At 43.7% G+C, this 71,712-nt stretch overlaps 1 protein-coding gene across 1 annotated transcript, besides 3 other annotated features; it reads left to right on the forward strand.

Moving 5' to 3' along the window:
• Positions 7,460-7,960: an enhancer, noted in NCBI's record as "H3K27ac hESC enhancer chr12:13336996-13337496 (GRCh37/hg19 assembly coordinates)". NCBI's record gives its function as "activates a minimal SCP1, AML or CMV promoter by ChIP-STARR-seq in primed H9 embryonic stem cells {active_cell/tissue: H9 hESC(primed)}" and the evidence as "EXISTENCE:reporter gene assay evidence [ECO:0000049][PMID:30033119]".
• Positions 7,961-8,461: an enhancer, noted in NCBI's record as "H3K27ac hESC enhancer chr12:13337497-13337997 (GRCh37/hg19 assembly coordinates)". NCBI's record gives its function as "activates a minimal SCP1, AML or CMV promoter by ChIP-STARR-seq in primed H9 embryonic stem cells {active_cell/tissue: H9 hESC(primed)}" and the evidence as "EXISTENCE:reporter gene assay evidence [ECO:0000049][PMID:30033119]".
• On the forward strand, positions 20,124-43,339 carry EMP1 (epithelial membrane protein 1). The gene is made up of 5 exons (NM_001423.3): positions 20,124-20,270; positions 34,867-34,986; positions 36,877-36,973; positions 37,079-37,219; positions 37,932-43,339. Exons 2-5 carry the CDS (start codon positions 34,909-34,911, stop codon positions 38,087-38,089), a joined length of 474 nt encoding a protein of 157 aa, NP_001414.1. The 5' UTR covers positions 20,124-20,270; positions 34,867-34,908; the 3' UTR covers positions 38,090-43,339.
• Positions 22,164-22,664: an enhancer, noted in NCBI's record as "H3K27ac hESC enhancer chr12:13351700-13352200 (GRCh37/hg19 assembly coordinates)". NCBI's record gives its function as "activates a minimal SCP1, AML or CMV promoter by ChIP-STARR-seq in naive H9 embryonic stem cells {active_cell/tissue: H9 hESC(naive)}" and the evidence as "EXISTENCE:reporter gene assay evidence [ECO:0000049][PMID:30033119]".
• Positions 43,340-71,712: the final 28,373 nt, after the last annotated feature.

Below are 71,712 nucleotides of genomic sequence, written 5' to 3' on the forward strand. Positions count from 1 at the left end.
TTCTAGATTTGTTCCTCATTTTATCAGACAATTGAGTGTTGATCTTCCTTCTGGAACTTGTAACAAGAGAGTGAACGGCAAACATGGACCGTTTACCCTCAAGTTTGTTTTCTTGTGCATACCCCCTCTTCCTGACACCTTGGAAGAACAGCCTCTCTTGACCACCAGAGGACAAGCCTGTGTAGGCGTAGAGTAGATGCGTGGCTGAGTGCATGTTTGCACCCTCATTTCACATCCGTCTATAAAGCATTTGAGGCAGTTCAGACAATAGCATGATCACCAGCTGTGCTGCCATTTCTTCCAACAGTGACCATGGATATCTTTGCTGTGTTCCTGAAACTCTGCAGACAGTCCTAAGGGATCCAGTGGGTCCTCTGATGGACCCCAATGCTGGAAGTCACGCATATAGCTCTGAAGAGTTGTCACAAGAAATGGCGTTTCTGGAGGATGCACAGGAAACTTTTCATTTGGCATGAAAAAGGCTATTGGATTTGCAAAGACTGCAGAGGAAGAGTTTAAATTCTGAGCCCTCAAAACAGATTTTTAGAAAAGTGTCTTCCAACCTTTGTTTAGTACAAATAAAGAAGATAAGACAACACCCTTCCCAGGATCTTTCTCTTGGATTTTTTAATTTTTATTTATTTATTTATTCATTTATTTTTTGCCTATGATGGGGGTACTATTAGGAAAGGGAGATCAAAACCTCTCGCTCCTTAGGTTGTATGTAATGCTTACTCAGGAAATATGAGCCAACATTTTGGAATCTTTATCATTATATATTAGTTGCCTTACTGATGAACTCTACGGAGACTATCGTATTTACCAAAATAGAATGACATCTCTGCAGAATCTTTTATCATAGGATTTCTTGGTCAAATCACCTTCCCTCTAATTTGCAGAGATGAGAATAAAAATCAAGAGAGGTCACTAGTTGAAGAATAAGTCATCAGCAGAAGCTGATGATCTCAGCCTCCTTCAGTCTGGCTTGGAGCCAGGTGATGGGTTCAGCGCACGAGCCTGGCCTTCTTTCCCAGCCCTCAATATGCATATTTGCTGCAATGGGTACATGTAGTTAGTGCTGAAAACAGGTGTGGGGTGGAGCAAGTCCAGTGGCTCTTTAATTATTTGAAAATTTGAGGTCAGTTAAGTTTCTCAATTATTAATGATCATCCTTTGGACATCAATATGCCAAGTACTGCACTTGTCACCCAGAAGAGGAGGTGAGGTTGTGACGTTTCAGCATTTCACTAGGATGGAAGAAGAATCAGGCATGAAGCCACCAAAGAAGGACATGGACGGTCATCAAAATGGCAAAGAAAGCAATGTGAAGGGAGTGCTAAAGGGAAAGGGTGTCAGTGTCCTGGCAGTGTAGCCAGGCTGAGGTTGGAAGAAGCCATGAACAAAGCCTGGTTCAGAGAGAAGGGGAAGCCACGTGGTAACATATTGTCCAGGCAAAGGGCAAGAGTCTTCAGGTGTATTAATGACTGGATAAAGAACGAACATGATTGGAGCCACAGGGCTGTATTGTGCTGCAGCAGGTGCTGACGAGGTGGGGGAGAGTGCGGGTGGAGATATCAGGAGCTATGCACAGGTTCTGAGCCAGATATGAAATGGGCTTTGAACCTAGTTGGTCTGAGCAGCTGCATTTGGTATCAATTAGCATAAAAAACAATTGAAACCAAAGAAATCTGCAAGAGGACAGCTCTAATAATCTAGCATTGAGAAGCATAAAAACTGAACCTGTGTTGAGACATTTGGAATGGAGAAAAAGACCCTAAGACAGGACATAGGGCAGAGGAACTATTAGCCAGGGCTCAGCAAAGAAATGGTGATGGAATTGGAGGAGAGATATTACATGTGTTTTTTGCCTCTTGGAATTTTTGAGCTGGAAGAGCCCTTAGTCTAATATCATTATTTTACAAATGGGAAAACCAAAGCACAGAGGGGCCAGTGAAGAAGTTGTATCTATAGACTTCCAGGTGGGCCAATGAAATTCAATTAGGTCTATATTTTATTTGGAAAATAACATAAATATGTTTTAGGTTTCAGACACAGAAGCTTAATTAACTAATACGGTGTGTCAAGCAGAGCACTGGTTTCAGGCTTTTGACTTTTGCATTCTGATTCCAGAAAACTTGACCCCTGATAAGCTCTGACCCTTGATCCCTGGAGACCTTTGGGAGGTAGTAAGTTACTTTGCATTGGGGCTACTACGGATGGAAAGGATCAGGTTCTCCAAAAGCCACTGGAAAACATGGTGGGGCAGAAGACTGGTGGGATCTCAGAGCTACACCCTGCTCCCTGGGGCTCTGAGATCTGGGAGCGGTCAGGCTAGACTGTATCTTTCCCAGGATGTCCCATTCTGGTCTGGGTCATCTGGCTTCTACCCAGACTCGCGTCAGCCTCCACACTGTGATTATCCATGACACTTCAGCCAGCAGCATCTCCACAGCACAGTTTATCAAAAAAAAAAAAAAAAAAAAAGATCCTTTCCCAGGAACTGGGAACGCGTTTCATTTAGCTTCATTTAAAATACATTGTTAAAGCGATGTGCTCCACGGAGCTGCCAAATGCTATAAATATGTATGAAGTCGCAGTAGCCTCCTACACCCATGGAGAGGCCAGTTTTGGGATGGATAACAGACAGGGGGAATTTTAAGTACATCCTGTTCCACTAACACTTGCTTCTTTTCCATTCTGTTCTTCCTCCTTTTGCTCTCTCCTGCTCACTAACCCCCCTCACCCCAGCAGAAAAAATAATTGCTACGAGGGCTGAGCCTGAAGATTTCTTTTTTTTTTTTTCCTTAAAGTGTTGCAAAACCTTAAAACTGTAAGGGAATAACAGCTTTCCCCACAACACACAAACACAGCTCTCCTCTGGCAAACAGGAAACACTCCCAGGGCTGTGGGCTCCTGAGCCAGGAAATGGGTCTTTGCTGCTCTGGTTACCTTCTCCTCAGGTTCTTCCTGGGCATTCAATGCAGTTAAAAATAGTAACCACCAAAACCAGAAGAAAAGATGATTTCATTGTCTAACCGCTGCAACTTGTGGCCTGATTTGGGTGGTGGCAGAGAGGGAGCTAATCCTCTGAGTTGGCGCCTTGGGAATTCTCTTAGGGTCGAGCTGGTCCCTGCCCCAGGATTTCAAAACGGGGTATCCCTGAGGAGCCAGCCCAGCTCAGGAGGGCGGCGTGTTAGGCAGAGCCAGCTTACCACACTCGTGCACACTGTGGGTGAGGCAGCTGGTGGAAATGCAAGATCTCTCCGTGGCCCAGCCTGTGAGCAGTGCAGGTGGCACACACCCGCCCTGGCTTGGGAAGGCAAGGCTGGGGGCGGAGCCTGTCTGCTATCTGAGCTAGTCATTCCTGCAGTGGTCTGGGTAGTGTGCATCCTCAGCTGGCCCTGGCAGGCATAAGAATTTGTAGAGTATGCTCAGTTCCACTCAGCATAGGGAGCTGTCACAGTGACAGGTACAGAAGGGACCCAGTGGGCTTCTAAGGCTATGTGAAGACAAAGATAGTTTGAGAAGGTACTTTATCGGGGAACCTGCCCTGATATTCATGTAGGTTCTTTTCTATTTTCCCTAAGCATTGGCCAGCTTGAGAAATAAAGGGACAGAGTACAAAAGAGAGAAATTTTAAAGCCAGGCGTCTGGGGGAGACATCACATGTCTGTAGGTTCCGTGATGCCCCACAAGCCACAAAAACCAGCAAGTTTTTATTACGGATTTTCAAAAGGGGAGGGAGTATGCTAATAGGTGTGGGTCACAGACATCAAGTACTTTACAAGGTAATAGAATATCACACGGCAAGTGGAGGCAGGGCGAGATCACAGGACCACAGGACCGGGCCTAAATTAAAATTGCTAATGAAGTTTTGGGCACCATTGTCATCGATAACATCTTATCAGGAGACAGGGTTTTGAGATCAACCGGTCTGACCAAAATTTATTAGGCGGGAATTTCCTCTTCCTAATAAGCCTGGGAGCGCTATGGGAGACTGGAGTCTATTTCACCTCTGCAGTCTTGACCATAAGAGACAGGCACACCTGGGGGGGCTGTTTATAAGCCTATACCTCCGGGTGCGTGTTCTCTTTCTCAGGGATGTTCCATGCTGAGAAAAAGAATTCAGCGATATTTCTCCCATTTGCTTTTGAAAGAAGAGAAATATGGCTCTGTTCTGCCTGGCTCACCGGCGATCAGAGTTTAAGGTTATCTCTCTTATTCCCTGAACAATTGCTGTTATCCTGTTCTTTTTTCAAGGTGCCCACATTTCATATTGCTCAAACACACATGCTGTACAATTTGTGCAGTTAATGCAAATATTACAGGGTCCTGAGGCGATATACTTCCTCCTCAGCTGACAGGATTAACAGATTAAAGTAAAGACAGGTGTAGGAAATCACAAGGGTATTGACTGGGGAAGTGATAAGTGTCCATGAAATCTTTACAATTTATGTTTAGAGATTGCAGTAAAGACAGGCATAAGAAATTACAAAAGTATTAATTTGGGGAACTAGTAAATGTCCATGAAATCTTCACAATCCACGTTCTTCTGCCATGGCTTCAGCTGGTCCCTCCGTTTGGGGTCCCAGACTTCCCGCAACAGTACTTGAGGGTCTCCAACAGTTAATCATGTTGAATAAAAGAGAGATCAGTTTTTACAATGAAGAACCTTGCTCCACCCCCTGCCATGCAGATTAAAATCCTCCAAAGCAGAGGTAAATTCACAGTGATGAAAAGATCCACATCCCTCTAAATAGGTTTATGGTCCTTAATTTTTAATTTGCTTTTTTTTTTTTTTTTGAGACAGGGTCTCACCCTGTCATCCAGGCTTGAGTGCAGTGATGTACTCATGGCTCACTACAGCCTCGGACTCTTGGGCTCAAGTGATCCTTCCACCTCAGCCTCCCAAGTAGCTGGGACTACAGGCATGAGTCAGCACACCCAGCTATTAAATTTTTTTTTCTAGAGATAGGGTCTTGCTATGTTGCCGAGGCTGGTGTTTAACTCCTGGCCTCAAGTAAGCCTCCCAAAGTGCTGGAATTACAGGCATGAGCCACTGCACCCAGCCTTGCCACTCATTGGGCAAGAGTTTTAAAAATAAGTTCTGTGTGCCTAGCACCTCCTGAAGTGTTGTGGGGATACAGAAGAGATATAAGAGCTGTTTGCCATCTTTGAGGACTTTATAGTTAAGGAGAGAGAATGAACTCAGCTGAAGCAAACTGGAGACAAGACATGCAAAGCATTCAGCCAGGAAGTCCTGAGTGCCTACCAGACACTGCTCCGGGGAGGGCAGCTGTGAAATAGCATAAAGAAATGCCTGCTGTCAGGAGCTCATGCTCTAGTTGGGGGAGCAGGTGGAATAATAAGTGGGGTATATGCCATATGCTGGCTAATGCTGGATAATGGATAACAGGTAAGCAGAAAAATAAAGTGGCAAAGGGGGATAGGAAGTGTTGGGGAAGGGTTGCAATTTTAGGATAGGTGACTGGAAAAGTTCTTCCTGAGACAGTGACATTTGAGTCGAAACACGAAAGATACAAGTACTGAAACTGCATGGTTCAGGCTGGAAAAGGACAATCGTAGAGTGGTAAATTGGGAAATAAGCAGAGGACATTCATGCAGAGGCTGAGGCTATATCCACACCCTTGAAAGTCGGAAAGGCTTTATCTAGTAAGAAGAAGGGATAAGAGGGACAGAATTGATATGATTACCTTGAAATTTGTATAATCCAATAAATGTTTTCTCTGCTCTGTGTCTTATATATTACACAGTTTCAAGAAAAACAATTCTATTGCCTACTTATACCCTTTGGGTGGATACATCAGCACTTGGACTTTTCCCAGGGATGTCCGGCAGTCCCCATCACAGCATTGGGGACTGGGAGGCAGCACGAGGATTGCTTAGCAATGTCCACCGGGGAGGTAGCCTGGGTGGGAGGGCAGTGGCTCTGCCCTCACCCAGGGGGACATGGGGTTGAGAGTTGCTCAGCCGCTTTCTAACCTTGTGACCTGGTGTGCTAATTTTCTCATCTGTTAGTTGAGAATATTACCTTATTATTATTACTTTTTACAGGGTTGTTATTAGGCACACATTAAGAGCTCAGCAAGTCATACCCATGATTACTGTTATCATGATACCACATAACTATGTGAAACAAAATGACGAGCCGACAATTGTGAAATCTGTCATAAGTCTGAAGGGTGCTAACATCAGTCAAACTTGTATTTCACTGTAGAACTGCCAGCCTCGGGTCAATGACTAAATCAGGCACAAAGAGAGGCTAAATAATGCACCCCTGTCCACCACACTTGGGAGGTGTGGTTGGATGCATGCTCTGACCTGGGGCACCAAGGTGGAGTACTTTGAGGGTTTGGGGCAAGTCCTGGGGAAGAAGAGTGGAGAAGAGGTGGGGAGGAGGCAGGTGGGGCTGACCAAGATGTAGGTCTGAATCTGGCATCAGCCTCCGGGCCATGAACTCCTGTGAACCTTCCTACCAGAAGGTGCTAGCTCACCAGCATCATAGGTTGTCCATCCATCCTTCCCTGGGGAGTGTCACTCAGGAGGGGACCTGGGGAGAGCTGGCACTGAGACTTCTGCTTTCCCATGCACTATCTCTTTCCTTCTTATTGATCTTGACAGTTCACCATGTGAGTGCTCAAAAGCTTATGATAAAAAACCTGATCAACCTGATGGTGAAGCTGTAAGAAGTTTCAGGCATTTAAAACTGGTCTGGATAAGACCTGGGGGAATCCTGTGGTCAGCGAGTTAAGAAGGATAGAAGGCCCTCGGAAGATTGAGAAAAGAAACATGGGGCTGCAGAGAGCCGAGTGTTTCGGAGCAAATGAAAAGTCCATGGTGTGTGCTAGAGGCTCACACTCTGGGTGGCAGGAAGACCAGGTCCTGCTGCAAATCTTACATCGGCTTCTTGAGTGTTTAAGTCACTTTGCAATGTCATGCTCATCACTGAGCTCTGGTCTCCCTTTGAGCACAAGGGACAAGCCAGGCTCTTCACATGCACAATTCTGTGTCCATTGCTGATGAAGATTTCTCTTGACTTCCCATAGGCTGAATGGGCAGGCATTCAAATACTTGATGATTCATTGATCAACAAGGCAGTAACTAGGACTTTTTAACAATCTATTTTTAAGGTTTATTGAACACTTATTACATGCTAGGCACTGTGCTTTACACACATTATCTCATCTTATAAAAACTTTATGATACATGTACTCATATTTGTTTTGCAGGGAAGGAAATGAAGCCTCAGAGAGGTTATGTGATATGCCTCAGCCTCACAGTTAGTAAGAAGGAGGACTCCTGGGGTGGGGTTACTCATTCTGCCTAGGGTGAGGTGGAAGGATGAAATGGCCCCACAGAGGAGGTGACATTGAGACTGGCTCACACCAATGGCTGTGAGCTTGAACACAGTGCAGTACTGCCTTAGCATCCACCAGTGTTTAATTTTTGACTTGTTTATGTCTATCAAAGTAGGTTACCAAGGATGGGTAGATGTGTGATCTTTTGGGGCGAGTAGGATAAGGAGATAAACATATTTATAGTGCACTAATGTTACAACCAATCCATTTTCACAATCTTTCATTCATGTATAAATCGATTTTGTTCAATAAAAATAATAAAGCACGCACTATGTTTAAGCATGGCTGGCCATTGGTGAGGGTTTAGAGACAAAAGATCATTCCTGCCTTCAGGATCTTGCTGTCTCTTGGAAACAGGGAGACAGAAAAGTGAATATTGGTAAACTCAGGTGTACTTAGAGGCTGTGGGAGCTCCCCGGAGGGGCATCAGATTCACACTAGGGCTGCGGGTGTCTTCCTGGGGATGCTGGTGGCCAGGCTGAGTCTTGTAGACTAGGCCAGGCAAGGGAGAGCAGGCCAGGCAGAAGGGCATTTCATCAGGCAGGACATGGAATGCTTGGAGGTTTCAGGCTCAGGCACAGAGAGAGTTCAGTATGGCTGGGACAAAAGGCAGGGAGAAGAGGGTGACAGGCTGGTGGGCCTGAGAGACAGGGACAGTCAGACCAGGGAAGGCCTTGTGTGCTGGCCAAATAGTGGGTCCATATCCTAAAAGCAATGGGGTGCCATTGAATAGCTTGCTACAGAGGAAAGACTTAGTAGTTTTAGAAAACCACTCCGAGAGCAGGGGAGATCAACCAGGACAGGGCAGCTGGAGAGGAGAGACAGGCTAGGAAGCAATGAGAGGATCCAGGACAGTGAGCTAGAAGCAGGCTGCAGAGGGCTTGATTGGGGGAGACAGCTCTCGACACTCACTTGCCCTCCATCTCAAATCAGAAAATACATAGACTGCATTTGTTCTCATAGCATTGTCATATTTAGTTCAAACTAGTATCTCTATTTGTTTACATCTAATGCCTATTGGTTATAACAAACAGTCTACAAACAACAGTATTGGGAGCCTCAGCGGCAGGTATTCTTCAAGGTCTTTACATATGTCATGTCATTTCGTCTTCCTATCAACTTCCTGGGATAGATTTCATTATCTTCACTTTACAGATAAAGAAGTTGAGGCTCAGAAAGTTCAAGAATATGGCCAGAATTGGACATGGAGAGTGGAATAATGGACACTGGAGACTCAGAAGGCGGAGGGTGGGAAGGCAATGAGGGATGAGGAATTACTCAATGGGCACAATATGCACTGTTTGGGTGATGGTCTCACTAAATGCCCAGCTTCACTGCTGTGAAATACATCCATGTAATAAACTGCATTTGTGCTCCCTAAATCTACAAAAATTACAAACAGAAAAGAATTTGCCCAGAGTCCTTCAAAGTGACAAAGCTGGGATTCCAACCAAGCATAGCATTCTCAGTGAAGTCCCATGGTGGGTTTTTGTATTTGTTTTGAAGGGGGTGAATTCCTCCCTTTTTCACCCTCCACACTTTTTAGCTGTATGTTAGCAATCCAGGTCCTTTAAGAAATTCATTTTTATATCTTCAAATTTTCCTAATTAAATAAAGGTCAAAGATTGCACCAGGTGCTGAAATGGAGGTTTTGTAATTTGTAAAATGTTTTCATCTATGTTGCCCTTGCTGGGTCCTCCTATGTTCCACTGAGCTTGGAAAGACATTGTTTTCTCCAGATGATTGATGAGGAAACTGAGGCAGAGAAGCAGACGTCATGTGATTAAATGGCATAGCCTGTGCTATGAATTTATCCTTTGCCTTTTGTCTCTCACTGACTACACTCAGGTGGCAAATGGTATCACATGAACATTCTTTGGTGCATAAAACTGAGGGAAAATGCCATTTAACTCTCCGAATGTTTCTGCCTTGGCATCCAATGCAACTCATTCAAGAAACACGCAGTACCTAAGGTGTCCAGGTACTGGGAGTTCAAAGATGCCCAGCTCAGCCCTTAGGGAGCAAGTGGTGCACAGAAGGATGGACACAGGGGAGCTGAAGGTGCGACAGGGTGGTAAGTGGCATCCCAGAGGTGTGGCCAGAACAAGCCAGCTCCTGGGGTGGGGTTACTCATTGTGCCTAGGGCGAGGTGGAAGGAAGAGATGGCCCCACAGAGGAGGTGACATTGAGACTGGCTGTGGAGGTAGAACAGCATTTCTTTAGGGAAAGAAGGGCAGAGACAACAACATCAACAGGATCACTGGTTAAGTCTTTGCTATGTGCCAGGCCCTGTGTTAAGAACTTCAGAGATATTATTCATTTGCTACTTTCAATAACTCTATAAGGCATCAACTGGTATTAGGCCCATTTTATAGATGAGGAAATGAAGGCTTAGGGAGGATTTGCACCTAGGCAGTCCGATTCCAGCTCATTCTCTCAACCACCGCAGCACAGGGCAAGCACTCAAGCTAGAGAACAGAGCTTGAGCAACACCTCAGAGGTGTAAAGGTGCCTAGCTCACTCAAGGTGCAGGGTGGATGCAAGGAGGGAGGAGGGCATAGGCCTGAAAGGGGGGTGGGGCCAGTGTGCCATGGGCCTTGCGTGAGTTTATCTTCCCAGCAAAGTTAGATAGCAGTCATGTGATCCGATCTGATTGGGTCTGTGTTTCATCTAGATACTCTGGTGCCACAAACTCAGTGCCTACAGGGGGCCAGGCCCATAAGGCAAATGAGGCAAGCAGGCCAAGCGAGAAGGAGGGGATGTTTGGCAAAGCAAAATTTTATTTGAAATGTCCTGATTTTAAAATATAGGAGACTAATTCAGATTCCTTTTTTAGAACACTTTCAGGACCAAACAAACTATGTGTGTGGGCTGCAAGTTTGCTACTGCTGACATGGAGGATGGATTGGAATAGAGAGAGCTCAGAGGCAAGGGGCTCAGTGTCAGGAGCCCATTGTAACAGTCTAGACAGAGGAAGAAGACTGGAGCATAGGCCACAGCATAGGGAGGAAGTGGAGGGGTCAGGCCTGAGATAGATTTTAAGTAGATTAAATAATATTAGTTGACTTTGAATGTGGAGAGTGGGAGAGGGAGGAGTAAAGGTTGACCTGGTAGATGATGGAGCCATTCATTCATTTAATTTTTGGACAATTATTTATTGAGTACCTACTATATCCAAGATATGGCCTGAGGAGCAGAGCTACCACAAGGAATAAGACACGATACCTTGCTGTGAAGAAGCTCTGAATCTACTGAGAAGGTCTGTTGAAAGATAAGGTCTGTTGAGAGATTTGGGGGCATGTAGGAAGAGCACCCACCCTAGTCTGAAGCAGCAGGGTGTTAGGGAAGGCTCTGCTGATGCAGGAGAAGTGCAGGTGTGAGAGAGAGGGGCACACATTGGATTTTGGATTTGTTGAGTTGGGTTTTAGCTACAGCCCAGGTTGTTCTGTGATCTGATACCACTGCTCTGTGATGCTTTTAGTTTCATGACACGTTAAGAGTCCAGACAGCTTGCTCACTCATATGACACATTCCTTTCTTGAGGTCATGCATTCCCCGTATCCTCTTTTAAGATACTTGGCATACATGTGTATACTGCTGAGAGTGTAGCAGATGCTGGCGTTACTGTCAACGTCCATTTCTTTCCTGGGTCCCTGCCCACTTGTCATCCATCTTAGGTGTTGCAATATTTGCAAGGTGAACCTGGGCTTGTTTGTTTAGATTACTCATTGCTGTTGTGGAGAATGATCTGCTTTCTTTCAGGTATTATGATTATCATATGGTGGATTAATTAGGAGGAAGACACCCTGTGCAGTTCATCACTCCACCTCCTGTCTGAGAGTGCCACACATTCTTTATTCAAACCTGGGCAAGGTTTTGCTTCATTCATTGAACACACATTTGTTGGGCACCCATCATGTGCCAGGCACTGTTCTAGGTGTTTGGGTTGCATTCGTGAACAAAGAAGGGCTCTTACCCTCATGCAGCCTTGCTTTCCTGCAGCCTAAATGATTTGTTCATGTTTATTTCTGTGTTGCTCTTTTGGGATGTGCACAGATGTGTGGCCCCCTCCCAGCCAGAAGAATGTTCCCACCAGTCCCCTCTCAAGTGAGGCTGTGTTCCCCATCATCTGAGGCTGTCCATTCTGTTCCCCTAATATGAATTGTCTGCAGCATGGCAGCTCTTTACCTTGGCTGTTGAAATCTCCACTGTACCAAACAAAACCTTAAATACTTTGCCCAAGTTCTAAATATCACCGTTCCTCTATATACTCTGAAAACAATTTATGTTCTTCTGATAAGATAATTTAACTGTATCCTTAAACCAGACCCTTTATCCTTCCCATGGATCTACTCACCAGATGCACACCTTCTGTCATAAAGCCCTTGTGGTCTTTTGTTCTCTGTCCTCAGCTAAAAGTCCTTCCTACGGGAAAGTGTTCAGATAGACCCAAAAGGGGCCTGGAACTCAGGCTTGAGCTGGTACACTGGTATGGATTTGGCAGAGCAGGATACTCAAGAAAACTTTTCTGGGGAGGTTGGTTTTCACCAGGTCACCTGGGATGCAAAGATAACCTGGGGATGAGGAGCCAAGAGGCCATTGCAGGGGTCATTTGGGCTGGGTGAGTGCCCTGCTCAAACAACAGGGGTGCAGAGACCTCTCGGAGTCATAAGCTGCTCTGTGAAGGTCTAGGAAGCTCTGGCTCGGATTGCTACCAACAGCAGTAGTTAAAAAAAAAACCAATCCTCATATCTGCAATTTCTTCATCTATTTGTACCATCCTTGATCTATGGCAGACACTTCATAGCTTCCAGGAGCCACGAAAAGGCAAGCATTGTAAAGGAAAGAGAAAAGTTAACAGCAAACAAAGAGTTAAAAACTCTAAGAAACTTAGATGCTGTTCTTTAATAGATCTGTGGCTTCGATCAAGCAAGTAGGCTTCCCTGAGCCTTGATTTTACCTGCCCAGTAAGATTTTTTTAAAAGGTTGGAATAGGAGCAGTGTGTGTGCATAAGATGCTATGCAAGTAGAAGTTGTTTTTTGCTGCTGTTGTGATTATTATTTTTACTTTTAGCAGGCTTCCCTCCTAAAGCCTACATTAATCTGGACCTGGATCTTTGGGGCTACTCCAAGGGTTGTCCCTCTGTGGCCAAGGACAGTCCAACAGCCATTACCCAGTGAGCGACCCCCTGTCCTGCCCATCAATCAGCCAGCACTGGGCTGAGGAATCTGTGCAGCTGTGGCCTTGCCACCAGCTAGGAGGGACCTTGCACTTTCTTGCTTCTGCACCAAGGCTGGAAATTCCTTGGCAGGGGCTCCACCAGCATAGACTTGCCTGTTTCACTGCACCCAGGGTGCTGAAGGAACCCCACCATACCAGGATATAGGGAACTATAAGCTCATTAGGGACAATTCACTAGCATACCTCCTGCTGCCCTGCAGAGCTCTGTGTGGGCTCCAGCCTGTGGAACTGACTAGAGTCACATGCTGAGCTGTGGGAATTGAGGCATAAAGTGAGGTTCAAATGATGCCAGGAGTCTGAAATTTTGGGAAATGAATGTGCTGGAACTGAAAATGCTAATGGAGTAGTCTGGGGAGATTTAGCCAGAACTAAGGGATCTTTAAAAGATCAGATTCCTGGCAACAACTCAGCCCTATGTCTTTAAAGTTAGGCAGCCTCCTTTGGCTTCATGTTCTCAGATGAAAGATCAGAAGGACAGCAATATGAACTGTCAATCATTGCTCATGACATAAAAAGAGAAGGAAAGAGGCCAGAGAGAGCTGGTTGGCATCCATTAACACAGGCTTCGCCTAAGTTTTTAGATTTGGGAAAGTGACCATATAATATTAATACTAGAGGGGACCCTCAAGATCATGAGAAATGACCCCATGGAAGAAACTGAGACCTGGAGTGCTTAAGTAAGCTTTCTAAGATTGCACACCATTGAGTGATATGATCAGTGCTGTACACCAGTCCAATGGATGGGAAACAGAATAGTTAATAAGGCGGCAAATATGTCATTACATGTACAGATATGTTACGTACAGGAGTTCCACCATGGTATTGTTTATCATAGCAAACAATTGAAGCAGCATAAATATCTATTATCCACTAATAAAGAATTGCTTAAATGCCTTATGGTATATGCACTCAGTGGAATACTACATAGTCATTACGAATAATGATGTCGATCTACATTTATTGACATGGGGTGCTGAGGGGCTTAGCTAGAGGGACACATAAATTTTGGTATGTAATAATAATGGATGTCAATGCAGCATGCACATCGTTTTGGGTAAAATTTCATATGCGTATATGAATACATATATATGAAAGAATGTTTATAATAATTACCCAAGATGTGCGGTTTTGGATAATTTTAACTTTTTTATTTACACTTCCATGCATTGTTGGAATTTTGTTTGAAGATAATATATTATTTTTTATAATCAGAAATCGAACAGTAAAAGGACTTCCTCTTTTTTTGGTCATGGAACTCCATGTGCAGTTTCAGAGCTTCCCAGGATGGTGGGAGTGAATTTCCACACCCAGTTGGTTTATAGTTGCTTTCCTCAATAATAGGCAAGTGCTGCCCAGCACACAATCCAGGGGATGGCCATTCAGAGAGCATGGTACCTTGGATCTTCCAATGAAAGTTGCTGGTGCAGGAAGTAGATTAAGATGTCCCCAGAACTTCAAGATAAAGTCTCTTTTGAAGAGTAAAAGTTGGAATGAATGGAATGGTTGCTTTGAGCTTCTGTGGAGGTGACTACCTTTAAAATAGTCACAAATGGGTGGCAGGAGAGATTTAGGAACCCCCTACCTCTAATTAAGATGACCGGGTATAGTCACAGGCAAGCATGACTAGAGTGGAATTATAGCTGGAAAGGTGAGACTGAATCAATTGCATTGGCTAGCGCTGTAATTTGGCTGAGGACATAGTATGTTAACCAAAGAGGGCTGATCAGCAACATGTCCCGAAAAGAGAGCTTTGTGTGTTCGTCAGAGTTTATCTAGCTTTGTGTGTTCGTCAGAGTTTATCTAGCTTTGTCCAAGGAAGAATAGCTGTAAATCCTGTGGCCATGGACTCTGCCAGGTTAAGAGCATTGAAGTTCCTCCCTACACATCATCCTACAAGAAGAGGCTGGACCTGGCATCTGTGTTTGGAATGGCAAAGGCCAACTTTTGTGCATGTGCATGTCTCAAAGGGTGGAAAGAGGTCTCGTTTCATCCTGTAATATTTTTTTAAAAATTGACCAATTATCCTAAAATTTAACCAGGATGCATATTCCGTTTTCCAGTGAGGCTGAATAATCAAGTCACTCTACTTAGTACTTGTTTATTTGTTTGTTTCCACCAAGAACCAATTTGTGTCTTTGAAAGTGCTAACTTGGTCTCAAAGATTACTCTGGCTCATCTCTGGGTCTCGTGTGTTTTGTGGACCACACAGTCTCATGGGGAATGTGCTTTAGGATTCTTAGGCTGGACCACTTGGCTTTGTGCCCCTTCCATGGCAGTTTTTCTCAGGCAAATTTAAAGACATGTACTAACTACTTTCCCCACAGCTATGGTGGCTTAGCTAGATGGGTGCTCTGACCATGCGGCATCTGAGTTTGAGGAACCGAGATCCCATTACTCGGTTATTTGACACTTCATTGATTGAATGTACTACATTTTAATTGAATGCCTACTATGTAGCCAGCATCTGCTTACTGGACCTGCTGCTCACTGTATGCAAAGGAAGGGCTAATCACTCTTTATTTCTTATGAATATTCAGTTCTTTACCTGAAATGGTCCATTAAGCAGTAAGAACAATGCACTCAGTAACAGGAGAGCTAAGGTACAAAAGAAAAACATTTATTCAGTATACCTTTAATATCTGTCTTCTAGTATTACAGCTGGCATTGGCTGGAGAAAGGATCTCTTCATTTTTCATTTTGGCTACAATTGCTTCTTACTTATTTTCTTGTTATTCTTCTCCCGCCATAAAGCTGTATCCACACTGGAAATGGCTCAGCTCCCTTTGTCAGCGATTTGGATCAGTCACGCATATCCCAACTGCCTGAAAAAACTGGGTTCAGCAATTAGTATCAATCTGGTAACTGTCTAATGTGGCAAGGGTGGCTCATTTCTCCTGCAAGTTTAGATGTCATTGTTGACATCACCACTTCTCCTCTCTAGCCACATGCCACTTTCCTCTCTGTTCCACCAAAAGTGTCAGGCCATGGCCCATATTCTAGAAAGGCTCTTGGTATTTCATCAGTGTTCTCTTTCCTAAGCAGTTTAAGGACCAGCTAGCTAAGAGACCAGAAAGTGGGGTACTAGGAGGATTTTAGAGACTTCTCATTTTGTGAAACTATATTAAAATTACATCTTACTGAGAGGAATTTAAGAAAGTAAGCAATACACGCCTGTAATCCCAGCACTTTGGGAGGCCAAGGCGGGTGGATCACCTGAGGTTGGGAGTTTGAGACCAGCCTGACCAACATGGAGAAACACCATCTCTACTAAAAATACAGAATTAGCCGGGCGTTGTGGTGCATGCCTGTAATCCCAGCTACGCGGGAGGTTGAGGCAGGAGAATCGCTTGAATCTAGGAGGCAGAGGTTGTGGTGAGCTGAAGTCGCACCATTGCACTCCAGCCTGGGCAACAAGGGCAAAACTCCATCACAAAAAAAAAAAAAAAAAAAAGAAAGAAAGAAAGAAAAAGAAAAAGAAAAAGAAAGAAAGCAATAACAGCCAGAAGAAAATGGGCTGGGTGTGGTGGCTCACACCTGTAATCCCAGCACTTTGGGAGACTGAGTTGGGCAGATTATCTGAGCCCAGCTACTCTGGTGGTTGAGGTGGGAGAATTGCTGGAACCTGGGAGGCAGAGGCTTCAGTGAGCCAGGATTGTGCCACTGCATACCATCCTGGGAGACAGAACGAGACTCTGTCTCAAAAACAAAGCAAAACAAAAAATTAGCCAGGTGTGGTGGCACACGCCTGTAGTGCTAGCTACTCAGGAGGCTGAAGTGGGAGGACCGCTTGGGTCCAGGAGGCGGAGATTGCAATAAGTCGAGCTTGCACCACGGCACTCCAGCCTGGGTGACAAAGCGAGACCCCGTCTCAAAAAAACAAACAAAAACAAACAAAAAACCCAAAAAACAACAAAAACACCCCCAAAAACCATAAAGAAAGCCAGAAGAAAGCCTGAGAGAGAAATAGAGAGAGGAGAGTTGGAGAAAGAAAGAAAGGAAAGGGAAGGAATACAACATTTCTGGTAAATTCTCAAATTTCAAAGAGGAGTTGTGAGGAACAAACATTCCTTTGACTTGGGAAGATACTGTGTAACTTTTTCCCCCATTCTATTTACCTTCCAAGCAGTGTGTGCTAATATTAATATTGACATCCCTGTTCATATAATAGCTTTGGGGAACATGTTGCATAGTTTGGGATTCTTTTCGGTTAACTGAGTTTGAACAAAAACAAGTTCAAGCTATTATTAGTTTTCTTTTCTGTGGGCTGTAGGGGCCAGACCTGCCTTAGTAGACTTCTTGTATCAGTCATTAAAAGCCTTCGTTTCATGCATTCATTAAAATGTTTACGCCGGTTCAAACTTGAAAATCTGCCCCAAATGGCAACGTGCCAGAAGTTGATTCTTGTTGCTTCCGAAAAAGGGGAAAATATCCCTTTGCTGGAGTAACATTTGCACTGGGTGAGAGAGACATTCCCTCCCAAGAATATATGGCTTTATTGAGTGAGGTCAAATGAAACTTTGTCCGGTTCTTTGCCCATGCAGAAAATGAATGTGTCTAATTTACCTTCCAAATGGGGGAAATGGGAGCAGAAAGGCAGCTTACTCGACATTGTTTGGAAAGACCATATAAACGCCAGGGGAGCTGTATCTCCAGCCCCATGTGGTTTTAGGCCCTGAACCGTTTACTGTCTGTAGTCTCAAAATTGTCTGCTCATAGCCAAAGGAACACTCAGGCTTAACGAGTTAATCACATCCAGAGGCACAAAAAGCTAGAACTTCAGCCAGAACAGATCCAATTGCTTTCCCAGACTGGATAACTTTGTTTTATAAAATAAGCTCAGTGATATTTCAAGGGTTAATTATAAGTCTTTAGAAATCCTGGACTTGCATTCATCTTTTAAAAATATTTACACAACTTGGCTTTCTATGGCACCACTCTGTGTGTGCATGTGTGCATGTGTGTGTGCGTGCATGTGTTTTTGCATGTGTGCATGGGTGTGTTTTCACAGCTCAATGCATTTAATATTTTCTCTCCAAACCTAGACATCTCCAAAAGCACACAGGAAGGTGAGATTTATCAGACCCATTTGGAAGGTGATGCTGTCTACTCACTTTAAGGTGAAATGGAGGCAGGCAGATGCCTCGCTCACAGCCACTGCCAGGTAGTAGGCGTGGAAACTGGGCCTCCTGCTTTCTGGGTCCTGTTTTGAAGCCCGTCCCTGAGCCCAGCGTCTCTCTTTGTGAAATCCATGGAAATCCAGATAGACTGAAGGATTCCTCTACTCAAGTACTTTAAGAAAAGTTCCTGATTTTTCCCCTTGTTAAGCCCGAGAAGGAGGTGGGAGGGAGAATGCCTCCCCTCTGCTATTCCTTGGCTCCAGGTTTCTCTTTAAGAAATGCAATCAGACCACATACTCCTCAGCATCTGAGAACACTTCCTCTGGAGTCCAGTTCTCCTTTCCAGGCAGCTGAGGGAAGAGAGACTTTAAAACTGGCAGAGGGCATCAGGGGTGAAAGGCAACCCTGAGAGTAGGAAAAGGCCAGGGAGACAGGCCGATTCCAGCAGGGGAGACTGGCCCATCTGGAGCGCCAGCACATGCCTGGGGATTTCCTGGCCTCACCTGCAGACACCCTCCCCTCCCTGAGGGTTGGGATGCTCAGAGATCACAGGGACTCTCAACCCACTGCTGGGAGTGGCCCCTCTCAGACAGGCATTTTTATTATCAAATGAGCAATGAGAGAGGGGAGAGGTGAGGAACTCTATGAGAAACATGCAGTCTTTTATCACGTCATCAGTTTTCAGTGAGAAAATCCAGACCTTCTTACTTTTACAGAGATAGAATTCAGTTCTCAGGGACTTGTGAAGATGCAGCATCATCAAATCATTGTGTGTGTGTGTGTGTGTGTGTGTTGTGTTTTCCTTATCATCCACCTTAGAAAATATTCTCCACATTCCCATGTTAAAATATTTTTTCCTAAAATCCATCCATCCACATGCCAACATCCTAAAGACAGTAATATAGGTTCATTGCAGAGGATTTGGAAAATACAGAATTGTGACCAGAACAAACTAAACTGCATCCATAATTTTATCATCGAATTTGATCAACATTTTGGTGAATAGCCACCAGTCTGTTTTCTATCTTTTTAGGGAATATAAGTTCCAAGAGGCAGGGATGTCATTCACTTCTGTGACTCAGTGCTCTGAATCAGGCCCAGTGAAGACTGACGTGCAGCCTGTATTGGCAGAATGAATGAATAAATACTACACACGCATATTTTGAATTGAAATAAGTTGTCAGGGTGCAGCAGAGAATAACAGAAATAGAATTGCTTGGATGTGCTGACCTAGATCCAAGCTGCTACTGGTAACGTACTGTATCTCCTTGAATAAGTCACTTCACCTCTCTGGGCCTGAGCTGCTTCTTCAGTAAAATAATCCTTGTAGCTAAGATTTGTTGAGCGCTCACTATGCACACTGCCATGAGCCCCTATATGTGTATTTCTCATCATAGCTCTATGAGTTACATACCTGCCATCTCCATTTTATGCATGAGAAAATAGGCATGGAGAAGTTAAGTGGTTTGCCTAAAGTCACACAGCAAATTTGTGGAGAGCTGGGCTTGAACTCAGGCATCTGGGCTTTTACTCTCTCCAGTGGAATGCCTGGGCTGTGGGATGAGATGACTTCACAGGCCTCTCCCAGCTCCAGAGTTGAGAGAGAGAGAGGAGTGGTGCAGGGAGGTAGTAGGGATGATTATGCTACTGGCCAAGTTCAAGAAAGTCAATTGTAGAACAAGGTCCAGCTGATTATTACAGAGAGCAAAGTTCTTAACTAGAGGACTTCCTCCTGGAATGTGGAGAGTCCACACGGGCACTAGCAGAGCATAATGAAAGACCAGGAATTCTCTGCTGTTCAATCAGTGCTCCATCACTCAGAGGCAGGGCTGCAAGAGCTCCTAGTGTGTCCCCTTCGCCTTCAGGGCCTCCCTGTACAGCCACCCACAGGACAGTGCACCAGGGTCAGGCAGGGAAGTAAATAAAAAAAGGAATCTGATAATTCCTGACAGTGAGCAGCAGCTGATGCTTTTAATGGGGGAGGAAGACTGGGAATCTCGCTTGATGATGACCTAGGACTTCAGTCAGCAGGACACTGGCCCCTTTCCTCCCCCTCCCAGGCTGAAACCTTGTGTTTTGCCTTATGTCCATGGTAACCAAGTCTCCTTTTTGGTGAGGAGGAATGGGCTTCAGTAAACAGATCTATTTGTGTGATCCTGTTACTCATTTGAAGCAATGTCCCTCCTTTTTTCCACTGTGGTCTGTGTGTCTGAGTCAGAGAGAGCCTACAACAGGGTTCTTTGAATTGATGGCTCACTCCCAGCCACTCTTGACTGACTGCCAGCTTAGCAGGGCGTAGCTTACCAACAAATCTTTTTTTTTTTTTTAAAGCCAGACTGATTCATAGAAACTCCTTTAAAACACGGTGAAAAGAAACCGCCCATTACACACCCCAGTACACCAGCAGAGGAAACTTATAACCTCGGGAGGCAGGTCCTTCCCCTCAGTGCGGTCACATACTTCCAGAAGAGCGGACCAGGGCTGCTGCCAGCACCTGCCACTCAGAGCGCCTCTGTCGCTGGGACCCTTCAGGTAGGACAGCTCCCAACGCTGTGGGGACTCTCAGCAAAACTTCTCCTTCCTTTCCACGGCTCTGCTTCTTCTGACCTCATCTTAGTTTTGCTTTTTCTTTTCTTCCTTCGCTATTTTTCTATGATCCTCTAAGAACCAAGTCCTTGAAACTTTTGGCTCAAAGTGGATACAGAGACAACTTTTTCTAGAAAGTTCAGAAAAGTGTATTTTGAGGACGGAGTCTGGGGAAATCAATGGGATGGGGCTAAAATCGTGCCTGGCAGTGACCGGGTTCTTGTTCTAGGATGTGGAGGGAGCAGGGACTTTGAAACAAACTGGGATAGGATCCTGTTTATGGAGGAAACACCACACACCTTGGAAATGACATCGGGAACTGGCCAGATGTTTTTCACCTCCTCCGTTTTGATTCCGATTGCTTCAGGACTTGAACTGTTACTCTGCTCGCTGGTTGTTGGTTGGGATTTTTTGGGTGGTGGTGGATAGATAACTGGTTTTCAGTTTATTTTTGACATTGCTTTTCCTGCCTGTTTGCTTCCCTATTCACTTCTGTTTAAATTTAAGTATTTTTTTTCTCCTCACAGGATGGGAAGAGGGGGATTGGTTTGTTTAAAGAAAACTGTTGGCCGGGCACGGTGGCTCATGCCTGTAATCCTAGCACTTTGGGAGGCTGAGGCGGGCGGATCACCTGAGGTCAGGAGTTCAAGACAAGCCTGGCCAACATGGTGAAACCCTGTCTCTACTAAAATACAAAAAGTAGCCAGGCATGATGGCAGGTGCCTGTAATTCTAGCTACTTGGTAGGCTGAGACGGGAGAATTGCTTGAATCCGGGAGATGGTGGTTGCAGTGAACTGAGATTGCGCCACTACACTCCAGCCTGGGCAGCTGAGTGAGACTCTGTCTCAAAAAGGAAAAAAAAGAAAAAGAAAAAAAATGAAAAAAGAAAACTGTTAGAGAGAGAAAGAGAGGGAGGCAAATGGTGTTTTAAATGAAACGTGGGAGGGGTTCACTTGGTCGAAGCAGGAGCTGATGAGGATTCCAGATGCCTTCTCTTGGCCAGATGTGGAGGGCGGGGGAGGCAAAAGGGAAGCTGGGTTTGGAGAAGAGGGTGGGGCAGGAGAACTTCATCTGTGCCTGTTAAAAATTGTTGAGTGGCTTTGTGCTTTCACCCCAGAAAGAGCTGCCTTTCAGTGCTGAGTGAAAAGATGGCATACCAGAAACGATAAAAGAACTTTTAAAAGAAAGTGGATGTGGAATTTCTTTGCATGGAAGGCAGTGATTGTTTTGAAATGCTTATCTTTTCTCTTGTTCCCGAAATGTGATTGTATAAATGCAAACACTCATGCTAATCATGAAATCTGGAGGAATGAAGAAGGGTGCTTTTTCTTTTTTTTCTTTTTTTCTTTTTTTCGGTTAGCATTTTGGGTGAGTGTCTACCGAGGTGTGGCCCATTTCAACATAGACACTGGTATATTTTTTCCCCAAGTAAACAAGATGAGAATGACAGGATTCAGCTTGTCTGACAAAGTTAGGCTTTTCCTTTAGAAAGGCAGTACGTTGGGAGAGAAGTTACATGTAATCAACCCTGTGTTGAGCAGGCAATGCTCCTTGTAAAACTGCCCCAAGGGGGACGATTGAGTAGGCATCAGGGCAACTTTTCAAGATGAAGGGAACTCCTACATTTGCTTCACATGTTTATTATTTCCACATTACATGGATGTGGATTAGCCATTATTAAATCAATAGTGTTAATATCCTGTGAAAATTATACAAATCTTTTAGTTCTGTGCAGGTTAAAACTAATAACCAGTCAACACACGGAAAGCCCTGACAATGTTGGGAGTGTAAACCATCATGAACTGCATTATTTGTGGCAAGGTTTCACATGATACTGTAGGTTTATAAAGGAGAAAATATGCTACATGTTACTTCCTGGAGTTTGAAGACAATTTAGAAAAATACCGTTCTGATTCCTGCTCTCTGCTCTTCCTCCAAGAAGTAGTGAAAGAGTCCCTTAGCTGTGAGAGTTTTTCTGGATTTCAGCTTTGACAATCCCGAAATGTGAGGGTTATTTTTCCCCCCCACTCTGCCCGCTGCCTCCCACCCTCAGGGGCAGATCCAATTCCACCCAGACTCCGAAGAATGGGGCGGGGGCGGGGGCTGCAGGACATCCTGTCTGGCGCCCTGGTCAGAGGGCCCCCCACATTTACATTGTTTGTGGGTACTAAACTGTCTTGGGAGTTGGCAAAAGGCCATCAAGAACCAACTTGGAGCAAATCACATCCTTAGAATCTGGCTATCTCCCAGGACTGCTGGGCAGACCGCTGGGGAAAGGAAAGAGATCCCTTCTGTGGAGAGTGGAAAGGACTCACTGTGCCTTCCTCAGCCCTTCCTGCTTCCTCCAGAGACCAGATTAGGCCCATCAAGTTCCCAGCCTTGTCAGTGGGCTTCATGGAGACCCCTCACCCGGGAATGTAGACCCTCTTGGCTTGCTCTGGGTGGCTCTAGGGATTTCAGGTAGTGCCAGACCCACAGGGACTACTGGAGAGAGACACGTTGAAGACCGGGGAAAACTTGTGGATGAGGCAAGACTGCTTTTCTGTAGACTCTATGGAGCCTGGTGGGGCACATAACTGAAACGTGGACACAGGAAAGGGCAGGAGGCAAGTCAGTTCCATTTCATCCTTCATTTCGTTCACAGAATTCTAAATTTGGGAGGGATCTTGGATCTCATTCATTCTCCTACTGTATGCAGAAATCTAATTTTTACACCATCTTGAACAGATGGCCATCCTACAGATCTTAAAATTTCCAGATGCGGGGAGCTCAGAACCTCAGTGTGTACCTCCACACTCATTCCCCTTAGCAGGCCAACTCTAATTTTATTAAAGTTCCTTAAATCAAGCAAAATCAACTTCCTTATAACTTCCTGATTCTGCTGGCCTGAAACAACTCAGAAAATATCTATTCTGGTTTTGTTGTTGCTCCACCCAATGATTCTCATCCTCTAAACACTTAACGCCTATTTAATATTTAATGAATACAACTTGATGGATCTACATTGCATTATCTTTTCTTCTTCTTCTTCTTCTTCTTTTTTTTTTTTTTTTTGCCTAAGGCTCAGAAGGGCAGGGAGCATTTTTGAAGTTTGGAATTATGTACATAGTCAATCATACTCACGGGGTTTTTGATTTGGAGGTATTTAATTTTCTAAATGCATGAATATGGTTCCTTCTTTAACCTCCCACATGTATGTACATAGCTGCCTAACACAAAAGCTCAGGCCTATTTGGGACTCTCAGATGTACATACTCGGAGGGACACACCCAGTGTTGCTACCTACTAGGTCATGGTTAGATCAATCCAATACCAGGACACAGGCTTCTAGCTAGGCCTTTTGGGGATTGTCCCATAATTTGGTCCATAGTTCATGTAGCCCACACCTATACATTGTCACCACCCATCATAGTAATTACGGGAACAGGCTGCCCATCAAATGTAGCCTCCTTGTAATTGCTGGCCAGCAATCTGGGTATCAGCCCCTTGAGAAGAGCTCCTAACCCTTAACCAGCGTAGAACGGGAATTTTCTCACCATAAGCTTCCCTTTTCTAATACTCTTCCCAGATCCGCCCAGGTGATCTTGAATTTCTGGACTGCACTTGCTATTCAGTAATCAAGGAAGCCCAAATATGGTTCCAGTTAGGGGTTTACTTGAATCTTCAGCACCCAGCCCCGACATACACACGTCCTGAGACTGCTCTTTGCAACAATTCAGTCCCTGGTGTCCTGCCTGGGTAAAACCATTTCCTTCAATTTACCTGGGAGATTCACTGATACTAAAGCAGAAAGATGAAAGCACAAACACCTGTGGTGATTGCTGCTTCTCTCTTCCTTTTTAACAAAATGTTTGGGTCAAGGTTTTCTTTTGTGTTGTGGAGATGGCATTTCCCTGGAACTGCAATGGAATCCTCTGCTGTTGGTGCGCTTGGACTTACGTGGCTGTGACAGTTTTTCTATTTGCTGAGCCTGTTTCATGAATTGTTTCTTCAAACCGGGTAGTTAAACTAGAGAGCCCTTTCAGCACAGGTTGAAAGCGTGGCAAGAATCCTGGAGCAGATGTAAGACAGCTGACTAGGAAGACAGAGGGGCAGTGGTGTTATCTTGACGCTGCCATGTAACCACAGGCGAGACACTTGTCTTCTTGCTTTCGGAAGTTGAACTTGGTGGTTCTTTCAGACCCCTTATGGCTCTGAGATTCTAAGATTCACCCAGGCGTGGTAATCCCAGCTACTTGGGAGACTGAGGTGGGAGGATCACTTGAACCTAGGAGTTTGAGACCAGTCTGGGCAACATAGTGAGACCCTGTCTCTAAAAGAAGAATTTTAAAAAGCAGGGTGTGGTAGTGCATGCCTGTAGTCCCAGCTACTTGGGAAGCTGAGGCAGGAGGATTGATTGAGCCCCAGGGCTTTGAGGCTGTAGTCAGCTATGATTGTACCATTGCACTCCAGCCTGAGCAATGAAACAACACCCTGTCTCAAAAAAAACAAAAACAAAACAAACCAACAAACAAAAACACCAAAAAAACGAAAAACAAAAAAATTAAGATCCTACCATTTCTATTTTGAGATATCCCTTGCGCTGATGCTAGCAGCTGGCTTAATCTGTAAAAATTGATAGAAAAGTGAAATAGGGCAACGTGTGGCATTGAAAAGGGCATTTTGCAGAGGATTCTCGTCTCCTGGGTGCCTTGAGGACCCACGGAGCCTCCTCTGCCCCATCCACTCACAGATTCTTTAGGTATGGTGTTCCCCGGACTTACCCTCAGCCATGAGCATTCACTCGGCACTAGGAATAAAAGAAAGAGGTTTGAGTAATTAAACGTAAAGGGTGCCAGCTCAGATGAGGAGGGCAGGCTGAGTCTGTGAAGACATTGACAACAGCAAAGCATTCACCAGGAACAGAATCAGGCTCAGGGAGAAACTGAGCTGGCTCTGGGAAAGAAACTCCACCCTCTTCTTGAGGAGGGAGACCCTGCAGCATGAAGGTGTGGTGTACAGGTGTGGACAGGAGCAAATGAGGAACAGTTTGAGAGGAGGAAGAGGAAGGTGCAACTAGGACAGGAGGGAGGGAGGGAGGGCAAGTGGGATGCTGTTTCCCAGGCCTGTGTGTTGAGGGAGGAGGCAGGCAGAAAGACCTAGAAGCAGGAGAAAAAGCTAAGTGGATAGAGAAAGACAGAAAGGGGGCAAAAGAGCAAGGGAGAAGTGATGAGGATGTTTCCCCTTCCATCCTTCCACTCTTGTTTGGGGACCACCCACCCTCAATGTTTCAAGGCAGTCCTTCGGTCAAAATTCGATTCTTTGTCCCCTGTGAAGAATCTTTTGTCGCATTGGCTACTTCTTGTTTTTTCAGGATGGTTGACACCTCTTTGGTATCATTTTAGTTTCCACTACATGTGCCCACCAGGCTGGAACCTCTTCAATGTTTCTCCTCTTCCAGGTCAGATCAGAGCTGAGAGCAAAACGGGGTTCTTGATCCTTAGACTTCTCATTTCAAAGAATCAAAGACCCTTCCCCAGGACGCTGGAGAAGGGGAGTTGGACAGAGGTTTGCAACCCTGAAACAACTAGTTTGGGGCAAGGCAGTGTGTTCACATTGATCTCAGAGAAAGCTCTGAAGCTGAGACCTGGAGCTTCCCTTTATTGAAAGATAGTCTCCATGTCTGGGTGGGGTGGGGACTCCTGTGCTGAGGGTTAGAAGGTTGCTCGGAGTTTGCAGGGGGATATTGTTCGGGTCTGTTTTGGCCAGGCAGGCTGGCTCTGCTGGGTGGGACTTCTCAGCAAAACGACAGGGAGAAGCAGTGGCCTCGGAAGACCCTGTGTTTTTATAATTGGCACAGTTTTAAGGGGTATATGCTGACTCTCTGATTAACTCAGAGAGGGTAGGAGGAAAAGAGAGAACAGTAGATCTGGTAGAAGTTCTAGAACTTCCACCAAACCCTAAGCCAAGAGACAGGAGAGAAAAAATCATGCCAGGTGGAAGAGCCCTGCCTGGAAGGTGCGAAATGGCTTCAGTTCTGATTCAATTCCATTTCTCCTTTGGGGACGTGCATTTCCTTCTTATCAAGGGGTTGGACTGAATGACCTCAATGCCTCTCAACCTCTAAAGAACGAATTGAAATGAAGCCCTGAGCCCACCTGATGGGTCTGGGGTGTCTCTAGGCGAGGGGCCTCCCCTCCCAGCTTGCCGCCTTCCAGGAGGCTGCAGCTTTGCTGGTTGAAGCATGTTGCCGCCATCTACTGTTGGTCCCACCCAAGCGCCGCTGGGGCCGGGCCACACCTAGGTTTTCTTCCCAAACCCCTAGTTATTATCTTGGCAACCTCTCCCTTGAAGACATTCTGGCTGCCAGAACACTCGTTTGTCAAAAGCAGAAGGCAACTCACGCTTCCGTCCTCGCCCAGGGAACATCGCCTGATCCCTTGACCAGCTGCAGTCTGGGGGAGTAGGCTGGGCCCCAACTTCACAGCCCAGGTCTGGCCTCAGTCTTTGCAGATGTTGCCCAGATCCACCCCTCCCCTGGACACGAAGGAGGACAAGCGGAAATAAGAGAGAGAGGTTATTCTTCTTGGGAGCATTTGCAAAAACAATATTCATGCCACTTGTTTGCCTTTAGCATAATTGTTGGCCCTCAGGCTCTGCCAGAGAAGCATAAAGCCCATTTCCCCGGCCCGAGCCTCTCATTTTACACAGAGGAAGAGACCAACCAACCAGGAACTGTGTGGCCCCCACTCTGTGCCTGGCACAGGCCTTCAGCCCTCATGCTAATCCTGTGAGGTCTACAGGTCACAGTTCAGACATGGTGGAGCCAGGATTGGAGCTGAGAATCCCTGCTCTGTGCTACTTTGAACTCTGTGCCTGTAGGAGCCACTGACCAGAGAGGTTATGTGATTTTTCTAAAGTCAGAAGTTGGTCAGGGGCAGATTTATTATAAGAATCTGGTTCTCCAATAGGTTCTCTCTCTCTCATACAGTGTGCTTGCCCCACTCCCAACCCACACCTTGGCTCCTCACCCCTGACTATGTGAGACTCTGTGCTAGTCTACACAGCACCAGACCAACACGACTTGCTGTATAATAACCCCCATTTATAATAGCCTGCATTTGGAAGATGAAAAAAATAATTGTTTTCCCTGCAGCATGTAGGTCCCTGTTACTTTTGCTGCTTGATTGACGATGTTTCTCCTGGTTGTAAAAACTGCCCTGTATTTTCCAACATCAAGTCCTACCTGAGGTTCCTTCCTTCCACACCAAACATGAGCTATGCAGAGGCCGGAGGAAATGGCCCCTGAGAATCCTTTTTCTCCCCATGTTTCCCACGGAGAAATTAATCCCCTGCTTTCCCACCCCTGCATAAACACAATATTGAGAATGGAAAAGTACACTTGATATAAAACAACAATAACAGTGGCCAGAGAGGCTCATCCAAGGTCTCATCCACTCAGCCTGCCTTTAATCCCAGTCTTTTCCTCCTCCAGACACATCCTCTCCGGCTGCCCCCAGAAGGGAGTGCTTCCTTTTCTGCTTTTGTGTTACATGCGCATCCATTTTGCCAACCAAATGATCCTTCATGGGAAACAAACACATCAAAACCAAACCAACAAAAGCAAAATGCTCCCGACTTGCGCAGAGGACAGAAAGGCTTTCGTGCCACCCTGCGTGGTGTCTTAGGAAGGAGAGGCAGCTGCGGAGTTTCAGGTGTCACGCTGAGGAAGGTGGTGTGGGGTCGTCTGACTCATGGGGGTCAGTTGACCAGAAGCGGCTACGCCTCTCTCTCTCCTCGTGCTTTGGAGGAAGCACCACGTCTTTGGTCAGATGCTGTGAGAAAGCTTTCTCCAAAGTTTACAGTTATCCAGAAAGAGATCAGAATCTCACTGTCAGAAAAACACTGGCCAGCAAAAAGACAGGGAGTGTCTAGCAGTAATCTCAGGACTGTGTTATGACTTGACTGAGATTTTGAGATCTAAGGTGAAGGCCTCTGGTGAATCTTCTGATAACCTGGTAGTTCTGCTGTGAAGACAACCATGCTAGAAAGAGGAAGAATTAGTCTAGTCAGGTAATCTCACCGGCAGAATTAAAAGTCATGGTGGTCGTTGCAAAGAGCACACTCGGACGTATTGTCAGAAAAATCTTTCTAATCGGGGAAGGGATCCTGGTAGGTAGTGAGCTCTCCATGACTGGAGGAGGTTAAGCATGATTCAGATAGTTCTTTGGTCAGATTTGTAGATGACTTTCTTGAATTGAAAAGGAATTTTAAAGACCTCCCTCTTCAGTCCTGAGATTCTATAATTCAAAGAAGTAGAGAGAAAGATTAAATCTGCAGACAAACTAGTGTTTAGAAATTTAAGACATTTTCTTTGCATTCACTTATTTCCTCTTGAACAAAAGGCAACACACACATATATACCCTTGTATATTCAAATGCACTCAGGAAACAGTCACATATTTACATAGGTATTTATATAGAAATATATAACAAAGTTTGCATACAATAAGATGCTCAATACATAGTTGTAGTAAAGTATTAAGCAATTTCTGAAAAATAATAAAGGACTAAAGTCTATGTATGTTAAAAAAAAAAGGAAATATTTTCCCTCTATAATTCTGTGTTTATTATGAAGTCTTCAGTCATTTTGACATTGATTATTTTTCCATGGGGAAGAAAATATGGCCATCCTTAATTCATTTATTTGTTCATTGAACAGATATTTATTTGGTACCTGTCACAGGCAAGACTCTCCCTTCAGGGACTTAAAATCTTAGGGCTGTCATCAGTGGTTTTAATAAAAAGCTATGTGAGGGCAATAGAAGAAGAGAGAAAAGAAAACTGCTCCTAACCTATGGATCTGGGAAGGCTTTTTAGAAGAGGTAGGATTTTAGCTTGGTTGAAAAGAATTTGATAGACTGTCACTGAAAGAAGAATACAAAAGCAGAGCTTTTATTTTTGGAAATCCAAGTCCTGGGATTGCAAGGGCTGGCTTGAGGTGCGTGGAGCCTCTTTCCTGCTGATTGGTGGTGGTTAGAGGTGGGGGTTTGGAGGTTCTTGAGCAGGGGAGTGCCATGGTCAGATAACCCAGTAGCAGGGTAGAAGATATGTTAGAGGGGAGTTGTTCAGAGACAGGGTCATGGGTGAGGCTGATGCCATGGTCAGGCTAGGACCTGAACTGGACAGTAGCAATGGGAATAGAACATAAGGAAGGATGTGAGATAAGTAATGGAGGTAGAAACTCAGGGTAGGACTGTGATGTTTTGGGCAACAAAAGTGGAATGAGGGGAAGGGAAGATAGGACATTTGGCAGTGGTCATTACTGCTCTTTTCTCCCCAGAAAAATCCTGGCCTTTCTTAAGCTGCCAGGGAAATGCCAGCCAGATCCATACCCTGCTTCTCAGAAAGCTCTCTCGTGCCCTTTTGTAGAGAAGGTCTCCATGATGCCTTTCATTCTGGGAGAATCTCACCCACTCTCAAATGAATCATGGAAATTTGAGCCCTGAGGGCCTCCCCCAGTGTTTGCATCGTCTTCAGCTCCTGATTTCTGAGCATGCTCCCCTCCCACCCCTCAGCTAGGGCTAATTCTTCAGTGACTCAAGCCCCAGGATTTTGACCACTTCCTTCACTGGGGAAGTGGGTTTTTGGTTGCTCTATTCTATTGTGTTGCTCCCAGTTATTGTGTTTTAGGTCACTCTTAAAGAATTGCTGCTGCCGCCAGGCCCCATGGCAGTTCAGTGAACACACAGACTTCTGGACAGGAAGAAGTTATCTGACTCCTAGGTTAGCAATCAGGGAACCAAATTATGCACCTCTAAACTTCCCTTCTGGTCCTTAGAAGTCAATTCTTCTCAAAGTCTCTGCAGATTTAGTTACCCACCAGAAAAGGAAAGGCTCCCATGGGGGCCTGAGTAATTTCTCACTGGTCAGAGAACCCTAAAAGTGTTAGGCTGCCTGAACAAAGGCAACAAGGCAATGCATGGCAGTCTCAGGGCTGTGTTCCTTTGATTCTTTCATTTGTGTGTGTGTGTGTGTGTGTGTGTGTGTGTGTGTGGTGTGTAAGAGGGAGGCAAGAAGCCAATAAAGATTTAAATGGATGGAGATAACTTGAGAGGTTTGGTTATCCCTCTTTCCCTTCCCTCATGTCTCATATTAGTTAGTCCTTTAGAGCTATAGTCACGAGCAATTTTAATCCTCAGGGTTCTATTTTATTTTATTTTGAGACGGAGTCTTGCTCTGTTGCCCAGGCTGGAGTGCAATGGAGCGATCTTGGCTTTTTGCAACCTCCGCCTCCCTGGTTCAAGTGATTCTCCTGCCTCAGCCTCCCCAGTAGCTGGGACTACAGGTGTGCACCACCACGCCCGGCTAATTTCTTGTATTTTTAATTGATACTAGGTTTCACCACGTTAGCCAGGATGATCTCGAACTCCCTCAGGGTTATTTCTACTGACTATATTAGCTATTCTGTTAGCTAAGAACTTTATCTGAATACTGAATGGTCAGTGTTTGTGAGGTTTGCATTAGAGCTAGGAGCACAAAGACACCTCTGCTCTAGTGTGGTCTGGGCAATGCAGAAAGAAAAGGAGGAACAGTGATCAGAAACAAAAGATGGTGGTCAGAGGTAGGGAACTGCAAGCCTGTCCGTTAGGGCAGAAAGAAGAACAGAAAAGGGATATCAGAGACCTGTGTGTGGCTCCGAGGTGCTGATCTCCATTTCTCTTAATAATACTTCTCTCCAGAGTCAACATACATGGGTCCTATACCTTCCTCAGTTTCCCACCCAGCCCCTAACTGCCCCTGTGCCATGTATGTTAGGTAGATGAGGCTTAAGAAGGAGATCATCCTCCACTCACAGTGGTGGGTACAGAAATGTGTTCCTGGCATCCACATAGAAGTCAGTGGACGGCCTGTTCTTTAAAAATGCAATGAATTGATAAGCTCTGCTGGCCTAGGTCTGGGAGTCTAAGCACCACAAATGAACGCTGTTATGAGCGTTCCCCTACAACTTTGGAACTGCTCAGTGCACCAAATGCTCTGCAAAAAGCGGGTCTTGCTTCAAAGTATTCAGAATTGCAATGCTGTGATTCTCTGCATCTTGGTTTGCGCTGCCTCACTAGGACTAGGGGTATGCTTTCCACTGGAGAGTGCCACCCATATCATTTTAGAGAGGGCTGAGGGAGAAGTCTACTATTGTTTTAGTGAAACACACTGCTAAGAAATAAGTAGTAGCCACCAATACTTCCAATGGTATAAATTCTCATAAATGGTATTTTTTTCAGTGCCTTTGTATGAAGCAAGATTCACAATGGGGCAGAGAATGAATCTCCCCACAAGCTACCTTGCAAGTAATGGGTGGGTGGAAGTTTCAGGAGCAGGGGTTCTTCTGTTTATTATACTCTGCTATTTGATAAATGCCCAGACATTTACCCATTAGTTACCACTAATGGCTTTTTCATAAAGACCTCAGTGATCGCCTCCTCCCAGACTGAGGGTTTCCCTGGGGGCAGGAGGTATCTAGCACAGTGTAAAGACTGGGTAACTAGGGATGATTCAGCCCAGAAACTCAAGAAGATAACTCATTCTGTTTTCACCTGTGTTGGGGGGAAGGCCATTGAAAATAATGGAAGCCCCTCTAAACTGACAGTGAATGATATTAGTAAAACCTGACAAATAATGGGCCAGTGAAAAGATGGAGAAGTTGTAGCTTAAGCTAAACAGCCCCTCCTTCTGGCTGGATACAGCAGCTAAAAACAGAGAGAACTGTGTGTTTTGCACAAGACCGCTTGCTAACTCAAGACATTTTGCTTCTTTCCGTGGTGAAAAGACAGGGAGGGCACCATCACAAAAATCTAAGATGAAAGAGAGTCGCTCTTTTGCTTGATTCTCACATCCATTCTTCCAGCCTGCAATGGGCAGGGCATATGGTCAGGTGGATCCAGGGGCCAGGCACTCGCACACACCACCAGGGCTGTGATGCATGGGCCCAGGTAGAGGTGCCGTGGGAGGGGTCATTGAGACAGAGAGTGTGAGCTGGGCAGAGGAAATCAGACTTGACTTTAGGGGTTACAGAGCAACCCAAGGAGACAAAATGCTGCTGAATTCCCAACAGCCTATCAGGGAGGGAATGTTTTCTGTGACTCATTTAAGTGGCCTCACTTGGTGGATTATATTCTGTCATTGGCCCCTCCAGCCCTTCCCCCTTTTAAGAAGAGGATGTTTGTAAATTAGAAGCAACAGGAACAAGAAAGTCATTTGAAGAGCCCGAGGAGGATTAAACATAAGTATTCGTTATGTAATATTTGTAATTCCCTGCAATCAGCCTGTTCCTTTCCCCATAGGGGGCAAGGAGATCAGGATCTGGTGAGGTGTGAATCTTGGGAGGTATGAGGAAGTTGGGCTGAGAAAGTGAACTTTCTCCTGGTCTTTCCTGAGGGTGTGCTCTTAGAGGTCTCCCCCCTTAAGGGGCAAGGGTTAGACAAATGACAATTTCTAAGAGGACCGAAAGGATTGTATACACCCTGCCTCGTGAACTAGACAGCAGATATCTTATTACTTGCACTTAACATGGGGCAGCCTAGCGATTGAGTAACTGGGTTGGGTTGGCAACAGCTACCCGGCTTCACTTATGAATAATAGTAATAATAATAACCGCAGCTAAAGCAACCCCATTATTAGTAGCTGCCATGTGTCAGACACTAGGTGTTTTACATAAACAATCTGAATTCATCCTCACATTTCCCTTTGCAATTGACATTGCGACTTCCACTTTCTAAATGAGGAAACAGATGAGCGGTCAAATAACTGGATATGATTCTAATTCATCCTCTGTCTGATTCAAAAATCTCTTTTTACTGTGCATTTAAGTCAAGCAGAAAATTGGGGAGGTGTGCTAGAACCTGAGAAAAGCAAAAATGAATTTGAATGTGTGGGGGGATTACTAATAGCAGACATGAAAGCTCCAACCTCTCCCCTGAAGAGGCAGGATAAACGTCATAATTTTTGCATTCACAGTTAAGTTGGACACATTCCTAAAAAACAGCCTGGGTTGGAAGGAAGTGGCCAGATTGGGAAGGGGCTGTTGGAGACGGTCAGGGAGAATGGTGGAAGCCATTGTCTGCCTCTCATTCCTTGCTTGCAGAGAGCAAGGCACCCTGATGTATATTAGATCACTCTAGATTTTTGGTTGCCTGATAAAGACAGTGAGAGGAGATAAAAGGCATGTGAAGTGTTGGAATTATAGTATCAGTGCTCTCTAATAAATACCTGATGTGGCATGAAAGTGCCTCAAGCACATTCAAAGCATCAATTAAATTAGGTGGAGTGAGAGAGGGCAGTGGAACAATTGCAGGATGCGCCTGGCCATCTCCTCCCTTGGTTGGGGCATCCACACATCCATTCTGTCTAGGGTGTGAATAACCTCAAGCCCTTTCCTTTTGATGTCCCTCTGAGCCTGCACTGCTTTGTGACAGTCTTAGGCATGACAAAGCTCTCCTTCTGTAGCTGACATAAATCAGAATAGCCTCCCCCATGTGTATCCTTCACACTTCCTTTATTTCCTAGGCTTTATGATCAATGGGCTCCCTTCTCTGCTGTGATTATGGCTGAAAGCTTTTGTTTATCCATGCACATTCTTAATCGATATTAGTTCCCAATCCTCCCACCCTGTGATTTATGCATTTGCCTGTCTTCTGTATTGAGTCCTGAAGGATTGGAATTTGTGTAAATGTCATGTACAAGGAGAAGGCACATTTGGTGCTATCTCAAGTTGCATTACTTTTAAAGCCCCCAGAACCATCACATTGAGCTGTGGAAAATATGACTCTCTGCCCAGACCAATGGCAGGCTTCCTGCCATGAGGCACACAGAGCCCAAAGGCTCAGGTGTAGTAATACTAGTCTGAAATGCTCAGTCACAGGGTGACCAGACCATTAAACTGTAATTAGGTTGTTATAATTATTGAAAACCAAACAGCATTATAATAATAGAATTGTGCCTCTCACATTTTATATCTCGCCCAGGATCATATTAGTAGCCTATTCAGTATATGGGCATTGAGTAATAGCTGCTATTCTTCAGAAGGCATTTACTTCTATTAAAAGTGCTGGGTGAGCAATTTGATGAAAGCATGGACATTTTCCTAGTGGAAAATGGACATTTATATGACATTGTTCAGAGACCTGGAAATTATAAAGGCCTACTTCTTTGAAAATCAAAGTCCTATTTTTAACCTCTAAAACACAAACAAAATAAAATACGAACAGTTATCATAAAATGTTCTTGTTCCTTTTTTGAAATAGAATGTATTAGAGAAATGAATATGTAAATACCCAAGAAGAAACCAAATTCTGTTTCCATGTAGGTATGTATAACTGGATGAATAGGCACTTAGGCAAATCAGAACTAGGTTACAGGGGTGTTTTCAGGAATTTATGATTAGATTGTGATGGTTTTTAGTGCAGCTCTTCCTCATGTTAGCAGATAGCCCACACGTGTGGGAAAGCTGAGTCGTCTTATTGAATCTGACAGTAACCGTTTTTGTCCCTTTCTTTTTCTTTTCAGAACTCTCTTTGCTCACAAGTTACCAAAAAAAAAAGAGCCAACATGTTGGTATTGCTGGCTGGTATCTTTGTGGTCCACATCGCTACTGTTATTATGCTATTTGTTAGCACCATTGCCAATGTGAGTAATGTTCTTTTGTTCATTCATTCATTGAGAAATCATTCGAATATTTACATCAAGTGCACAAAAGAAGTTTAAGCCACAGCCCTTGCCCTTCATGAACTTACAGCTCAGTTGTGGGAAAACAAAATAAACACACGCTTGCCCTTCAAACAATTAAATAACAGGAGGATAAAAGTGAATGTCCACAGGAGTAATCCTGCCAGAGCTGTAGGTGGTTAAGGGCTGGAGGATCTAGTGCAGCTTCTTCGGTCTCTAGAAGAGCCTTCCCAGCAGCAGGGGTGAGTGGAGCTTGAGGTGAACCTGGAGGAGTGGTAGATGGCTGAGGTTTCTCTTAGTGAAAGAGGGAAGGTGGAAGGATCATAGGGATGCATTCAGGTGGGAGTGCTAGCAAAGGAGCATATGTAGGAAGGACAAGCTTTGGTCAGAGGATAAGGAGGACACACACCTATGTGGCTGGAGCCGAACTTCCCCTCCTTCTGAGAAGCTTGATTAGAAGGATAGATGGGAAGAAGAGGATGCCAGACTGACAAATTCAAATTTTGAGCAAAGAGTAGCATGTGAAAGTGGAGTTTTGCAAGATTAACCCAGTGCCACTGAATTAACTAACTCAGACAAAACGAGAAAAAAAAAATGGAGGTAGTGTCTTTTCTCTCTGAACCCTGGGCTACTCTGACCTCTAGTGGTGGCTTACAGCGCCCAATTTGCTTTTACTTGTGCTTTTCTCAGAAAAAAGCCAGCTCCTTGGACCTAAAAACCAAGGCCACCAATCACTAGGCAGGCAAACCATGGTTTCAGAATCTGTTTAGGTCCCTATCACAGTTAAAGTATAAGTGAGTTTTAAAGTTCAGATAGAAGAGCTTTGCAAACATTAGTGGGTGTGATCATAAGCAAGGCTAATTAAGAATAACTGTGATAAGACAACCCCCGCCCACGTGACCTCCTTGTTTTGTAATTTAGCCATTCTATATGTCAACTCCTATATCTATCCAGATAAATCTGATAAGCTTCTTCAAAGTGTATTAATGAGCGCCAAAGCGCTGCGTATCTGTGAATTACCAGCCCCTAATATAAGGCTAGGCACACAGTTGTTTATTGAATGAAGAGCAGGGATTGGCGTAGGTGATGCATGTTCCCGGCCCCACCTTTCCAGTGTGTGCATTTGTGTGTGTGTAGACAGGACACTGCACTTGTTTTCTCTTCCAGAAGGATAATTCCTTTTCTTGGGCCAGGCAGGAAGGGATGGCGGCACCATGATCAGTCTGGGGGAATCCATTCAGGTCACCCTTCAGCTTTTAGTAGCCCCTACAGGAAAGCACTTGCTGTAGTATTTTACTATCAAATTACTTTGCATGTTGTGACAGTCAAGTTTGATCCTTCTGTTTAGATGAAAGTGGCTTATTAACCACTAGATTCATTGTTATTTTCCCAGTAGGTCTTATGTTTCTTAATTGTTTCCAGTTGGACATTTCACTTTTTTCCTGGTTAACCAGGGACTTAAATGAAACAATCTTGTTAGAGTATATGAACTGCACATACCTAAGCCAGTTTCCTCATCCTGGACTTCTGTTTCTCAGAACCTTAGAATTTTAAACCACTGTGGTTGAGTTACTTCCATTTTTGTTAAGTCGTGAAGAATGTGGAGCCCAAAGAGGGCTAGGTGATTTCTTTCTGGGTTTCACATTCTTCTGTGTCTCTTCTCTTGGCAACTTTGTGAACTTCAGTTTTAATCGGACCTTATTTCCGCCCACAGATAAGCTGCATAGCCATAGTTATAGCTAAATAGAATGTCTTTATTAAAATCTGATCCCGATGCAAGCTGATTTGTTATTTTATTTTTAAATCAGAGGGCCAGCTTTCAATTAACATTTTCTTTCCTTCTGGTTTCAGGTCTGGTTGGTTTCCAATACGGTAGATGCATCAGTAGGTCTTTGGAAAAACTGTACCAACATTAGCTGCAGTGACAGCCTGTCATATGCCAGTGAAGGTATATATAAAGATATTGACCCAGTGCTGACAATAGGTGTGGTCAGGGAATGTTCAGCCCCTGGAGTGACCTCATGCCCTTGTTCTCCTCGTCCTGTGTCTACAGATGCCCTCAAGACAGTGCAGGCCTTCATGATTCTCTCTATCATCTTCTGTGTCATTGCCCTCCTGGTCTTCGTGTTCCAGCTCTTCACCATGGAGAAGGGAAACCGGTTCTTCCTCTCAGGGGCCACCACACTGGTGTGCTGTGAGTATCTCATGGGTAGACTCCAGTTTACACTTTTAAGTCCATCTTACCATGGGTGTTTCTGGCAACTTGAACAGATTAGCACATGGTTCAGTGAAACTTCCTTGTGCAATTTTCTCCTCTGGTTATTTGTTCTCTTGTGGAGAACCTTGGATTGCTGCTTAGGTTAAGAACCCTCATCTGCTTCATTGTTCAAAACCAGTGCTCCTGGGTAGCTACCAAGTGGCAGTGCATATCTGTTAGTAGCACGTGTGTACAAGACACTTCAAGAAGGCAGAAAGGTAGGAGTTCTCAGAAAGATGAAACCACTGCCACAATGCACATCATTATTGTGATTCTCACTTAATTGTTGTTCTTTCCCAATATACTCGGTTTGGTGGAAGGACATGCTCTTTTGCATCCCTGAGTAGCTTTCCTAGACCCACAAGGGCCAGACAGGACAGCTGGGTGGTAGGCATGAGGTTCTGTGTTTTACATCACAGCGTGGCCACACAAACCAGTGCAGACATGAGAGCCCAGACACCTCTAATTTATCAACATACCGTCGAGCTTGGCCCAGGGGACATCCATCAGAACTCCTGTTTAGGGACAAACAAGCAGAATTCATTTTCCTATTGCTAATGAGGGAAATAGGATCTTCTTAAAATTAGTAAAACTTTTTCTCGACTTTAATGTAAGAAAACACACCGACAAATCTCCTTTTCCCCTGCAGGGCTGTGCATTCTTGTGGGGGTGTCCATCTACACTAGTCATTATGCGAATCGTGATGGAACGCAGTATCACCACGGCTATTCCTACATCCTGGGCTGGATCTGCTTCTGCTTCAGCTTCATCATCGGCGTTCTCTATCTGGTCCTGAGAAAGAAATAAGGCCGGACGAGTTCATGGGGATCTGGGGGGTGGGGAGGAGGAAGCCGTTGAATCTGGGAGGGAAGTGGAGGTTGCTGTACAGGAAAAACCGAGATAGGGGAGGGGGGAGGGGGAAGCAAAGGGGGGAGGTCAAATCCCAAACCATTACTGAGGGGATTCTCTACTGCCAAGCCCCTGCCCTGGGGAGAAAGTAGTTGGCTAGTACTTTGATGCTCCCTTGATGGGGTCCAGAGAGCCTCCCTGCAGCCACCAGACTTGGCCTCCAGCTGTTCTTAGTGACACACACTGTCTGGGGCCCCATCAGCTGCCACAACACCAGCCCCACTTCTGGGTCATGCACTGAGGTCCACAGACCTACTGCACTGAGTTAAAATAGCGGTACAAGTTCTGGCAAGAGCAGATACTGTCTTTGTGCTGAATACGCTAAGCCTGGAAGCCATCCTGCCCTTCTGACCCAAAGCAAAACATCACATTCCAGTCTGAAGTGCCTACTGGGGGGCTTTGGCCTGTGAGCCATTGTCCCTCTTTGGAACAGATATTTAGCTCTGTGGAATTCAGTGACAAAATGGGAGGAGGAAAGAGAGTTTGTAAGGTCATGCTGGTGGGTTAGCTAAACCAAGAAGGAGACCTTTTCACAATGGAAAACCTGGGGGATGGTCAGAGCCCAGTCGAGACCTCACACACGGCTGTCCCTCATGGAGACCTCATGCCATGGTCTTTGCTAGGCCTCTTGCTGAAAGCCAAGGCAGCTCTTCTGGAGTTTCTCTAAAGTCACTAGTGAACAATTCGGTGGTAAAAGTACCACACAAACTATGGGATCCAAGGGGCAGTCTTGCAACAGTGCCATGTTAGGGTTATGTTTTTAGGATTCCCCTCAATGCAGTCAGTGTTTCTTTTAAGTATACAACAGGAGAGAGATGGACATGGCTCATTGTAGCACAATCCTATTACTCTTCCTCTAACATTTTTGAGGAAGTTTTGTCTAATTATCAATATTGAGGATCAGGGCTCCTAGGCTCAGTGGTAGCTCTGGCTTAGACACCACCTGGAGTGATCACCTCTTGGGGACCCTGCCTATCCCACTTCACAGGTGAGGCATGGCAATTCTGGAAGCTGATTAAAACACACATAAACCAAAACCAAACAACAGGCCCTTGGGTGAAAGGTGCTATATAATTGTGAAGTATTAAGCCTACCGTATTTCAGCCATGATAAGAACAGAGTGCCTGCATTCCCAGGAAAATACGAAAATCCCATGAGATAAATAAAAATATAGGTGATGGGCAGATCTTTTCTTTAAAATAAAAAAGCAAAAACTCTTGTGGTACCTAGTCAGATGGTAGACGAGCTGTCTGCTGCCGCAGGAGCACCTCTATACAGGACTTAGAAGTAGTATGTTATTCCTGGTTAAGCAGGCATTGCTTTGCCCTGGAGCAGCTATTTTAAGCCATCTCAGATTCTGTCTAAAGGGGTTTTTTGGGAAGACGTTTTCTTTATCGCCCTGAGAAGATCTACCCCAGGGAGAATCTGAGACATCTTGCCTACTTTTCTTTATTAGCTTTCTCCTCATCCATTTCTTTTATACCTTTCCTTTTTGGGGAGTTGTTATGCCATGATTTTTGGTATTTATGTAAAAGGATTATTACTAATTCTATTTCTCTATGTTTATTCTAGTTAAGGAAATGTTGAGGGCAAGCCACCAAATTACCTAGGCTGAGGTTAGAGAGATTGGCCAGCAAAAACTGTGGGAAGATGAACTTTGTCATTATGATTTCATTATCACATGATTATAGAAGGCTGTCTTAGTGCAAAAAACATACTTACATTTCAGACATATCCAAAGGGAATACTCACATTTTGTTAAGAAGTTGAACTATGACTGGAGTAAACCATGTATTCCCTTATCTTTTACTTTTTTTCTGTGACATTTATGTCTCATGTAATTTGCATTACTCTGGTGGATTGTTCTAGTACTGTATTGGGCTTCTTCGTTAATAGATTATTTCATATACTATAATTGTAAATATTTTGATACAAATGTTTATAACTCTAGGGATATAAAAACAGATTCTGATTCCCTTCATTGTGTGAATGTTTTTTTCTAAAAAAAATGTGGAGAAATATGGATAATTATGACATTTATCCCTCATTAAGCTGCCTATCAGTTTGATTTGGACAACTTGACATTTATTTGAGACATTAAGCTACTTTCTGGTAATATATTAGGCATTTCTGCAATAGCTCTTTCAGGTAACTGAATATTATTAAGCATAGTTTTATCTTGCTTTGATTAAACCTCTTAGGCAAAAAATGGAACTTCATAAGCTAATACATTAGAAAGGGGTTATGATTATAAATCAGAAATGCTTGTGACATTAAGAAATGAGGCACTTGTGAAATTTCTTTGAAATAGCCAGCTCCTCTAATGTGTCTTCAAAATATAAAGTGATTCACAAAGGCATGCATCACACCTATTTGTAGCAGCCCATTCATTACATAAACCAGGGCATACCTGTGTGGGCTCTGTGAGTGAAGGGAGGCTTCACTACTTTCTGTGAGCAGTAAGGACTGGTATCTTTCTGTGAGCAATAAGGACTGGATAAAGACTGCATATCCTTGTGTCGTGTCAGCACCAATACAATAAGGAGGGTTTTAATGTGAAGCAGGCAATCTTCCAGCCCCTTCTGGTCTTGGATGAAATAGTTGCACAGAGTATTGCACCAAAAATACACAATGGAGGCTGAAAAGTTCAACATATTTTAAGTCAATTAATCAAATTGCATTGATTCTTGATGCTTTCTTAGAGGCCTACATGATTTCTTAGATTGCTCTGATAAACTATCATAAGGGGTCCACCTCCCCTCATTTAGCTCCCCCAGGGATTTCTTTTCCCCCATGTCATACACCCAGTCCTAAATCAACCCCCAAGGCTATCCTTCCATCCCTTCTGCAGAGGGAACTTTTGTCAGACTCTGCAACAAACTCCTAGCTCTATCCAGAGTGTCCTCTGCTGCTAAGATTGGTATCTTTCTCCTCAAAAGCCTGGATGGTGAATGGGGGTGCATTAGTCAGAATTCTCCAGAGAAACAGAAAAAATAAGATTCGCGTGTGTGTGCAAACATATATATAAATAAATAAAAATATATTTATTTTAAGGAATTGACTCACATGATTTTGAAGGCAGGCAAGCCCAAAGTCTGCAAGGGGTGGGCCAGCAGAGAGCTGGTGCTACAGTGCGGGTCTGAAAGTTGCCAGAGTCCCTTTTATAGAGAAGCTTAAAAAATATTTGTTGAATTAAATGTCTTAGGTAGAGACAAATTGAATTAAAGTGGTTAAGTAAATACTCTTAGGTGAAATTTGTGCAAATTATGAGTATAAAGAGGGTGAGCTACAGAACTCTCCATGACCACTCAAGAATGGGACCCAAAGGCAAATGATAACTTATTCATTCATCAAGGGATAAACTTGAGTTATCAAATGGTTAATAGATAAAGATCCCACTCTGCCTTGGATTTAGCCATCGCAGTCCCTGTGTAAAACCCCACCGGCTTTCAGGCATGGAAAAAAATTTCACAAAGGCCTTGAAAGAAGGCATATGAAGACCAAAAGGATATTGAGCAGGGTTCCATACTTGAATAAAGGAAGAAACTCCCTTCAATGTTTACTAAGAAATAGTTAGAATATAGCATATCCTGTATAGATGAAATGTCCTAGCGAAAATGTTTAAATGTATTTAAAGAAGAGCTAGATTTTGTGGGGGGAGAGAAGGGAATAGGATAGGCTGGTGGGAGGAAGAATGAAAAGAAGAAAACTTGTTGGAAATTTTGGAGTAGATTGTGAGGAGGGGTGACTCACTTTAAAGATGTATCATTTGGAGGTAGACACGATTTTCAGAGCACAAAACAGATAAGGAAAGATGTATGCTGATTGTGTGGAGCCCAAGGGAAGGCGGGGTTTTGGAGTCTTACGTGGCTTTGTTTCTGAAAGGGAGACATGTGAAGCCTACTCCTGAGGCGGGAGGCTGGGGACATGACCATCAAGACCTATAATTGATAAACAACTAGGGGCTGGGTGCTGCACCTACATGCTGGGGAAATAGAAAATGAAGCAGACATGTGTCCCATCTTCTTCCAGCTTTCAGTCTAGCTTGGAAATAAATCTCATACCTAGAGAAAATGGAGGATCTGTGGGATGTAGATGAGGTGGGAGCATGAATGCCTAGGGAGGGAAGAAGAAAGATTTTCAGTTCTTCAGCTTTTCCTCATGACCCTATCTCATGCCATGAGCAATTGTCTGGCATCTCCTGTGGGTTGGACCACTGCTGCATTTCTTACTTGCCAACATCACTTTGTCCCAAATGCCATTCCTTTGTTCCAGGGCCTCCTTGTCTTCCATCTGGGGAACTGGAGGTGAGAAGCATTATAATAGCCTCTCTGCCTTTATCTACAATCTCTCCAACCTGTGCTTTATGCTGATGTCAGGATGGGCGTTGATGGATGCTTCTATCACTGTCGGGGCAGGGAGGGCCAGAACACTAGCATAAGATGTCAATATGTCTATCCATATGTCAGGTCCATACTCAACTCAAGCTTCTGGTTAACTGCTGATCTATTGGCAACTCCAGTTCCCAATAAGTTCCTCATCTCCTTCTGAGACCACCTCAGTGTGGACTTAATCGTCCACATCACTGTCAGCATTTTGGTTAAAACCATTCAACAAGTCTCCAGGAAGCTCCAAACTTTCCTTCATCTTCCTGTCTTCTTCTGAGCCCTCCAAACTCTTCCAACCTCTACCCGTTACCCAGTTCCAAAGGTGCTTCCACACTTTCAAGTATCTTTATAGCAATGCCCCACTCCTGGTACCAAATTCCTGTATTAGTCTGTTTTCACACTGCTATGAAGACATACTTGAGACTCGGTAATTTATATAGAAAAGAGGTTTAATTGACAAAAAAGCTAACAAAGTGAGCCCTGATTCAAAAATGACTGTCTACACTTGGCACATGAGGGACTTTATGATATTAAGAGATTAATTAAACAACAGTGGATGGGGAGGAAGAACAGACTTTTGAGCTCTTCCCAATATAGGAATGTGTTAGTTCTAAAAATTTTCTTAAGTTGTTTGCTTGGAACTCAGAGTATATTTTTCCATACGAAAAATTCAGAACTATTTTATTTATGATATGGGCTAAAAAGACTTCTGTAATCTAGCTTGGAAACTTAATAATCATTAAACTTATTTTCAATGAGATACGACTGTTTAAATTCTGAAACCTGGAACCCTCTGTTGCCCTGCAAATGCTTTAGGAAAAGAAGAGTGTGTCTGATGGAGGATAAGATGGAAAGTGAATATGGATCCATATTCAGAAGACACGGTTGCATTACAGCAAAGGAACAGCTTTTTGCTGGCCATGCTAAGCATTTGACATTGATGTGGGAGAACATGGCATTCAGTATGACTCTGTCTGGATATATATAGTTTTGTAAATTGGGTGTTCTTAAGTTGAGACTGCATGTTTCATTCCAAAATCAATCTTAGTTTTCCCACTTGCATTAGCATATTGTATTAGTCCGTCTTCACACTGCTATAAAGACATACCCGAGACTGGGTAATTTATAAAGAAAAGAGGTTTAATTGACTCACAGTTCTGCATGGCTGGGGAGGCTTCAGGAAACTTATAATCATGGCAAAAGGGGAAGAGGTACGTCTTACATGGTGACAGGGGAGAGAGAGCATGCAAGAGAAGGGAAAACTGCATTATAAAACCATAAATTTTATAGAACCCACTATCCCAAGAACAGCATGAGGGAACCACCCTCATGATCCAATCACCTTCCACGGGGTCCCTCCCTCAACACATGGGGATTTGGGGGATTACAATTCAAGATGAGATTTGGGTGGGGGAACAGCCAAACCATATCATGTATCAATGCTTAAATTCAGTTTATCTGGGAATTTTGAATGATTCCAACTCCTTAGTATAGACATTTACAGGCTTTTGGGCATTATGAAATCGTACTATTTTTAATTTGATTTCACCACTTCTCCTCTGTCTTATAAAAAGCTGACATTGAGCACATGTGTCCTTATAATTTTTAAGGTGAATCAAAAGTAAACCTGTTTTGAGTATTTGGATATAGTTTTGCAGTAGCTCTTGAGGTTACTAGGGTTGCAAAATCAAGTTTGAGAATTATAGTGCTAGATTTATGGGTGAAATGGATTACACTAATTAGTCTGACATTTAGTCACCTTGTTTTAAAAAAGCAAGGCAATATTCTGGCAGTGATATTGAACTCCAGATTTCTTTCCATATACTCACTTATGAAATTTACTTCAACATGGCATACCAGAACTGACTACTAATTTCTTTCCCCAGAATAATTTAAATTCTTTACGTCTCATTGTATTTAGTACTTGTCAGAGCTCCTGGAAGGACAGATAAAAGATAAATGCAGACAATTATTCATTGCTCAGCTTAGGTTCATTTCAGCCGGTCATTCTCTTGACCTTACCCTGGACGTCCTTATTCCCCAGAACCACTCTTCCTAATTCAGAGGAACGTGCGTGGCTCCTAATTTCTGGAGCTAACACCCACTACCACCAGTTTTGAACTCCATGCTCTTTTTTATTTTCCAGATGGAGTCTTGCTCTGTCACCCATGCTGGAGGACAGTGGCGCCATCTCTGCTCACTGAAACCTCCTCCTCCTGGGTTCAAGCAATTCTCTTACCTCAGCCCCCCAAGTAGTTGGGATTATAAGCGTGTGCTACCACACCTGGCTCAATTTTATATTTTGTATTTTTAGTAGAGATGTTGGCCAGGCTGGTCTCCAACTCCTGACCTCAAGTGATCCACCCACCTCGGCCCTCCCAAAGTGCTGGGATTACACGTGTGAGCCACCGTGCCTGGCCAGAAGGCTGTGCTCTCTTAGCTCTTCAAGGATGCTCTATTGTTATTCTTCTTCTCCCTATATCTCTACTGGAGATTTTGTCTTGTGGGTAAAATATGCTTAAGTTTACCATATCTTAAGCAAAAGAAAACACACAAACAACAACAAAAAAATCACTCCTCTCTATACTAATACTTTGCCTCTTGGTCTCTTATTATCCGTCTCCACCAGGCCCTGTCTCTGGGGTCAAGGGTAAGAGCTCACATAGAGGCACACCATATATCTACATATTTGAAAGTTGTAATATCAAGTTAACAAGCCATTAAATAAAAGTGTTCTATTGTCCTACCTTGATAGAAATACCTAGAAGGTCAGGTTAAATTGAAAAAACTCAGACTCCTTGTAGTCCTGGGGTAGAAGTCGGCTTACTGGGGGAGTGGGTGTCAGGCTCTCTGCTCATAGCTTGACTTTCTTCTCCCTTCCTCCTCTGCCCCATCTCCCACCATGAGAGACACGGAGTGCATATGAGTGGGTACTCCGGCCCACACATCTGAGAACAGCCCTCACCCATGCCCCATCTTGCAGACAGCTGCCCCTGGGCCATCTCATAGGCCATCCCATAACACAGTCCACTCTCTATTTGACAGGCCCAGGGAGAGGGGCTTAGTCATGAGCATGAGGACATTTGGCCAGGGACTTTGGCAGCACGAGCAATCAAAATGCAGTCTGGCAGCAGGGTGTGGCCTCCAGGTGGGTGTGCTCCTTTGGTCCTGAGCCCAAGGACTTCTTGCCCCCGGGAGGGTGTGGCTGGAGGAGGGTTGGAGCAAAGCCAGGAAAGCACAGGCCTAGAGAAGGCCTCCCGCCTGATCTAAGGGTGCAAGGCTCAGGCCTCTCTTCCCACTCCCTCACCTCGGGCCTCCCTGGAGCCAATCAGCTTCTGCCCTCAGCACTCCAAAGTGATAGCTCTGCTGAGGATCAAGATTCACTTTATATTCTCCAATCCAATGGGCACTCTTAGCCTGTACCTTTTTGTTTTTTTTTTTTTTGCCTGCTGCTTATTGTATCTTTGTATTTTGCATGGGATTTAATTAAAATTCCTATAATGAATGATCACCTATATTGGAATGAATCCAAAAACTGCATCTAGACTCAGATCAGCTTTCTGAAGCCAGGGCCGTAAGAACTACAAATTCAACTGAACCCCTGAAGTTCTCCTCCCTTTCTTTGACTTCCCCATCTCAGGAAATAGCCACCTATCACTTAGAATTACAGGCCAGATATCCAAGCGTCACTCACCATTCCTCCTTCTCCCCCATTCTTCACATTTAATTAATAACTGTATCTTGGTGATTCTAATTCCCAAATATTTCTAGATTCTTTCCCTTTCTTTCCATTCCCTTCAGTGTGATCTTAGTTTAGACCTTTAATTGCATTTATTTAAAGTAGCTGAATAGGCTCATAAGAATTCACTGCTCCAACTAATTTTCCACTCTGTTGCAAAAACTGATTTTCTTGCAGTGCAAATATGAGCGTGCCATTCTCCTGCTTTTAATCCTTCATTTTCTCCTTCAGGTTGTGCAGGATAAAATTCAGAACTTGTCTATTGCTGCCTTTTCCCCCATGGCCACTCTATCCCAGGGCTAAAACACACACTTATACCATGTTGTGGGGGTTTTCCCCACATGTCATTTGTTTTTCTGAAGGTCCTTCCCCTGGTATCCGGCTAACTCATCCTGATTTCACAGGATCAGAGCACATTCCTCATCTCCAAAAGGGTGGCCTGATGCCCCAGGCCCTACTGAAATGAGCTTTGTCAATGTTTACATAATATCATATGTGTATTTCATCAGAGCATTTGTCACAGAATATTTGAATAGTGGGTTAAACTGCATGCTTCTCTCACTGGACCATGAGCTACAAGAGGGCAGGGAACTCATATTTCATTTCCTTTCCTTCAGCATTTAGCAGGATGCCTGGCAATTAGCAGATGTTCAATATAATTGTGTGAGAAGGGCTGGGGAAGGTGCTGGGACACATCATCACGGGTGACAGAACCGGTCCCCTGTGGCACTCACTGTTTCGGGGAATTGGACAGGTGGTTCCAATGCAGGCGGAGTGCCATTGATGCTGAGAGAGAAGGGAGGAAATGTGCCTCTGGGGGTTGTCTGTTACTATTTTTAGGGTCATTAAAAGTGATTAAAGCCCTCTCTGTAAAAGTGTACACATATATATTTTTTTCATAAAATTCTCCTAAAACATCCATGGGTTTCCTAAGTAGTACAGCCCTTAGGCCTGGGCAGAATGACCTCTGCTTTAGAGCATTGCATTTATTTAAAGTAGCTGAATAGGCTCTGGTCCTCATCCAGCTGTGCATACATTTAAGATGAACTTTAAGGGTGAATAAAATGTTGGAAGTTGTAAAGAAGTTGGAAGTTGAAAGATCAGCCAACGAAATCATAGCGATGGAAAAGCTGGCTGGAGCAAGTGACCCATTTGGAAAGGTAGACTGGGGGCTTTACTGCAGAAGGTCTTGACTCTCAGGGTTAGGAATTTCACAATGATTTGGAAGGATAATGGGAATTCCTAAAACGTTTTTGAGCAATGATATAACTGGAATGTGCTCTGAAAGGATGAATTTGGCAGATTATACAGGGGGTTGCAGGAGAAGTGAAGAAGGTGGAGAAATAGTTGGGAGGCTACTGTAGTACTTGAGGGAAGAGGTAATAAGAACTGGACAAAGTGGGTGGGATGGGAATGGAAGAGATGAATATAATACAAAAGGTATGATTTAGATGTCATGTGATTCAGCAAGATTTCAGGGAGAAGGCAACAAAGATTACTCTGATTTACCAGACTGGAGTTGGGGGAACTGGCCACGCCATGAACAAAAGAGGGAAGCTGGAGGAAGAATTTGAGGGGGAAGATTATAAACTCAGATCTAGACATGTTAAGTACAAGGAGCTGGCTGGACATTTAAGTATCTTGCTCCTTAGTCTAAAGATGTCTTAGGTTACTTGTGAAGGGTTACTTTCCAGAGGGATCCTGGGGGTTCCCCAGAGCACCCACAAATGTAAGTCTCTAGGAGGCTGCACATTTCCCACATTTAGCCTCTAGCTAGGTAAGCTTTTCATAGCACTTCCATCAGCCTGGGTCAACTCACTTGGGACTGACCTTATATCTGTTTGAATTCAGCTGTCTTTTGTTTTAAATTTTACTTTTAAATTGTTTTATTACCAATTTTAGCTCCCCCAAATTAGCATCACACTTTCTCCTTGTGTTAGTTCCAACCTGGATCCTGTAGGGGTGGACATGGGAGGGTGATGGGAGGACAGGGCATGGATCTGGGACACACTTGGAGTTTTAATTTAGTATCCCATGAAACTTCTTGTTTAAAATATCTAATTTGCTAAAATTTGCTTTTCAAAAATGTTGGCCTTTTACTAAATTTCCCTTTTCAACATTTTAAACATCTGCTTTAGTTTTAAAATGGCTGTCTTTTTTCTTTTTTTAAAAACATCTTTTACGTTTGTGCAAACTTCCCTATCCCTCAAAACAGAGACTTCCATTGGGCAAATTATTTTGATGTGAAATCTCTGAACAATCTCATTAGCAAGAGATCTGGAATGATGTCTGAACACAGGTAACAGTGACCTGTCATGGATGTAAATCAAAGAATATTATGAAAAACCCCATGTAATACCAGGACATATGAAGAAATATGAAGATGAGAGGCAATCATTCCTTTAGATTCTGCATTAGTCAGATTATGGTCTGAGTTATAGAGTACTATGTTCAGTGTTGGTCACCACCGTTCAAAGAGATGTGAAGAAATTAGAGTGATTGCAGAAACAAGCAACCAAGATGATTAAAGGGTTGGATAATAGGTTCCAGGATGAAAGATAAAAAGGTTTGTTGCTGTTTCCAGAAGAGAAGACTAAAGTAGAGCGTGATTCTGCAAGGTTTTTATAAGACATGGTTAACAGAAACAACATATGATGGAGAAAGATTGCGAGCAAAGCTAAAAGAAGAGAAAATGCCTCGTTTTGGATAAGTCAGGCCAGAATCAACCTTTTACCCTTTCCTATATCGTTACTAATTAATCACAACATTTTTTCCTGCAGGGCTTGGGCCAGCCATATAAAATCCCCCAAACGGAACTCCAGGCAGCCTCTCCCAGTTCTTTGAAATTTTTCCTTAGAAAGACAGCTGTTTTCTCCTCTATTTTGGGCGTCGAATGTTTTGAGAGCTTGAGGCTTTACCAATGGATTTCTCAAAGATCTTTCTAGCACCATGATTCTACCAAATAATTTGATTAAATGAGTTTCACAAGGAATGGACTTAATCTGTAGATGATAATGGATCTAGGCCCTTTGACGAAACTGGGACATCTCTGGAATGCTTTTAGTGAAGGGATTGGAGACTTGGCTACTCTCTTAACACAGAAAGTTTAATTGTCTTCTCAAAGAAGCTCTTCACAGACAGCCTAGAAAGCCTCATAACGCTGGAAAAAAAGAAATATTTGGATGGAGCCAGAAGTAAGGAAAGAATTTCTACCAGGATCTCCTGTGTAGAATCTACTATTTGGCCCTGGAGAGGAAAACTGGGCTCTAGGAGGAACCTGAACACTGATTGGCCGAGGAAGGCATTGAGATGCCAGAATGAAGCTAGTTGAAGTCTCCGCTTTTTCTGTAGCTCTTTATGTGTTGTTATGAAAAAGCCTGATGAACAGTGGTTTTCTGACACGAAGTTTGTGGGAGGTAAACAGTGATAAATGACAGTTCAAGAAGCTGAAGGGCAGAAATCAATACTTGCTGTTACTCTGCAGTAAATTATGAGAAGCCTTCAATGAGAGGGACAGATGCTGTTTTTCCAATTGCATGGTTTGAACTTTAGTTGTTTATAAATTTTCTTTCTCCCTGTGGGTCTAAGTTTCTGTCTTTGCCATATATACCCTAAATGTATGGTGATAAATATCAGGCCACTTAAAAAGGTGGTAGGTAATTCACCATTAGTGTCTGAATTTTCTTCTCTACCATTGACTTTCTCTAACTTTTCTAATGATGATTAACATAGTTTGTTTTGTCAAAGGACAGCCTTTGGACCACAAAATGGATGAAAATAAAATTTAAAAAAAAGAGCTAAACTGCCTTTAAAAACCGTTAAGAATCTCTTAATACTAAATTTCAAGGGCAGAGTCTTTCTCAGTGCCATTTGGCTCACAGACATGTATTCCAGAGCAACCAAATTTGAAATACAAAAATAAAAAAGATTTTACAAAAGCCATTTCTTCCAATGAGGTCAGCAACAATTCTCGTCATTTCTTTTTTAAACAAATTCATCATGTTCCACCAAGTAAGATATTTACATATACTAACTTGAAATTTCACTCCTGAAAAAATAATAAAGGAAAAAGTCTTCTGGGATATTTTTGCTGTTTTATGGCAGTTGTTGATCTTTAGTGTTTATTAATTTTTTAGTCTTTTCCTTATTTATATCCACCCCTCCCTGTTACAAAAAATAGACTAATTTCCCAAAACTTGAGCTAAGAAGTCTGCTCTTAGATGGTGCTCCTGTTTTATAGCTGCTGATTAGGCTGGCAATCAGGAGAAATGTACAAACGCATTGGAGGAGACTTCTTGCAGCCTGTCCATCACACACACATAGACAGCACTTCTGTTGCTGCTTACCTGAGACAGCTATGTGATACTTTCTAGGACAAGTTCAGATGCGAGTCTCGAGTCATGATGGCAGAGAGAATATACACACCACACTGCTCCAGTGGTCTAGGGGCATTGCAATCACAGAGGGAGGAGCTGGCTCTTCCGGCCCCTTCTCTACTCCCTGCTCGCTAACTGCGGGTTCACCTGGCCAACCTACAGACTAACCTGTGAGGAGCACTCAGATGGGGGGAGAACCTCCTGCCAGATGTAATAACGATTATTTTGAAAGGCAGAGGGGAGGAAGAGGGCAACCAGGAGAACCTTATAAGACTTCAGGGCTTTCAGGCAAATAAATGATGGTTTGATGGTTTGAGGGGCTGTGACTTAGAGCCAGATCACACAGACTTCTGAGACATAATCCAATCAACACCAAGCACACCTCCTTTGACTGTAAGTAACTTGAGTGCTTGTTCTAGGACTTTTGTCTCCTCTGTTTTCCCAGAACCAGACACGTTGCCTGGTTCATAGACACTGAGTAACATTACATTAGACCAATGAAAGGATAAAAGAATCCTAGGTTCTACTGAAGGAGAAATGGGCTTACACTGAAATATTGGGAAGAGAGGGTATAGAGTGGGAATTTATTGGCAAGGAACGTTGTTGTATTATTATAGGTCTGTTATGGGTTATTGATGAAGTGCCCTGTAATCTAAGGAGACGCATCATCACAGCAGAATTTCAACCATTCTGGAATGATTTCAGTGGGCTGCCTGGAGAAAGGCATGAACTGACCACCGTAGGCTTTCATCCTTCCCTTGATGTTGATGATTCTCATTCTCAGGAAGGTGCCCTACACCCACCCCACCCCCAATTTTCTTGGAAAATTCTAATTTCCTACAGTCCCTGCAGTACAGAAGCCACTGATTCTGGACATTTTTGACAGTATGGTATTGGTATGGTATTGGTATGCTCTGAAAAAACCAATGCTTTTTCAGAGCAAAGACACTTTATCAAATACTATTAAATATTGATTACATGAAGTCCTCACTTAATGTTATCGAGGTTTTTCTCTTTTTTAATTTAAGAAAGAGTCTCACTATGTTACCCAGGCTGGTCTTGAACTCCTGGGCTCAAGGGATCCTCCTGCCTCAGCCTCCAGAGTACCTGGAGTTCCCACCGTGCCCAGTCACCAATAGGTTCTTGGAAACTGCAACTTCAAGTGTAACCACATACAACAAAGCCAATTTGATCACACGCTAATTGAGATAAATAAGAGTTAAGGTCCTGTGGCCTATTTCAAGCCACAAAAGCACTACCAAACTTCTAAATAAAGACCAAAACACTTCTTAAACGTTGAAATAAATATAAGCTATACAGACAATTAAGAAAGATTAATAAAAATAAGATAATTAATTACCCAATTATTTCAGTTCAGTTCAGTTTTGGATTGCTGGAGCCTCCTGCAGCAGCTCAGGACACAAGGTGAACTCGGACAAGACACCATCCCACCACAGGATGCGCTCACACCCACACCCACACCCACACCCACACTCACACTGGCACCACGTAGACAAGCCAGTTCACCTAATGTGCACAGCTTTGGGATGGGGGAGGAAAGTGGAGTACCCAGAGGAAACCCACACAGACATGGGGAAAGTGTGTGAACTCCACACAGACAGTGGCTCCACCTGGGAAGATATTTTATTTTTCTCATCAATGTTATAACAAAACGACGACGTTATTCAAGCACTGTCTGTACATTAATGGTGCCATCTGCTGAGATGCTTAAAAAACTAAAATGTGAGAAGGACCCAACGACCCCTCTGCCAAAAAATGGAAGTGCATCATTGTGTCTTGGTGCTAGCAAGTGTTGAAAAACAGAAGTTAAAAGCGTCTCCTACTTTTTTTTTTTTTTGCATTGGCGTCTGTTGACCTATATTGTGCATTCTGTGTAAATTTCATATGCCAGAAAAATCAAGAGTAAAAAGGTCATGAGAAGGCAGAAGAGTGGGTTGGAGAGGACTCTGAATAAGAGAACCTGGGATAAGACAGTTTATTAAGATATAAGCAATGATTTCTGACTTTTTTCAGCCAGGAGATACATAAGCACAGAGGATGTGATATCAGTCTTGGATCAATAAGGGATCTTGTACAATGAGAAAAGTGATGCATTTTCATCTCCCAGGTGCCTCTCCACCCCTTCTGTCTGGGGGCTGTGAGGTAGGGAATCTGCTGGCTATTCCCTGATGGACCTCTCAGGGTTACTAGACCAAGAGGCAACCTTGAGGAATGCTACTCGTTAACCCAGTTAACAAATAAATTAAAATCCTTGTCCTAGTGGGTGTCTGATTTCCAGTCTTTCATTTCACACGTTGACACTAGATGTCAGGGAAAGACTTAGCGTTCTACTTTGCAGGTCTCAGATCTCTTCAGCAGGAAGGAAGGCTGCCTGAGACAGAAATCAGGTATTGAAGACTGGCAGATTTCCCACTGTGAGCCACTGGGGACACCAGGGCTCTTATGCCAAAATATCACTATCCTGCTCACGCCCTGTTAGACATACTCTTGATGCTGTTAAAGCCCATAGACAGAACAGGTTAGATCAAGGTCATTTCATCAAAAAAGTTTTTTTTTTTTTTTGAGCGGGGGGAGGGGGAATGAAAGTCATTAATTTACCCTTTCGATTTTATTATAAAAGAGATTCAATTTTACTTTTCAAAAAAGGACAGAAGGTATAACATGGTCGTGTTTTATAATCCTTTTCATTAGTAAATTAGGAAGGAGGTAAACCAGTTAAAAATTATATGGGAGTCTCATAAGATTGTTCTGATGCTCTGTAGTACTTCCTTACATTTTGCAAAAATGACATTTTGTTTTAAATGATATTAAGCAAAAATGTGTTTTTACTGCAGAATAACTAAATCCTGACTTGCTTTCATTATGTTGCTATTATGATTCCCAAGGCTCTCAGCCCCTTCACAGGCTTCCTGATGTAACAAAAAACGATGGGCTTTTATAAAAAGTATGGATAACACATTCAAAAATTTTCCTTCTTCCTTCCTTCCTTCTCCTTCCTTCCTTCCTTCTTTCCTACCTTCCTTCTTTCCTCCCTCCCTCCCTCCTTTTTTCCTTCCTTCCTTCCTTCTCTTCCTTTTTTTTTTTTTTTTTTTAGCTTGCAAGAAGGCAATGTGAACAAACTGGAACCGGGAAGGATGGTGGTAAAGGACAAAGCCAGAAAAGGGTACAGGATTTCCCTTGTCATGCATATATTTTTGCTCTAGTCCAAAAGGTCATGGCCGTCGTATTCTCAGCCACCCTTTGGAAATAAGGTGGCTAGTCATCTACCCACCCAAGTTTAAAAATAGCCCTTCCTTGGTAGGAGGAGCCCACAGTGGGAGGAGGGCCCATCCAGATGCTGGGGAGCAGCCCCGCCTATGGAAAGATGTTCCAGGAGCCCCCTTGGTGCATCTGGGAGCCATTATATCATCACCAAAAATAGTATTATTAATACCGTATGTGTGTGTCCTTCATTTATTTGTGAACTGGATGTTGTGCAAGTCACAGGGGACTTGAAAAGAAAAAGACAAGTTTTTTGCTGGCTCACGATGGAGGCAGGAGAGAGACATGCTGGAAAACCATTCTAATGCTTATGATAGATATTTACAATGGTTGGTCATTGTTACCTACTGCAATCCAGACAACTCCATCTTCTTGGAACTTTCAGATAAAGATTGATGTGGGGTATGGTGGCTCACGCCTGTAATCCCAGCACTTTGGGAGGCTGAGGCAGGAGGATCACTTTGGGTCCAGGAGTTCAAGACCAGCGTAGGCAATGTGGTGAGGCCTCATCTTTACAAAAAAATCAAGATTAATGTGGACAAAGAGTTTCAAAGTGTAAGGCAGATTAGAGAATTACTTGAGCGGGAATGAAAATATGGAGAGATGTCAGTACTACTGGTTTATTGATCAAGATTTTGACTGGTTTATTTATAAAAATACCCATATGACACATACTATGTGCCAGGCATCATTTTAAACACTTTGCAACTGTAAGCTCCTTTCATCCTTACAACTCTCTAAGTAGGTACCAGTATTAGTCCCATGTTGGAGATAAGTAAATTGAAGCACAAAACGGTTAAGTAACTTGCCCAAGTATTCACAGATAGAGCTAGAATCCTGGGGGTCATTTCACTTATCTTTTCTTCTGCTCAACCTGAATGCTCACCTAACAACATGCTTTTTCTTTTCACCTAGGAAGAGAGCGTTATGTAGTTTAACAGTTTGTGATTTTGGAGTCAGTCAGATCTATGTTTGACAGTTAGCTCTGCCACGTAATAACTGACTTTGGGGCAACTTTTACTGAAGTTCTCTGAGCCTAGTCTTTCTTATAAGGAAAGGTGGTAACTAATTCCTATAGTTGTTGGAAGAATAAAAGGAGATATTGTAGTAAGATTACGTACTCTTGATAAATGTTCTTACTTCCTGTGGAAGCCAGGCTCTACGATCACCCACACGGATTCTCATTTCCTGGTGATCAGGCCCTTGTGTAGTTCTTCCCACTTGGATAAGGCTGACCTATGTAACCAGTAGAATATTGTAGAGGGACTTCTGAGGTTAGAGCATAAAACACACAGCAGCCTTGCACCCTCATTGATCTGGGGAAAGCCAGCTGCCATGCCATGGTGATATGATTTGTCTGTGTCCTCGCCCAAATCTCAACTTGAATTTTAGCTCCCAGGATTCCCACTTGTTGTGGGAGGGACCCAGGGGGAGGTAACTGAATCATGGGGGCTGGTCTTTCCCGTGTTATTCTTGTGATAGTGAATAAGTCTTACGAAATCTGATGGTGTTATCAGGGGTTTCTGCTTGTGCTTCTTTCTCATTTTTCTCTTGCCACCTCCATGTAAGAAGTGCCTTTCACCTCCTGCCATGATTCTGAGGCCTCCCCAGCCATGTGGCACTATAAGTTGAATTAAACCTCTTTTTCTTCCCAGTCTCAGGTATGTATTTATCAGCAGCGTGAAAACAGGCTAATACACATGGGGACTCCTAGGCAGCCCAGTGGAGAACTCTGGTAACAGAGGCCTCCTGCTTCATTCATCTTGCCAGCCAGGTGAGTGGACCATTTTAGAAGCAGATCCTCTAGCCCCAGTCAAGCCTTCAGATGACGGCAGCCCTGGCCAAGATCTTGACTGGAGCCTCATAAGAGATACTAAACATGAACTGCTCAGCCAAGCCGCTTGTGGATTCCTGACCCATAGAAACTGTATGAGATAAGAAATACTTACTGTTGCTTTACACCGCTAAGTCTGGAGAAGTTTGTAACACAGCAATAGATAACTAATATACTTTCCCTCATCTATTCTTTCACCAGTAGGTCAAGCTGGACTCTTATCTTGTCTCCACCTCTCACAGCACATTCTGCTCCAGACATAAGTGCAGTGGGTGAAGTTTGTCCTGGGGACATACCCCCTTGCAATCCATTTCACTTGACCTTTCTGCTGCCAGCTGAAAATATCTTGGCCTCCTCGTATGCTCAACCAATCTTCACTGGCATTCAGCAGCCCACTAGGTGTTCATGGGCATGAGCTCTCGTGTGTCTTTCTGGGGACATTTACACTGGAATAGTGGGCACAGAGGATGAAGAACCTTTATAAGATAGCCTAGGGTTTCCCTTTAAACTCTTGTTTTGGGCCTCAAACATGTTAGGTATGGGTCTGGACCTAAGTTGGAATAACTCCCTGTAAAAAAATCTAAATTCCTTGTAATCACTTTCATGGCCAATTGGGCTCTGGCCGCCCCACCCCTCCAATTCGTCTTTTACCAGTCATTCCTCACTCACTGTGCCCAGCCCACCCTGGCCTTCCCTTCTCCCCTCCCCTCCCCTCCCCTCCCCTCCCCCTCCCCTCCCCTCCTCTCCTCTCCCCTCCCCTCCCCTCGCCTTCTTTCCCTTTCTTTCTGACAGGGTCTCACTCTGTCTCCCAGGCTGGAGTGCAGTGGCGCAATCATGGTTCACTGCAGCCTCAATCTCCTGGGCTCAACTGATCCTTCCACCTCAGCCTCCTGAGTAGCAGGGACTATGGGCACACGTCATTATGCCCAGTTGATTTCTGTATTTTTAGTAGAGATGGGGTTTTGCCATGTTGCCCAGGCTGGTCTTGAACTCCTAAGCTCAAGCGATCTGTGCACCTCGGCCTCCCAAAGTGCTGGGATTACTGGCATGAGCCACAGTGCCCAGCCCACTCAGCCCTTACTGTCCCAGGAGAATGTCAAGGTTATTCTCTCCACTGGGTTTTTGTACCTGCTGTTCTCCCTGCCTGCAGTCCTCTTTCTGCAGGTCTTCACTTGATTGGTTTATTCTCATCATTCAGATGCCAACTCAGTGGCACCTGCTTAGAGAGGCTTTCGTTTATGAAATAAATGAAGGCCTCCCAGGCCCACTATTCCTGCTATACTTTACAATACTACCATGCTGTTACCTTCATAGCAGTTACCATTAGTGAATTGTCCTATTCATTGGTTTGCTCACTTGGTCTTTGTTTATCTCCCACTCCCTTGTGTCACATATGCTTCATGAGGCAGGGTTGTCTTGGTCACACACCGCATGTCAAGTGCTTGGCATATATATAGTATCTGAGAAATTTATTCACTGAGATGCAATATGTGTGTAACTCAGACTTGGTTTTGTTGGCTATAAGATGAGATTATGCCTAGTCCTTGTTTACAATTCACATATAGATTAGAAACAATAGAAATGCTCATAGCACATGTGCATGGTATGCTGTGTAGTAGTAACAACATTAATGCAATTTTCCATCGTCTCTGGCCCGTTTCCTGAAACTGTAAAAATTCCATGCATTGGGCCAAGTCTCTCCCACCTGGACAGCCCTACTGCCCCTCACCCTTCCCATCCATGTTCTGCTCTAATTCTCTGCATCTGCACCCCTACAGGACCTTTTCCTTTTCTGGTTTCTACTACAGTTGTTAATGTAACTGCATCTCCTGGTGGCCACTTCTGATATGACACATTGTGGAGTTGGGAGGACATTATTGGAAACCTGTTTGTGGGTCATTCTCAAGTCGTTTCAGGAGGAGAAACACCAGCCTCAAGTTCAGATAAAAAGTCTAGGCCACAGAAATTACGGTCTCCATATCCAGCCTTTCCTGAAATCTGCATCCCCGTCTGTGACCTTACTGCCTGGCCTCGTTCAAACCCCAGCGTCTTATCTGGCTTATTGCCTCCTCCCATCTAAAAATATCAGCTTGTAATTGATCTCCCCTCCACACATTCTCCTTCTCCACATATACATTTTCCTGATGTTCATATTTTCTCAGGCCACCACTCTGCTTAAAAACAAGCAATGGCTCCCTACTGTATGAAGAATAAAGTCCCAGCTCCTCAGCCTGGCATCCGGGACACTTCAAAGCCTGGGTTCTACCTGGCTTTCTAGTTTCACTCTCTTCTACACTCCCGCCTCCTCAATCATTGCATGCTCATGCCTAAGGCATCTGGACCATTCCTCAAAACTACGCCTCTACATCATCAAAGCCCTGTCGGCCTTCATGCTGTTCTCTCTACCTGAAGTGCTCTGCTCCCACTTTTACCTGACAGTTGAATCCTGTCCCACTCAGAGCCAGCTCCAAGGCTCCATCTTCCATGAACTGCCTCCTGCCCCGCCCTCCCCTGCACCATTATGTCTTGGTGGAAATATAGCAATTATGCCTACTAGCCTCTCGAACAATGCTAATGGGCATAATTGTTCATATTTCCACCAAGACATGATGGAGTTTTATTTACTTTAACCCTGTCATGTGCACAGTAGGTCATTAACATCTGTTAAATGGGTCAATGAGTATTGGAAGCTAGAGTCCATGTTTCCCAGAGCCTAGTCAGGCTAGTCTGAGAAGTGAGAGGCCACATGTGGTGATATTGGGACAGAATCTTTGAAATTGGCATGGCCTTGGGCAACCTGGGGTGCAGAGTTACTTTAAACTGGAAGCAGAGCTTCCACTGAAATTCTATGAGCTTTAGTTTCCTTAGGGGATTACTGGGCACAATTATTTCTGAATCTCCTTTTTTATCTTGAGAGAATGAAGGCGAAGATCTTAGAATAATGGTTTATGTACTTTGACATGCCAAGATAAAAGGCAAAGTGTAAAAGTTAATACTGGAATATTAACTAACATGTGTTTGGGAAATTGTATTCCTGCAACACTATTTCTTTTTTGAAATTTAGTTGCATTTCATATTTCTTTGGTTTGTATCCCAAGATAACTGTGGGTTACTAGTAGCTGAGATGAATGGAGCTTATGCAACTATACAATCTTTCAATGGATTTTGAGACAAAGCATTTAGTATTCTGTAGTGAACACAATAGTCCTAGAGATTCAGAAACCAGATACATAAATTCATCTTTTTTTCTGAGTCACTTTGTTGTGTCTCTTAGTGATCTTTTGACTCAGTTTTTTCACCTGAAATTTGGAAATATTATTTGATTTCCGATATTTCCAATAAGTTAAATGTTCAGTGAACACTAATTGAGTCATACCCATAGAGCTGAAGGTTTTCCAGAAAAATGCCTCAGAAGAAGTTAAATTTGAAGTTGCATATTTGTGGCCTGTTTTTCTGTTTCATACACCTACACCCCAAGACCAGCATTATAGGGTGCACATCTTCTGTTACTCTTCTTGGCTATTGGGGAGATTACTTGCCTGGCTCAGAGAGGAAACCTTTCTATGTTCTTTGATAGATTTTATACATTAGAGCCCCTTCTTGCTCAGAAGATAGCAGCAGGTGGCTAAGCTTGGAATATCTACTGTCAATTCCATGTAGAGAGCTACATCAGACCAGGTCCCAACAACCCAACCTTCATCAGAGACCCAACCTCCATCAGAGACCCAACCTCCGTCAGAGATCCTACCACCATAGAGACTGGTAGGAGTTTCATGGTAGGCGTTAAGCATGAGCCTGTCTCTGGGTCTGTGTCTCTATTTCTGGGTGAAGGAATATATATATATATATTCTCTTGGGCACATCCTACTTAAAAAAAGGAGATTAACCATATTACATCCCTGACTTGCACCATGTGGCTTAATAAGCAAGACATGTCATAAAGTTAACAGTTAGTTCTATGGCTTATAGCAGTGTAAACTAAATACCTGAGTGTAGTTTCTAGAGTAATTAGAGTCTGGTGGGATTGGGACAGGTTTCCACATTCCCTAGGGTTTCTGAATAATCCTAGGCCAAGCTTGGATCTTAAGTACTTTCTTTACTTTTTTTTTTTTTTGAGACAGCAGCTCACTCTGTCACCCAGGCTGGAATTCAGTGACACCATCACGGCTCACTGCAGCCTTGACCTTCTTGGCTCTATCGATCCTCCCACCTCAGCCTCCCGGGTAGCTGGGACTACCGGTGTACACCATCATGCCCAGCTAATTTGTTGTATTTTTTGTAGAGATGGGTTTTGCCATGTTGCTCAGGCTTGTCTTGAACTCCTGGGCTCAAGCAATCCACCTGCCTAGGCCTCCCAGAGTGCTGGGATTACATGTGTGAGCCACTGTGCCTGGCCTGATCTTAGGTATTTTGAAGACCAATTAACTGGGGTTTCTTCTTGACTGTCCAGGGATACTTTTTGTTTACTACTGATCTGTCAGAGACCTTGAAAATCATCCCTGGCCAAGGCTCAGAGGTTTCTTAAGGGGCCAGCTAGAGCTTGGCATTATCAAGGCTTGCCATGAAGAGAAAATGCCCCCAAGACCCACCCAGGGTCAGATCTTTCATGCTCATGTGAACTTGTAGAATAATTATTCCAAAGTCCCAGCCACTACCCAGAAAGCAGTATATAGTTAATACGTTCCTGGCAAATATAAGTCCCTCTGCATGGCTCTGCAATTTAGACTACCACTCATGAGAATAACACCAAGGCCTAGACCAACAGCATTGTGTATGTACCCTGGAAAATACTTCAGATCTCATTGATTCATCTCCCAACCAGATCAAGTATGTGAGATAAACAGCCAGTTCCATGGGATATGGTTGCTTTGTTTTATTTGAGATTGTGTTTCAAACACACCACCTACCAGTACTACTACCAGTGCTGGAATATTTGGGGTACCCATTCCTAGGCTATATGTGAGCCAAGTTCAACAGATTGTATGATTCCCCACCAAGTTCAGAGGAAGGGTTGCCCACCAGGTACTCGCCGGTCTGAGCTAAGCAACTGCAGAATGAGGGAAACACACTTAACAGATGAGGCTGTGAATGCCGGTGCTGATGTCCTCTGTTCTAAGAGCAAATGATGTCTTCCATAATATGGATGCAGTCATGGCCAAATGTATATTCAGCAGTATGTTCCTCCCATCGCTGCTCTGGGGAGATAACGGATAATGCTATTCCTCCAGTAGTGTGAAGTGAGAGGGGGTCAAGAAAACATTTTCAGTTTAGAGCAACGGGGCGTGAGATGCATCCAATCTTATGCAATCCTAAGTCCCTGGGCACGAATGGAATTTGTAACCAGCAAAGAAATTCTTTATAATAATTTAATTTGTATGTGAGATTGAGCTTGTGAGAGTGAGTGACAGAGAGGTAGAGGGGAAAAGACAGAGGGAATGAGAGGGGAGAAAGACAATGAAAAAGATGAATGAGAATGAATAATGGGAGGCAAAGATAAAGGAAAAGCAATATAAAGCAGAGAGGGGAGAGAAAAGAAGTAATAACTTCTGATAATTGCGGAAATATATCACAAACATAATTGTATAAAAGGAGGGATTTAGATAGTGAACAGGAAAGTTGAGAGCATGGCTGAAGGTAGAAGAAAGAAGGAAGAAATGAATAACAGGAAAACAAAGAGAGAAAAAAAAGGAAAACATTTCAAGGAATAGGTAGGAAACAAGATGTGCCTTGGGAATTTCAATGAATTATTTTGTCTCCCAAGTTTTAAACTTACAATGTGTTCTGCCATGACGGTCTAATTCTCAATTAAGATATGCTAATAAGGCTGACCGCATACCATATACTCGCCATGCCTGATAAGCAGTTTAGCTTCTTTTTGGGTTTGGTGGGAGAGCAGTTATGTTTCCACACTGAAGTTTCTCATTGGCTTTCCTCCTACAAAGGCGCAAAATGACCACATGTTGTTCTTACTAATATTTGTTTTAGTCTGACACACTTCGATCTCTGCCGAGTTGACTACTAACTGCTTCGTACACACTTCGTATTCCTCCACCTGCTTTCAGTTACCTTCATTAAAAATATTCACATAAATCTTTATTAATAGAGAAAAATGGATTCACTCTGGTTTATTTATCTGTGGGTAAGTTTAATTATTTTCCAGTATGCAAAGCATCTTAGGAGGCTGCAAACATGGCTCAGAAGTAACATTGCCAGAAAAGGGGAAGCTTGTGCCATAGAGTCAACTTGCTGACCTGCAAGTAACAGACAGTGAATGTTAGCTGAATGATGGTAATTGAGTGAAAATTTGGACTGCCCTTCAAGGGATGTTAGAAAGAGTATCAGAAAAGGGCAGGAAGACTTAACATATATAGTGACCAATTACTGAGCATCCAAGCATAGTGAAAATCACCGTGCATATATTATCACATTTCACAGAAGCAGAACCCATTCTTTTTCATATGCAAATTTCTCCTTAAAAATCTCTGTCCTATGATACTGTGGGAACTCTAGGCTACTTCTCGATGGCTTCTAGGCATCCCCAGGAAGTGCGTATATTCTCCTGAAATCATTGCCAAGGGCTTACTGCAGATTATCCCAGGTTTCTCCTGCTGGGCTCACCTTGCCTCTCCACAGTGCACCACAATTTCTGGTCCGCTCCATCTTAAGATGTCATTGTAGATCTTCCCTTTATTTCCAAAGCCAATGCAATCACAAAGATATGGAGAGTAGCAATGGTTAAGATTATAAGCTTTGCAGTCAAACTTCTTGAGTTCAAATCCAGGCTCTGAATCTTACTAGTTGTATGACCTTAAGTTACTTGTATGACCTCCTGTACCTCAGTTTTTTACTCAGTTTTTTTACCTCAGTGAAATGAGGCTGATAATAATACTTTTTTCCCTGGGTTGCCATGAAGATTAAATAAGTTAACTCATTCTGCGAGTTAATTTTTATGTGAGATTGAGCCCGTGAGAATGAGTGACAGAGAGGTAGAGGGAAAAAAATGGAGGGAGTGAGAGAGGAGAAAGTGGGAAAGACAATGGAAAAGATAAATGAGAATGAATAATGGGAGGTAGAGATAAAGGAAAAGCAATAGAAAGCAGAGAAGTTAATTCATTAAAATACATAGAGCACTTTGAAGAATGCTTGCTATGTTGTAAGTACTTAATAAAGTTCGTTATTAGTGACAGGTTGTAAGGGTTAGGAAATTTTTTACTGAACACATGCATTTCTTAGGTTATAAAAAAGTATAGCTTTGAGGAGAAACAATGTGAAATTGGAAAACAGATTCTGCTGCTGCTAGAATCCATTGGCCAGTCCCTAATGCAGTCTCCCAGGGTTGTCTCCCTCCTTAGTCTCTGCCATCTTGCTGGAGCCATACTCTTCCATAGTCCATGCATTCTTGTCTCCCATTATTCCCCACGTCTTGAATCACAACTCCTAGAGTCTCAAGGAAGCCAAAAACAAGTAAATAGCATGACAGTCTCTGCCCCCAAGGCCTACAACTCTTTCATTTTGCTGTTTAGAAGTCAGAGGTCTTTATGGTATTAATCCCTCCCCCTAGATTGGACACTGAGTCTTACATCTGCATAACCACAAGTCCCACTCAAGTGTTTCACAAATAAAATGACAGTCTTCGCCCCAAAGATGAATTCTCCTGGCATTCCTACGATAAGGATAGGGTTGTAGGGGGGTGGGAACCCCTCCAGAGGCTCAGGATTTGTCATTAGCATTGAACATACTAAAAACATATGCTTTGACTAAGGCAGGCTTGTTCTGAGCCCTTGAAGCATGTTTGGTGTTCTTGATGGCCATCATCTTGAAGAAAAACCTGAGGTGCTTCCAAAAATATTCTAGGCACTAAATTAGTGAAGACGTACACTTTGTGGCAATGAGTCTGCAACTGTTCCTTGAAAACATCTGATGAGGCTGGAAAATAAGGTAAATGATTATATATATATATGCTTCCCCTCGCTACAAAATATACTGCCATAATCATCCTGGCTTGTGTTTCCACCACTTTGCAGAAATAGTTTTTTTTGAAAACTGTCAGTGTTCTCCAAGATGCTGTGTCATGTGGCTTTTCTTAACCCACATCTCCCTTCTTGACTCTTTAGGATGTTTGGGATTATTGAAATTCAGTTTTTATTGGATCTCCTGGTCCTTCAGTCTCCTGATTTTCCTTGAACCTCTGTTGCTCCTTCTTAATATATATATATATATATTTTTTGGCCTTCTCTTCTTTCCCCTTTCCTTCAAGTGTTTTTATGGCCAAGGTTTTGTCCTGGACTTTTTTTCTGTTTCTTACATTTTCTCCTTTAGTAACCTGATTCATTGCTATAGCTTCACATATAATTTCTCTGTAAATGAATCCCAAATTTATATCTCTAGCTTTGACATTTCCCCTGTCCATTTCATCTTTTTTTTTTTTTTTTTTGAGATGGAATCTCGCTCTGTCGCCCAGGCTGGAGTGCAGTGGCATGATCTCGGCTCACTGCGACCTCCACCTCCCAGGTTCATGCCATTCTCCTGCCTCAGCCTCCCGAGTAGCTGGGACTACAGGCGCCCGCCACCACGCCCGGCTAATTTTTTGTGTTTTAGTAGAGACGGGGTTTCACCGTGTTAGCCAGGATGGTCTCGATCTCCTGACCCCGTGATCCACCTGCCTTGGCCTCATCTTTGTTTTTGGATATTCAGCTGAGACTTTAATCTCAAAATCTTTATCTTTAAAATCAATGGCATTTGTTAATGTCTTTTTTTCTTACTAACAATACCACAGTCTTTCACTGACACAGATTTAAAATCTCTAAGCCAATTTTTTTTTAAATCATGATGCACTATAAGAAATGCATTTTACATCATACACACACCCACACACACATATATATACATGTGCAAACACACATGTAAGTGAAACAAAATTTCCCCCAAGAGTACTTACCCTTATTATGTTTGATATACTGTAATCTGTTTTATTCCAATCTATTTCATTCCATTAAAGAATTTGGTTGTAAACCATTAAATTAATTTCATGACCCACTAAAGATACGAATTGCTGTTCCAAAAATACTGCTTTTAAATACTTTTTCATTCATCTTTCTCTTTTAACTCCCAAATCCAATCAGTAGTGAGTTTACTTTCAAAATGTCTTGTATATTCAATCTTTTTCTAAAATTTTCTCTCTGATGCTTTCAAAAGTTTACTTTTATTGGGAGGCCTTCTCCACTTTCTTCAGCTAGAGGCAATTTTACTCCCCTCTAAGTAACTCTATTTATCAGATTGTGTCTCTCTTAAATTACTTAATCACGGAAAATGTCACACCCCATAAATCTGTTTTCTTATCTTACTTTATTTTTTCTTCTTAGGTCTTGTCACTTGACAATTATATTAGTCAGGATTCTCCAGAGAGACAGAACAAATGAGATATTTCTATATTTATATGTGGATGTGGATATAGATGTAGATAGATGAGAGGCGATTTATGAGGGGAATTGGCTCACATGATTTTGGAGGCTGAGAAGTCCCATGACCAGACATCTATAAACCAGAGACCTGAAACACCAGTAGCATGACTCAGTCCAAGTCCAAAGGTCTCAGAACTAGGAAAGCCTGGGTGTAACTCTCAGTCTGAGACTGTAGGTTTGAGAACCTGGGTGATTGCTGGTTTAAGTCCTGGAGTCCCAAGGCTGGAGAGCCTGGAGTTCTCACGTCTAAGGGCAGGAGAAAGGGTGTGTCCCAGCTCCAGGAGGGAGAGTGAGGAAGTCCTTTTCTCTCTGTTTATTTTTTTTCTTGTTCTATCCTCACCCCAGCTGACTGGATGGTGCCTGTCCACATTGACAGCAGATCTTTCCCACTTAGTCCACAGGCTCATACACCAATCTCATCTGGGAAACACCCTCACAGACACACCCAGAAGTAATGCCTTACTGGTTCTCTAGGCATTCCCTAATTCAGTCAAGTTGACACCTAAAATTAGCCAATATTAAGTCTACCCCTTGCCAACTTGGCACTCATATACATCTCCTTAAGCCATACCTGACCTCCAAATAAGGACACTAACAAGGTATTAGTTCCACTTAATGTGGTATAATTATCCTGCATACACTGAAAATGGACTAATCCTGTCCTCAGAAGAGGAAGAAAAGTCCCTGGGTGATGTTTACTCTTCTCTGATATCCTATAATTAAATACTGTGATGTAAAAATTAACAATGCTTAAATATTATGATATAAAGTCAATGTATCTTATGTTACATGATAAAGGAATAAGACAGAAATGAAAACAAAGATATTTGCTTAACCTATGTAAATATACGCAAAAACACATAACAAAATAGGGAGGAAATATTCATGACAATTACAGTCCTTGTTTCTGTAACTGTTCACATGGCCATAGCGGGTATTTATAACCACCATTCAGCAAATACTTGGCTAGCTGTGGTTCTTTACTTGGTAGGGTGACCCAAAACTTCATGCCTGAAGTGTCTGGGCCATTTGTAGTCCTGCCTAAATTGGGTTGTTGTAATTTCCCATTTACCTTAATCACAGGGCATGATAATATTAAGAGATACCCTAAGAGCTCTCCAGATACTCTTTCTTACCCCCATTGTGGAGGAGTAGTCCAATTTCCCCTAGTCTGAATCAATCACCCTAGTCAACACCGTAACTCTCTCCTTAGCCTGTTGACTCAGAGGCACATGGAGCCCAAAGTGGCTGGGTGGCAGTCTTGACTTCCAGTTAAATGCGATCATTATTGTGTCTCCTGCTGGTAGCATTCCTCTTTCTGAAAAAAAATCTCTAGGCGAGCAGAAGATAAAGTCATGGGAACAGGAAACAAAACTTTTGCTAGTGGGTCACTTGGTATAATATTAAGTGGTGCCACTCCTCTTTCCACTTCTTGATTCCTGCCCACGAATCTTGGCTATGGGAGGAACAGCACTATATATTGGACCCTGATTTAGAGCATGTATAGCCATCTGGGGAGACTTGCCCCAGCCCTGCAAAGTACTGTCACCTACCTGGCACTGTAATTACATCCTCAAAAGGGCATTCCACTGTTCTGTCAAGCTAGCTGCTTCAGGATAGTGGAGAACATGGTAAGACCACTGAATTTCATGAGCATTAGCCCACTGCTGTGAAGTGAGTTCCATAATGAGAAGCAGAGCTGTGTATGTCAACCTAAATAATAGAGAGGGAGACTCACTAGAAGAAAATGTTGTTTATTTGAGAAAGGGCATTGCAATAGGAATATGCATACCCTAGTAAATGATGTGCATTTCCAGGGAAGTAAAGGAACATAAATGTTTTTAAAGGAAAAATGAGGAGGATTGCATAATTGTTTTGGGATAAATATCCTTGGCTACAAGAATCAATAACAAGCCAGTTGAGGTTGGCAAGGTAGTTTCTGTACAGATGTTCTCACAGAAGTATTGTTTTGTGTAAGATTGTGTTGGCATTTGTGCAAGTCTGTGGTTTTTGCCGAGTGTTTTGTGATAGTTCTTGTTATCAGGCATTCATGCACAAGAACACTCCTTCTGTGGCCTTTCTCAGCTCTATTTGTTAAGGTTATATTTTTTTAAAATTTATTATCTATCTATCTATTTATTTTTATTTTTTGAGACAGAGTCTTTCTCTGTCATCCAGGTTGGAGAGCAGTGGCACAATCTTGGCTCACTGCAACCTCTACCTCCTGGGTTCAAGCAATTCTCCTGCCTCAGCCTCCCGAGTAGCTGGGACTACAGGTGCACACCACCATGCCTGGCTAACTTTTATATTTTTGTAGAGACAGGGTTTTGCCATGTTGCTCAGGCTGGTCTCAAATTCCTGGCCTCAAACGATCTACCTGCCTCGGCTTCCCAAAGTGCTGGGATTACAGGCATGAGCCACCACACCCGGCCTCTGTTTGTCAAGGTTATTTAAACATAAGTGACTCAATTTTTATTCTGACAACTTTCACATGTGGAATACCATGATGGTGGACAAAACATTCTGTGACACCATGAATGGTAGTTTTGGCAGAAGCACTGTGTGCAGGGAAGGTGAATCCATATGCAGAGTGTCTATTCCAGTAAGGATAAAATGCTACCCCTTCCATGATGGAAATGGTCCAAGTAATCAACCTGACACCAGGTAGCTGGCTGATCATCCTGGGGAAAGGGGCCATATCGGAGACTCAGTGTTAGTCTCTGCTGCTGGCAGATTGAGCACTCAGAGGTGGCCATAGCCAGGCTGGCATTAGTGGGTGGAAGTCCATGTTGCTGAGCCCCTGCATCACTCCATCCCAGCCACGATGGCCACTTCATTCATGAGCCCATTGGGCAATTACAAGAGTGGCTGGGGAAAGAGGATGACTGGTATCCATAGAACAGGTCATCTTATCCACTTGATTATTAAATTTCTTCTCCTCTGAGGTCACCTTTGGTTAGCATTCACATGGGACACAAATATCTTCACAACTTCTGCCCACTCATAGAAGTCTATCCACGTGACTCTTTCCCACATTTCTTTGTCACCAATGTTTCAATCATGTCCTGTCCAAGTCCCTGACCCTCTGGTCAAACCACTGGCCGCAGCCCATGAATCGGCATACAATCACACTTCCTTCCAAGAGAAGTGCACGACCAGGTGCACTGCCCCAAATTCTGCCCATTGAGAAGACTTCCCTTCACCACTGCCTTCAAGAATGTCCAAGAAAAGAGCTGTAGTGCTGCAATTGTCCACTTTCAAGTGGTGCTTGCATATCATGCAGAAATATCTGTAAACCAGACCTTACTCTTCTTCTGTCAACTGGTTATAGAGTACTACCCAAAAGGCCATAGGTGCAGGCAGGGAGAGAGAAGGCAGTGTAGCAAGAGTAGGAACCATTTGTGCCAGTTCTTCATGTAACTTACCTGTGCCTTCAAGACCCAATGGGCCTGGTCACATATATATCACTTCCATTTGATGATGGAGTGCTGCTGTGCACATCCAACCTCACGGCTTGGTGAGCCTGAAAACACCCAGTTTATGGCAGGAATTTCAGATTGCATGGTAACTTTGTGGCCCATGGTCAGGCCTTCAGTTTCTACTATGGCCCAGTAGCAGGCCAAAACTGTCTCTCAAAAGGAGAGTAGCTGTCTACAGATGACGGCAGGGCCTTGCTTCAAAATCCTAAGGGCCTTTGCTGTGATTCACCTATAAGGGCTTGCCAAAGGCTCCAAACAGAATCCCTGTCTGCTGCTGACACCTCAAGCCTTATTGCATCTGCTGGATCATATGGCCCAAGTGGCAGAGCAGCTTGCACGGCAGTCTGTACCTGCTGTAGAGCCTTCTTCCATTCTGGGGCCCACTCAAAACTAGCAGCTGTTCCAGTCACTTGGTAGATAGGCTAGTAACATACCCACTGGACCCCTAGAAATTTCAATGAGGCGGAAGTCCCCGAATTTCAGTTAGATTTTCACCCTCTGACATACAAATGACTTACCAATAAGTCCAGGGTAATTGCTACTTCACGCTTACTAGGTCCAATCAGCATAATGTCATCAATGTAATGGACCAGTGTGATAGCTTGTGGAAGGGGAAGGTGATCAAGATCCCTTCAAACTAAATTGTGACACGGGGCTGGATCTACCCCTGAGATAGGACAGTGAGGGAGTATTGCTGGCCTCATCAGCTGAAAGCACACTGCTTCTGGTGGGCTTTGTGGACAGGTATGGAGAAAAAGGTATTTTCCAGATCAATAGCTGCATACTGGTATGAGGATATGTGTTAATTTGCTCAAGCAATGGAAACACATCTGGTATGGCAGCAGCAATTGGAGTTACCACTTGGTTAAGCTTAATAATTTACTGTTATCCTCCAGGATCCATCTATCTTCCGCACAGGCCATAAAGGAGAGTTGAATGGGGATACGGTGGGACTCATCACCCCTGCATCCTTCAAGTCCTTGATGGTGGGACTCACCACCCCTGCATCCTTCAAGGCCATGATGGTGGCACTCATCTTGGTAATCCCTCCAGGGATGTGATGCTGGTTTTGAGTTACTGTTTTCCTAGGTAGGGGCAGCTCTAATGGACTTCCATTTAGACTTTCCCACCATAATAACCCTCACCCTACTGGTCAGGGAACCAACATGGGATTCTGCTAGCTGCTGAATATGTCTATTCCAATCATGCATCTGGAACAGGGGAAATGACCATAAGATGGGTCCGGAGACCCACTGAGCCTGCGGTGAGTTGGACCTGAGCTAAAACTCTATTGATCCCCTAACTTCCATAAGCTCCTACTCTGACTGGTGAACCACAGTGATGTTTTGGGTCTCCTGGAATCGATGTCAGTTCAGAGCCAATGTCCAGTAGTCCCCAAAATGTCTGATTATTTTCCTTTCCCAAGTGCACAGTTACCCTGGTAAAAGGCCGGAGGTCTCTTTGGGGAAAGATCAGAGAAAGATTAACAGTATATATTTTTGGTAGTATACCAGGCTCCTTCCTGGAGGGGCCCTGGCCCCCCCTTCATTAGAGGGGTTTTGGGTCTGTAAACTGGCTCAAGTCTGGGAACTGATTGAGAGGCCATGATTTTCTGTTTTTATGATTCAAGGTAGAATTTTGTTCACTTGACCTGGAAATGTTCTGCTTATATAAATCAAGTAAGAATGTAGTAGGCTTCCTATCTATTTCACTTCTAGGAACACCATGATTAACTAGCCAATGCCACAGATCTACGTAAGTCAGACTATTCTGATTGTTGCTTTGCCTCTGCTGTTTATTATGGTAAACACATCCACATTGCTTTAGTGATTGAGAGCTGCAGCTTGGCCCCAGCCACCCAGGATCCAATGATTCCCATTGCATTTATGTTTTCCAATTGAGTAACTGTGCCTCCCACTGCAAGGTCCATCCTCTGGAGAAGAACAATCACGGAGTTCTTCAGGCATGCTGGGGCTCTGCTCACAAATCTGTTTCTCACAGTATTGGTGAAAGGTATGTCTTCAGACCCTCCCTTTATAGGTGAGCAGATTTTAAGTGATAAATCCAGTACAGGCTTCCATTCTCTCTAGGCATTTTAATCCCTTCCTCTACAATAAACCAAGGGAGAGCAGGCATCTCCAGCTCCCTCACAGTGGGCCACCTTTTGATCCATGTTTCAGCCAACCAACCAAACAGATGGTTAGCACCTTTCCTAACTCCTGGAGCTGCAACATTAAGCACAGAATCTCTGCTTAGTGGTCCCATATGAATAAATTCAGCCTGATCCAACTTTGTGTTCCTTCCACCATTATCTCACACCCTTAATATCCATCTCACACATGTTTCCCAGATTTCTGCTTGTATAAATTAGAAAACTCAAGTAGTTCTTTTGGAATGTAGCATACCTCCTCATGAGTCACGTTTTCTACCTCACCTTTAGGGGCCTGCTGGGACTTGAGTCTGGTTATAGGGCTAGAAACAAAGAGGGGAGGTGAGGGTGGGTCCTGAGGAGAATCAGCCTTGTCTTGGAAACTGCCTTGGGACGCCATTACTGTTTCCTCGGGCAAGGAAGGGCTAACCCCTTCAGACACAGGTGGAAAGGCTGATATTGATACTGTTGTGGGTGGGAAGGCTGCTGCCTGGGGGTGAGGGTTGTAAGACCACCTCTGCTTGGCAAACAAGTCTCATCAGAATTTAGGGGCTCAATGTCCCCAGTTTCATCAGAGTCTTTCCACACATCCTCATCCCAATTTACAGAATCCCATTCTCTCCCAATCACTGCCCTTAATTTCACACCAGACACTCTGAGAGGCTGAGTCCAACTTTTGTTGTAAATCAGCCAATCAGATGATAAGGGCTTGTGTTTGATTTTCAGCAATTTCAGCCCTGCAGTTACAGAAGAGAAGATTCTGGCTCAGGGCACACTTAGAAGCTTGTAGGTTATTTATGCAGAACTGGAGCT

This window comes from Homo sapiens, chromosome 12 (assembly GCF_000001405.40).
Source record: "Homo sapiens chromosome 12, GRCh38.p14 Primary Assembly".
NCBI lineage: Eukaryota > Metazoa > Chordata > Mammalia > Primates > Hominidae > Homo > Homo sapiens.

What these genes read in the sequence shown, in the direction of transcription:
- EMP1 (NM_001423.3), top strand. Translation starts at nt 34,909, where the DNA reads ATGTTGGTATTGCTGGCTGGTATCTTTGTGGTCCACATCGCTACTGTT. An exon ending in TTGTTAGCACCATTGCCAAT is followed by an intron (nt 34,987 to 36,876) that starts GTGAGTAATGTT and finishes TTCTGGTTTCAG; the next exon opens with GTCTGGTTGGTTTCCAATAC. An exon ending in GGCCACCACACTGGTGTGCT is followed by an intron (nt 37,220 to 37,931) that starts GTGAGTATCTCA and finishes TTTCCCCTGCAG; the next exon opens with GGCTGTGCATTCTTGTGGGG.